Here is a 72,089-nt window from a genome sequence, read left to right as displayed (position 1 = left end):
TACTCCTGTTCCCGGCCTCCTACACCTGTTCCCAGCCTCCTACTCCTGTTCCCAGCCTCCTACTCCTGTGCCCGGCTTCCCATCTCCTACACCTGTCCCCAGCTCTGCCTCCCATACATCAAGACAAGGAGACAAAAGGACCTGCAGTATGAGCGCAGCCGCCCCCATCCAGCTCCCACAGAATAAAAAGAGAAGAGTGCATAGATAGAGGCAGAGAATTCCTGGAGCATTTTTGTTCAAAGGTAAGAGAACAAAATCTTTTTAGTACATTTTTAAAATGTATTTATTGGATAAAGGGTTTTTTATAAAATTATGCTGAAACTACAGTTTCTGCATCATTTTATGTAAGAACAGTCTAATGCAGAAGATTTCACAGAGATCTCCTGCAGAAGGCTAACTACCGCAGCAGACTGCAGTCCCCATTATTGTAAATAGGGACTGGTGTCTGACCTCTAGGTACAATTGGGGGTATCAGATGGGCATTCTAGGGGTATGTAGGCATGTATGGTGGCATGCGGGAAGGTCTGAGGGGCATATGGGGAGCACTAAAGCAAAAATTATGATGGGACCCAGAAATGGTCAGGTAGGACCCCATTTATTAAAAGTGGCGGGTCCCTGGGACCCACATATTTTGTCGCACAGTGCGATCACTACAAGAGTCTACGGATTCTGCAGTGGCCGGCCAGCCACTTCAGTTGGCTGCCAGCCACCAGGGTGGGAGGAGGGGGCCCGTGACAGGGGATGCACAAGGACGCCCTCCTCTCTAAACACGCCCCTACGTGCAGGACTAATATACAATATGCTGATTTTTCTTCTTACAAATCTTCTTACTGGCTCCCAAGCTGGAGCACAAAGCAGAATAGATAGAAACTTTCACCCTAACTAGCATTACATAGTAAAAGTGCCCTCTATGAGTACTTACCTCTTTTGGGCACATACAGGCTTTTGGGGAGAAGGCTCTTTTCCGTATTGCTAGACACAGGATCACAGGATCACTCCAGGTCAGACTTTTGTGGAGGGTAAAGCAACTCCATTACAATCGGTGCCCAAACCTGGGACAGACACATGTTCAGACCGTCCATGCACAGAACTCTGGGTTTAGCAGCGTCACAGGGATTTCCACCCAAAGCCAACCATTTCCCGCATAGCTGCCTGCCACAACCATCTCCAGTGCTTCCGCCCACCACATCCCACAGGGAAAGAGGACTGCTGGGACCGGGAGACACAGTTAGTAGCGCTAGCGGTACAATGAAATTGGATGCAACAAAGGGGCCCTTTATTCTGCAGCACACATTAGCCTCTCCCCTGGGTGCCGACCCCCTTCCAGATCACAGCTCCAAGAGGCGTATTTACTGGGTAGTCACTGAGGTAAGTCCCCTGAATTGATAAAATAACAATCTTCCCTACTGTCACGGCCAGGGTATTTCAGCATGGCGCTAGGCGAGTGTTACCTGTGAGGTCTTTGTGGCGCGGGCTGTCTGGTGGCGGAGCTGGTGTCTGGCGGGGGGCTTTGGCTGCGCGTGTTGTTGTGCGGGCCTGTTGTCACTCTGCGCTGATAAGGCCTGGCGGCGTCTCCATTCCGTTTGGCATGGGCGCCGCCATCTTGCCTTCTGGCCATGTGATGCGGCTGGCCAATCCTGTGAGTCACATGTTCCCTCCGGCCAGTAACAGCACGGCATGGGGTATTTAGGAAGGGTCAGTGCCTTCCTTCTTTGCCAGTGCAACGTGTATCTCAGCCTAGCTGAGAGGGAGTTCTCTGTGCTTACTTGTTCCTGTGAATTCTTTGTCTGCCAGTCTGCCCGTCAGCTCCTAGCTCCCACTGGACTACCCCGCTTCCTCCATCACCCTTGCCCATACCTGAGCCTGCTGACATCCTGCACTTCTGTTCACTACCTGCAAACCTGGCTTGATTATTTTTCAGTTCACTACCTGCAAACCTGGCTTGATTATTTTCAGTTTCACTACCTGCACACCTGGACAGCTCTAATTATTTCTACTTGGACAGTAACCCTTCTACTCCCACCACAGAACTCTTGTGCACATTTATATATTCCTGGACTTTTATTTACTGCCATTATATGTCTACTCAAGCACTTATTAAAAATCCTAGTTTTATTTTCAAATCTGCTTCTGTGTTCGCTCCTGCTACCACCCCGGGTCCACAAACAACCCAGAACATCACACCTACACTGTCTGTACTAATAAACAGGAAAAAAGACTAAGGAGGAAGGGGAGGAGCGAGCCTATATACCTTAAGTGGGCGGTCCCAAGGGGGAAAAAACTTCCTTTCTAACAATAGGAGGATGGGATGTAAACCCACAAGTAATGGCTGCCATGAAGTAGGAAATTTTATATATATGCACAAAAGTGAATGCACTCCTACTTATTTTTCACAACCTTCAAGGTGCTCACTCAAAAGGCTAACAAAGTCACAATGTTGCCATCACAATAAGTCAAGAACAAGAGGGTACTCTTTTCAAAAAATGTTTCAAAAGTATTTTCATAGAAAAAAACATATTCATCACCACCATGTTGGTATTCACTCCAAAAGACAGCACCAATGTAGAGGAGTATTTATTAAACTGTTAACATGCTATTTAAAACCATATAATAGCAGCAATAAGGCCAATGCATCTAAAAAAATTAAATATAATTATTCAGTATGTCGATCTCGGTACCCTTAATATTGGGCCGTTAGAGACAAGCAGCACATCATCTCTACATTCTGCATCTAACACAAACCAAGAGTCACTTACCCCAAAGGCGTCCTATATGTGATCCAAGAGGCAATCAGAACACACCTGTGTGTGATTACACCGGTGTGCGTTCCAAAGTCACCAGGCATGCGCACTCGTGCTTACGGTTACCTGGTGTGACGACATGCACTCCAACTGAGCGTTCCACCCCTCCACCTATGCTAGCTTCCGGGTATCCCTCTGCCTAACAAGCTAATCTACTGCACAGTCCGTGTAGGCGCACACATACCGGCACTTGGCCAGCCGTCTATGTACACTAACAAAACAATATGAGTGGTCCAAAGAGCGCGGTCCCTCATAGATCTATGAGGGACAGCGCTCTTTGGACCACTCATATTGTTTGTTTCTGCTATATTTGAAGGGGTGGTGTCCTGAGTGTGGACTGAGCTGCAGTCCCTGAGGGCGCAGGTTGTTTTTAGATTGTTTTGTAGTCTATGTGCACTAGAACGGCTGTCCAGGTTAACAGTTTACTCATATACAATGGTGCTGTCTTTTGGCGTGAATACCAACATGTGCCAGAAGTTAAAATTGTTTTACACTGGGTGGTGATGAAAATGTTTTTTCTATGAAATATTAAAAAAACTATTGAACATTTTTTTGAAAAGAGTGCCCTCTTGTTCTTGACTTATTTTGATGGCAACATTGTGACTTTGTTAGCTTTTTGAGTGAGCACCTTGAAGGTTGTGCTCATTTATGTTTTGGAGTTGGACCTGTTTCTTCTCCCATTGGATGCACCCCAATTGATTTTTTTATTGGATGTTTCTATTATACTTGCCAGTCGGTGTGAAGACACAAGGTGCTGTTGTCTTTTAATGTGTATTTTTGCCTTTTAGGTAGTTTTTGTATATATTAGCTAGTGTAGCTAATTTATGGGTACAAATGAAGGAATTTCTGTGTGCTATTTAAATGTCGGTGTGTTGGTGAGCAGTGGTGCCGTGCATTTATTGGTAGAGATGTCACAAAGTAATACTAGATTTTTTAATCTTTTGTTGGACAATGCTGAAAATGCCCAGGTCAGCCTCACGGATGAGGACGCTGAGAAAGTCCTGTTTGAGGTTGAGGAATTTGGAGTACTACCAGTGGAGACCTCGTTAGATTTATACCAGAAATTGCTGCGATTAAGCAAAAGGGAGGTTGTGCTCCACGGGCAGTTCTTGTCTGATTATTTCAGACAGAAAAAGATTCAGAGAGGATTTAGTATCCATAACATCCCCACCATTGGACGCACTAACCCATCATTTTGCAGCAGAATGTGTGGGGTGTTAAATAAGTGTTCCATGTACTTAATCCTCTTAGTAGTGAAAGAAGTGGGTGATGAGCTCAAGAAAACGAGGTCTGATTTGAGACTGATTGAGTCACAACCAAAATTAGTTGAAGACAAGTCGGAGGAGTGGTTAGAGAAACTGACTATGAGCATCGAAAGGTATAGAAAGGAGTTGGTTGCCTTCAAAAGGAATAAATTGGAGGTGGTCCAAAATGACTATGTGACCCATAAGGTTTATCCTTGGTTGACAGGAGATGGCCCAATATCATATAAACCTCAATTTATATCAAACAGACATAGGCTACCATTCTCCATAGACTCTTCTTATTCTTCCTCCAATACAGAGTGTAGTAATTAATTACCACCTAGAGACCCACACTCTTTTTTAGGGGTACCTGGAGACACCCCAAAGGATTTGGAGAACAGGGGAGAAAAAGGTCACACACAAGTAGGGGGAGGAAGAAGAGGAAGAAAGAGGCAGTGAGAGATGTCTTTAATTTGTCAAAATATTTCATTACACAGACTGAAGAGTCTCTTTTAGCTTTGGGACTCACGTTTGTCCCGACTTTATATAAGAAGGGTAGAAAATTAAGGTTGAGAGAACACTTTAAAGATAATGTACCCAGTGCTAATAAAGATCATATTAAGTTACCTAAACATCCTAGTAGCTTTGATCCACTTTCTTCAAACGCAAGTATAAAGACCTTTTTATGAATGGTGGAATATGATTATAAGACTGAGAGCTAAATACATCATGTGCATCATAATTTGACCAAACAACAGTGTGATGCAATTGTGTCATTACAGAAAAATTATAATATTGTTATTCGGACGGCAGATAAGGGCAGAGTGGTGTTGGACTGGGATTAGTATGATGCTGGTATCAGACAGCAATTGGAGGATACAGCCACCTATCAAATTGTTCCACATAAACCCATGTATGTTATACATACATGGGATTACACAGGTTGTTGACGGTCGATCACCCTGTGTGTCCAATATTTTACAGTATCCCTAAAATACACAAGTCTCTAACAGCACGGTTGGGCCGCCCTATAGTGTCAGCTCGCCAATTGGTCTTACAACCACTGGCACAATTTGTGGTTCTGGTATTACAACCAGTGGTTGTCAAGTGAAAACTACATAAAGGCTACACCAAATTTCCTGCACAAGTTAAGAGAAATTGGGGAGTTACCGGATGTTTTGGCAACCATGGATGTTATGTCGTTATACAGTGATTTCACACCTACAAGGTATCAAGGCTGTGAGGGATATCATATCCATGACAGTTTTTGTTGGTCCACCCGTTGAGTTTATTTGTGATGTAATAGGTTGTGTTTTGGAAAATAACCACTTCCAATATTATGTGCAGAATGCTGTGACCGCAATGGGTTAGAATTTGGAGCCGGTGTACGCCAATTTAATATGACATATTTATGAGCGGTCGTACATTTATCCCAAATGTGGTCCTAGCATTCTGCACTATTTTAGATTTATTGATGATGTCTTTAGCTTATGGCATGGCACCACTGACTCATTTAAAACAATGGTGGATGAGTTAAACTCTCCCCTGTAGGTTCACTAGCAGGGTTGAGACAAATAGTTAAGAGTTATTGGATGTGTCAATTTTTAAACATGATCATTCTCTTGGTACTACACTTTTCTGTAAGTTCACTGATCATAATACATTCTTATATGGAACAAGTCGCCCATCTCCCATTTTGTCCAAGGGATACGTAACAAAACGCTGGAAGAGAGAGCAGAGATTCAACTTAAAGAAATGGCAACATGGTTCATTGACAGAGGGTATTCAAAAAGAGTGGTCACTAGATACTTGAAAAAAGCAAGAAACCATCTGTAGAAAAGTCTTACCGGTGAATGGGGAGAAAATTGAAGATCATCTGATTGTCACCACCCGGTTGTCGAAACTGGATTATTGGCTGAGACAAGATCAGTTTAAAATTGAATCGCAGCGACGCCATTTTGCGAAATGGCCGCCTAAGCGCCATTTTAGATAAACTCACACTTTAGTACATGTGGCGATAATACTATTAGCATCATGCGAATGCATCTGTGACCATCGCCATAGGTTATGGCGATTCACCAAAAGCCTATTTCATTACTTTACGTATTATAAAGGATATATATTTCAGAAATGGCTTTACAGTATGCCAAAATTGCATTGCATTAGCTGAATAGAGCAAATGGCCAAGTGACAACTAGCTTGTGTAGATAAGCTTCCTGGATTAACATCTGCTCTCACTCCAGGTGGTCCGGCTAGAATACACACCTACATTAGCAAGCTTCCTGCAATGACATGACTTCAAAGACTAGAGTGTTATCTTAGGTTTGTGTCATGTAGTTGGGCTATTTGCATTTACACAAGAGACTGGGAGAATAAAGGGTTTTTCTTTTGAGCTTGGAAAGGTGGGGGGACTGCTGACAGAGTGGGCATGTGGAACTATCAGCATGTCACACTGCTAGATGTTCACTTAGCGAGATTTAAGTGCATCATTCCTCATACACACATTAATACACACAATTGCGCTGTTAGAGTCTTTACATCACACCCCGCATACTCACACATTACATATCCACAAAACAGGTTTAATGAGCTTTAAAGTATAAGATTTAAGTTGGTTCAGTTAGTTTAAAGGCTGTGAAATAAAGATATTTGATAACTAAGGTTTTATACATGCTAAGAGAGCCGTGTTTGGTTTCGTACTGATGCGTACTCTTTCAACAGAATTCCGGTACTATCAGTGTGGAGATCGCATCATGCATTCTCAACTTATGGACCGCAGAGACTACAAGCAACAAAATGTATATTTTATGAACAACTGTTAGGATGCAGCATTGGGGTGGGCAGAGACCACCAGCTGTTAGAGGCTGGGTGAGTCTGTTTGAACCAGCCTGTTAAACGCTCTGTAACAGATGCTTCTCCCCTGGGAACCAATGATATCAGCAACAAACATCTCTATTGCCCTGTCTATTCTGGGGGGGTATAAATATGTGTGCTCAAACACTGGGTCTTAGTCTTCTTGCTGAACGCTGAGGGACGAGGGGTTTCTTGCTGATACCTAACATCTGGACCAGAATGCGCTGTGTATGTATACTGTACTTGGGGTCTGTATAATCTCTTTGCGTCTAATTGAGTCTGGATCAATAGCGTGTAACTGACTGTACTTTTTACTTGAATAATACTTTGTGCTTCGGAACCACACGTTCCAAGTCTGGAGTCTTCTATTTACTGTATGACTGCGTACGCAAATTGGCGTCATCCTTAGAGGTTTATAGGTAGGATTTTAGAAGGTACAGGCAGGGGTATATAGAGGTTCATTTCAGTATCATCACGGTATAACACCAAAGCACCTATTTTTGCAAGGTCTATCAAAAAACATTGGCAGAAATAGAAAGTGATCCTAATCTGAAAAATTTAAGGAGACCCCCGCTGGTAGCCTTCAGAAGAGGGCCAAACTTGAAGCAGTTATTGAAACCAACTAAAAATTTCAAGGAGGATGGTTCATCCTGGTTGAAACACAAGAAGATGGGATGCTTCCACTGCCTTGGCTGCACCACCTGTGGGGGTATGAGAGCGCACAAGAAATTTGCTCACCCACACACAGGTGTGAAGATCGGCATAAAACACCTGCTAACATGCACGTCATTGTATGTTATTTATGTGCTGATGTGTCCTTGCGGACTCTATTATAATGGCAAGACATCAAGGAGTTTTCGTGAACGGATGGCTAATCTCATCCTATCTAATCATTCTTTCACTGTTCACTTTTCTGATTCTACCTCCACTTCGCTACCTCTATCAGTTGGAGTACCGCAAGGCTCAGTCTTGGGTCCTCTGCTTTTCTCAATCTATACCACCTCTCTTGGCAAACTAATCAGATCTTTTGGTTTTCAGTATCATCTATACGCGGATGATACTCAAATCTACCTATCCTCCCCAGATTTGTCACCATCTGTGCTGGTCCGTGTCACTGAATGTCTCTCTGCCATTTCATCTTGGATGGCATCTCGCCACCTCAAACTTAATATATCCAAAACAGAATTAATTATATTTCCACCGGCCAATAGTAGTTACCAACCTGATATCTCCATTGCTGTTGACAACTAAACAATCAACCCCACCCCACAAGCTTGCTGCCTAGATGTAATCTTTGACTCTGACCTGTCTTTTGTTCCCCATATTCAATCTGTCTCTAAATCCTGTTACATACATCTATAAAACATAGCCAAAATTCGACAATATTTTACACAAGACACTGCGAAAACTCTAATACATGCACTCATTATTTCACGCATTGACTATTGCAATAGTCTCCTAACTGGTCTTCCCAAAAACAGGCTCTCACCACTACAATCCATTATGAATGCAGCTGCAAGGTTGATCTGTCTCGCCAAACATTTAGTGTCTACTGAGTCCCTCCAGTAGCTGCCGGTCTTCTATCGTATTCAATATAAAATACTTACACTCACACATAAAGCTGTTAACCATACCGCACCAACATACATCTCTTCACTTATCTCAAAATATCTTCCAACCCGACATCTCCGCTCTGCACAAGATCTGCGTTTCTCCTCCTTATGCATTACTTGTTCCCATTCATGGTTACAGGGCTTTTTTCGGGCTGCGCCCACCCTGTGGAATGTCCTCCCACGCACAATAAGACTTTCCGCTATTCTCCAAACACTCAAGCATTCTCTGAAAACTCACCTCTTCAGACAAGCTTTTCAGATTCCAGAACCACCCCACATAACCTTTATAGCTTCCCTATCTAACGCCCTTCTTATAGTTTACACACCACATTTTCTCTCTCTTCAATTTCACATCCTCCTGACCCTTGGCCAACTTTCCAGTGTGACTGGATCATACAGCTCACCAAGAACCTCTGCATTCGAGGTGGACCAAATTGCAATATGTAGCCACTATCCTTGTGTATCAACACCTAATTCCCTATAGATTGTAAGCTTGCAAGAAGGGCCCTCTTACACTTATGTCTGTCTTTTACAACCCAGTCTTGTTCTATTAAAGTTGATTCAAATTGTAAAGTGCAACGGAATATGCTACGCTATATAAGAAACTGCTAATAAATAAAATAGGAGTTCAATTAGACAGGTCTTACAGGAAGGACAGAGTGATAAACCAATCTCACGCCACTTTTCACAGAAGGGACATCAGGTGGCTATGTTGAAGTCTATTCTATTTGACCATGTTCCTAAGCCAGATAGACACAAAATGTTGCTACAAATAGAAGCACAGTGGATCATTAAATTGGATCCGATTGCACTGAGACGTTCAAACGAGAATATTAATTTTAAATGTTTTCTATGACACATGGTAGCAGGGATAGCAGATTTTTCTTGATTAATAGTAATTTATCTGTAATTGCATAATTAGCTTTCCCGCTAGGCTGTTTCAGCGGGGCGCCGCATGCTGCCCTATTTCTGAAGGACAGAAAGCACCCTGCCCTCCACCGCGGTGCCCCGCTGAAACAGCCTGCGGGTTCTTTCCTCCATCCGCTGGCCGCAGTGTCCACGGGTGGGGAAAACAGCACAGCAGCTGTCACCGCCAGTGAATGGATGCCAGGCGCATGCACCTGGCATCCATTCACAGTGACCACGGCAATTGGGGACTGCCCGGCATGTCCATAAGTGTCGGGCACAGTGACGAAAAGGGGACACGTCATAAAGACATGCCCCCTTTTCAGGCACGTGCAGAAGTGCCCTAGCTCTAGCGTGAACACTACATAATCATTTTTTTGGGATCTTTTGTGTAGTATTATTTTTGTCTTTAGTTTTTGTCTTAGATAAATATTAGTGGGTATAGGAGAATATTAATAATGTGTGGTTTTCTATTTGCACATTGCACCTTGTTTAGTTGTTTATCTCCTAGGGCAGTACATATATGTGGTCTGGAATTCTGGTAATCTATAGAGCATGTATTGCTCTAGCGTGGGATGTCAGAAATATATTAAGCACGGCAGTGTGGTAATGCATATATCTTTCTAGTGCACATAGACGGCTGGCCAAGTGCCGGTATGTGTGTGTCTGCGTGGACTGTGCAGTAGATTATCTTGTTAGGCAGAGGGTGTTCTCGGTGGAACGAGAATACAATTTTTGGATACAAAGAGTTACTCAAGCCACACAAGCAAATATATGTTAAAAATACATTTATTACAAAGTAAAAGAAAGAATACTTAACTTGCTTTTCAGATCTACTTAAAACACAGATGGCTTCATTCCCAGGAGCCTCCTCCAACACCTTGAAGCTGGGATCTCGTACATCGAGCAATAGGCTAACTGTATACTGACAGGTTACATCTTTATATAGAAAGAAAACCCTATGCTTAAGCAGTTTAACAAGTTTAAAGGTCATTTGGAAATATTAAATAAAAGAGAGGAAAGAATAGACAGTAGGGGGCACTGTTGCCTCAATTATGAATGTTGGACATCTAACTATTTATGAGGAGTGTAGTGTATGTACTCAGGTAGACACTGTTGACCCAAAATTAGTAATGTCTGGCCACATATCTAACAATAAGACACTATTTGCTTAACTTAAACAGTGAACTTTGGGCATTGTTAACCTTTTCCTGACACAACAACTTATATATATATACACATGAATAAAACTGCTGACAAAGATGTATATAGCTAAAACACTACCTAATGTCTGACACAGATATCTATTGCCTTATAGATTTATAAAATCACACAATAATATGGCTTCCAGCAACCATTCTGTATTCCCAGGACAGAGGGATACCCGGAAGCTAGCATAGGTGGAGGTGTGGAACGCTCAGTTGGAGCGCATGACGGTACACCAGGTAACCGGAAGTGCGAGTCTGCACGCTTGGTGATTTTGGAACGCACACCGGGTGTAATCACACACTGATTCTCTCTTGGATCACATATAGGACGCCTTTGGGGTAAGTGACTTTTGGTTTGCTTCAGATGCAGAATATAGAGATGATGTGTTACTTGTCTCTAACGGCCCAATATTAAGGGGACCTCGGTCGACAGACTGAATAAGTATATTACATTTTTTTTAGATGCATTGGCCTGATTACTGCTATTATAAGGTTTAAATATCATGTTAATAGTTTAAGAAATACTCATCTACATTTATGTTGTCTTTTGGCGTGAATACCAACATATGCTAGATGTTAAACGTATTTTACACTGGGTGGTGATGAAGATGTTTTTTCTATGAAAGATTAAAAAAAAATTAGAAATTTTTTTTGAAAAGATTGCCCACTTGCTCTTGACATTATATATATATATATATATATATATATATATATATATATAGCGTTCCCGCTAGGCTGTTTTAGCGGGGCGCGGCGCCCTGCCCTCCTTCTGGAGGACAAAAAGCACCCTGCCCTCCCGCGGGTGGAGAAATGTGCGGTGACCCGGTCTCCCTTTCTGCAGCGCTTGGGGGCTGCCCGGTGTGTCTGTAAGTGCCGGGCACGCCCCCAAGTATGACGAAAAGGGGACGTTTTCATGACCACACCCCCTTTTCGGGCGCGCGCATATGATTGCCCTCTCTAGCTCCGGCGCCCTGCCTGCCGCCGGAGCTAGAGTGAACACTATATATATATATATATATATATATATATATATAATCACATCCACGTCCCAGAGGACACGGCCAACGCGTTTCGTCATCAGAGGACTTCGTCAGGGGATGTGTTGGAACCATAAACCAGCCCTTCGGGCTCATTAACATATCCTTCTATAATGAGATAGAATGAGCCTTTCTTCTCAATACCAGCATGGTAAACTATAACTCTATTGCTGTACACATAATAAAACATCTTACAATTCATAACAAAAATAGTGAATTAATAGCTATATACAAAAAATACATAATACAACATCATATAAAAATGATGATGTTGTATTATGTATTACTATAAGAAGGGTTGGTTTATGGTTACAACACACCCCGTGACGAAGTCCGCTGATGCCGAAACGCATTGGATGTAGCCTCTAGGACAGTGGTGGCTAACCTTGACACTCCAGATGTTGTGGAACTACATATCCCAGCATGCCTTGCCACAGTTTTAGCATGCCCTAATAGAAAATGGTAGCAGTGCATGCTGGGATATGTAGTTCCACAATATCTGGAGTGTCAAGGTTAGCCACCAAGGCTCTAGGACGTGAACGTGGTGACATCAGATGCTGCTTACCGGCACTCGAGACTTGATCCAGTGTGACTAATACAGTTGTTTGAACTATTACCATCTGGACCGGGAGACGGATTCTGGTATTGTCCGGAAGTATCGGAACGGACCCCAGGATTACAACCATATAAAGCAGATGCTGTTACTATCTATGATGTAAGTGAGCTGCACATTTTGTAGTAAATTTTTATGGATATATACTCACTGGTCCGCCCGCCTCTTCTTTTCATGCTAAATCGTACTGGCTATGGTGAGGTGGATTTTGGAGGATCTGCAGTCCATCATCATTTGCTGGAAAACAGACTGTCAGCATATGGACACTTAAGACTGTGGCGCATACTTATGTATGTGAAATATATATATATATATATATACACACGGACATCTGCTGCCTAATATTCAGTTTACAGTCCAATATGTTAAACTTAAAGGGGCAGATTTAATTAACAGGACTATAGAACGATTTCATTAAAATGGAAATTACACACGCCGTCTCTGATGCAGGCTGCTGAAGTCAGTGTCACTGCTGTGGTGGCTGCCTCATGGATGGGCAGGGTGTCTGCAAGAAGCAGACAGTGCTTGCAGCCTTTTGCTGCTTGAAGTTGTGCAGTGGCCACTGCTCTGCGGTTCTTCGCTCATCATCAGGCTGCTTGTCCCTGCTCCTCTTAGATGGACCGTGACTGTGACATTAGGGAGGCAGGCAGGGACAGAACAGAAGGGTGCAGTGCAGCTTCGCATATAATGACGTTGCAATGTCAAAAATAATACAGTATGCGCATGGACCTGACCAGAACAGATGAGCGAGTACTGCTCTCTTTCAGCAGCCACTCCCAGCATTGCACCGGGACCCCCAGCTGCCTTACTGACCTACATCCATTGGCCTAGTTACCGCCGCCAGCTACTTCAGAGCACCCGCTCATCCCACCGGAACCCTCCATCCTGCTCCAGGACCAGCTAACAGCTGTCTGCTGCCAGAGCCCCATGGCAGAGCTGAGATCTGTAGCTGCGGTTTCTGGTAAGGAGAGGGTTTAGTGGGGTAGAGTGAGAGTAAGTGGAAAAAAAATGCAGGTTTAAATTTAGGGGGGAAAAAATCACTTAGCTAACCTAGTGCTGACCTCTTCTTTCAGCACTTACTGCAAATTAAAACTAAAAAGGAAGGGGCTGTAAGTGAGGAGCTTATATACCTCAAGAAAAAACTTAACCTATTAAGTGATGGCTCCTCAACCTGCACTAAACCCATGGTCTAGAGATGGCCCACATATGGATAAAGGAGAAACTAGCATCTGTATATTATCGCCACCACTGTTCTGTAAAAAGACGTGTGACGTGTAATTTATTTGAATCTGTGGAAACTAACAGTTATCTTTTATGAATTATCAACTGCATTTGCCAACTGGACCGCCCACTTCTTCCAGTAAGTAGGTGGCTGGGTAGGGTACAAGTGGCAGCTGGCTCTGGGAGACTTGCCCACCCAATTTTCGGGAGCCTCCAAGCCATTAGCAGGTGAATAGGTAAGTATGGTAAACAGGTCCAAATGAAGGTGCATACACACGAGGCAATATCTTTGAACGATATCATTCAAAGATATATCGTTCCGTGTGTTTGCAATGAATGACCAACGATGCACGCTCCCGCTGGATTATAACTATATCGTCCATGCATACAGGCATATGGGAGAACGATCGTTGGTCGTTGATGATATCTTTGGTGTGTGGATGAACAGTATCGTTCATCCAGCACACCAGGAATTTCAAGGAAGATCGTTCAGCGATATCGTTCGCTGAACAGATCATTACATAATTTTAGCTGTATTTTAAACATTTCAAAGAAAACAAAAAACAGAAAAGAACCAAAACACTTGAGGGTGATTTTGCCAAAACCAAAACATGAAGGTCTCGGTACATCTCTAATAGGAGATCACTATAGCCAGGAGGTAATGTACGAGGATAGATCAGTAAACAAGCCGGGTAATACTCTAGATTAGAATGTATAATATACAGACACACACACACAGATATGTCAGAAACAGGCTTTGCTTCCCTGTATGCACGACTCGCACTGAGCTTTAGATCATACTTGCCGACAATTTGGCTGCCCCCTCCAGGAGGCAGCCAGGTCAGCACAACAGGGGCCGTAGCGAGGGGCGTGACACGTGATTGTGGGCATGACATCTCGGCCCCACCGTGCTACACAATGCAGAGTCATTGTGCAGCAGGGGGGCTGGGCCATGATGACGCGTTTCAACGCGAATGACGTCATCAGCTTCCCCTGGACCACCTACTTGTATCCTATAACTGGGTGGCTGCGGGGGGAAGTGGATGGCGGCAGGGTTGGTGCGGGCAGATGGAGGCCGGCCGGGAGACTTGCAGGTGCCACCCAACTTTCGGAAGACTCCCGGCTATTCCATGAGAGTAGGCAAGTATGCTTTAGTTACCTACCCTGAAAACACCTTTTTCAAGAAGACAGATACAGCCAAGTCCTACCTGACTTAGAAAAAGTTTGCAAAAACATCCATTCCACTCAGAATCAGTCCCTTTGAGTGGGATGCAGTCGAGATGCCGACTGTCTAATCCCGGCAAGTGTCTAATGACCGGTGTCGAAATCCCGACGCTTGTCATTAGACCTACACCTGGAGCCCGACACCTGGCTTACCGATCGGAGGTAAGGCGAGCACGGACAGCTCGTTAGGGGCTCCGGGGGGGGGTTAAGGATAGGCACCCCCCGGGAGACTTAGGGTTAGGCTGCGGGGAGGGAGGGTTAGGTCCAGGCACTTAGAGGGGGGTTAGGGTTAGGCACTTGGTGGGGGAGGTTAGGGTTGGGCACCCCTAAGGGACGGTTAGGGTTAAGGGGGGGAGGTTAGGTTAGCAAATAGAACATTTTGCAAACATTAAGGCAAAACATTGCATGGGCGAGTCCATGATGACACAATATGCCATGCCACACCTACCCCCCTTCCCCCCCACCGCCACCATCTGCTGACCTCTTGGACCTCTACTGGAAAGGGACATGCCAATGTAAGCAATAATTCTGGGTTTTGCACAATTTGCTCAACTCTACGTGTGACATCAGTATTCTATAGTTCCTATGCAATAATTTGTCACCATATTCATGCCTTACCACCCATATAATTATACCCACTTTTTTATGCAGGGAATACTAACTGCACAATTCCCATTAATTTATATAGACAAATCTTTATATTATATTTTTTAGATTGTTATATATATGGTACAGGGATAGCTGAAAGAATCTTTGTATAAATATGTTGGATGTAGTGGTAAAAGGAAGGATCACGTTCACAAAGGAACAAAGTATTATTATTCTGTAAAGCGTGACATACAGGAGTAAATCTTTAAGTACAAGGTCACATCAGCCCTACATTGCAATGTGGAAGGAAGTTAATTAGCTTACTGTGCAGCCACAGGGTTACTATTTCTGCGGCTTTGGAGAATTATTTGTTTGTTGGTTTTCCTTTCTCTTACTTATAGAAAATATTCCAAGAAGGGGGGATGAGATTATGTACAATATATATATAGCTATCTATCCAATATTTCATATAGTGTGTCATAAAATGAGTGTTTCTTTTTCTTCTATGCAAACCTGTATATTATAGAAAATATTACCTACTGCATATGTTTGCACATATAAATCAAGTGTGTTTGGGGAATATCTAGCAAATATTATTTGATACATAGGCCTCTTAGAGTTTGGTGTAAGTCATACAGCAGGCCACAAAAACCCACATTGTTTTACAACACAGAGATGTACACAAATGCCACCGTAGCTGCTGTGCGAAAAATAAACAAATGTCGCAGACACCAGGATTTGTATTGAGATGCTCACAGGCGGCAACGCAAACCCAAGTGGCAGCATACACAGACGCAGCATCGATCACAGATCCTTTGCAGATTGACCTCCTCAGTAACCCTATGGTCATGCAGAATGGCCACGTGTACTGAGACGCCGGAGACATTATTATTCCACACAGGATCACAAACACAGGCTGTGACATGTCTCAAAAATTGGTCGCGACACGTCTGCAGGGTTGCTATATTTAAAAATAAAAAAAAGAAAATACACTGGGGGTGTGGCCAAATCAGGGAGTCATGGCAAAATTAGGGAGGCGCAGCCATGTCCTCCCACAAATAGTTAAAAAAATACACTACGCACAGTAGTGGCTCCGGGGCCCCTATGCCATCCCTGAGAGCAACAGCACAGTAGTAGTGCCTTTATACACAGTATTCCACACAGTAGTAGTACTGTTTATACACAGTATTCCACACAATAGTACTACCCTTTATACACAGTATTCCACACAGTAGTAATGCCCTTTATACACAGTATGCCAGAGTAGTAGTGCCCTTTATACACAGTATGCCACACAGTAGTAGTGCCCTTTATACACAGTATGCCACACAGTAGTAGTCGCTTTATACGCAGTATGCCATAGTAGTGCCCTTTATACACAGTATGCCATACAGTAGTAGTGCCCTTTATACACAGTATGCCACACAGTAGTAGTGCCCAGCACCGTATCAGGACAACAGTGGACTCTGTGCTGCACTACCGCCCCTCTAGCTCCCCCCGCCTCCTCCTCCCTGTATGGACATATCTTTTCAGCCAGCGGAACGGTGGGGGGTGGGGGTTTCTTCGGCATTGCTCTGTGAGAGCCACGTAGCACTCCAGGAGGTCTCTTCCTGTAGACCTCGGAAGCCGGGCAGGTTGCAGCCGGTGACCTTGGAGGATTCCGCCCTATCCAGAGGCACCGGCCGCACCTCCCTACGGCCCTGGTAGTGCCCTTTAAACACAGTATGCCACACAGTAGTTGTACCCTTTATACACAGTATGCCACACAGTAGTAATGCCCTTTATACAGACTCATGTCTCCCATCACCTCCTGACACCCATCTCCTGCACCCAGACTCATGTCTCTCCTGTCACCTCCTGCATACAGACTCCTGTCTCTCCTGTCACCTCCTGATACCCACCTTGTGCACCCAGACTCATGTCTCTCCTGTCACCTCCTGCATACAGACTCCTGTCTCTCCTGTCACCTCCTGATACCCAGCTCGTGCACCCAGACTCATGTCTCTCCTGTCACCTCCTGCATACAGACTCCTGTCTCTCCCGTCACCTCCTGCATAGACTCCTGTCTCTCCTGTCACCTCCTGATACCCACCTCGTGCACCCAGACTCATGTCTCTCCTACATACAGACTCCTGTCACCTCCTGACACCCATCTCCTGCACCCAGACTCATGTCTCTCCTGTCACCTCCTGACACCCATCTCCTGCACCCAGACTCATGTCTCTCCTGTCACCTCCTGACACCCATCTCCTGCACCTAGACTCCTGTCACCTCCTGACACCCACCTCCTGCACCCAGACTCATGTCTCTCCTGTCACCTCCAAGCACCCATCTTCGGCACCCAGATTCATGTCTCTTCTGTCACCCATCTCCTGCACCCAGACTCATGTCTCTCCTGACACCCATAAATAATGGATGATTCCTCTCACACCCACCCGACCTCCTCTCCCACTGTCTCACGCTCTTATTACAGTGCCGCTGGTGTAACACACCACATGCTTCCTGGAAGCAGGAGCTATGTCAGACTGCACACCGTGTTCCAAACTGTAAAAAACTGCCAACTGCTGGTCCAAGCCTCTTATCCCCGACCAACACCCACTACCCCAGCATCTATTCACATCATCACCTTTATATGCCAACATCCCACCGCCCACTTGCCTACCACCACCCAATCGGCTCCTCGCAAAACCGGGATAATTGGGCGTCCCGAAGAATGTCCTCCTATTCCTCTGTCTAATTGATAGGCGGAGGCGTTTGTGGGGCGGGGCTGTGTGGGGGTGGCCAGCTTTCCCGGAAACGATGATTGCGATGGTGATCTCAGGCTGCGAAAATAGGTCGCAGTGCTGTGATTGCATATATTGACAGTAGGCATCTCTTCCCTTCAGATGCCTCCTGCAGCATTTGAATTTTAGCAGGATGGGATTGCAAAGCCGCTTGTGTGCTGCTTTGTAATTCCATCCACTGCTGAGTCAGCCCGTGTACAGGGAGTGGGTGCAAAGTTAGGGGTCGTGGAGTGCATGGTTAGGGATAGTGGGGTGCAGGGTTAGGGGTAGTTGGGTGCAGGGTTAGAGATAATGGGGTGCAGGTTTAGAGGTAGTACCTGTCCTGCACCCGGCTAGGCCATGGAAGTTTTCTGCGAAAATGGAGAAGAGATGGAGGAGGAGGAAAGTGATGCAGAAGGTAAGTAATTAAGGACTAATTAAGCTAATTGGAAACTTCCAATTACACTGTACAACAAATTAATACTTTTAATTTGTTTCCTTTCTAAAAATAGTCATACATTACTAATTTGAGGTCAAGAAAAACTAAAATGATTTCAGAATGTTTTTACTAGCTCTATTTTTTGAGCTACACTACTTGCACTATACTGTATGTACATTAGTAATATTGTCATAGTGAAAAGCTATTTTAAAATAATCTGATATCTTCTTGATAGAAAATAAATAACAGTTGTTTTAATTCAATCAATCACAAATAAGAACACAAAACGAAACAAACATACAGAATACAAAACAAACATACAGCATACGAAAGTACTATCTAATATAGTGGCCTATTCATGGTGGTGCTTTCTCTTTGCTTGTCGCTTGTACTACTCTTCTGGGGCATCTCTTGTCACTGTCCAACAGTAGTGATTCACCTACCCTGATATCTTTGTTCCATTGCTGAAATGTCTTGGTGGAATCGCTCACTATGCTTGTCACTCAGTGCACCACAGTTATCTTGTGTGGGTAATCCCGTGAATCGCATATATTTGAATAGGGGAGAGGACAAATAACTGATTCATTTAATTGGGTCATTAGGCCCCGTCCCCTCTGCGCGGATCACAGATTGCTGCTAAGATTCTCTCCATTCTGCCCACTTCACTAGGAATACCCCTACATCGTCATAAATGGGCTATATCTCGGAACTCAGAGCTAACTGAGAGTTTTAAATGTCATATTTATTCTTTGCATGCTGAAATCAATTAGAAGTAACTATTTTCACATCGAAAACATTTTCATTGTTGTGCAGTGTTACCTAAATAGTCATTATGGGGGTCCAAAGCAGGTGCAGACAAATTTTCCTTAAAATGAAATGGATTTTAGGAAAGATTGGACCTGCTCTGGAGGCACTCAATAAGAAACTTTAGAGCTCCAAAAAAAATCAAATCCCCACACCCAATTGGATTTAAAAAATCTCACACCTGCGGGAAAAAACCCAAAGGTGCAAGATGTTTGGTGAACTCGCACCTAATTTGATATGCCGCAAAGAGTCCTATTTAGAGTATGCCACAACGGTTAACAAAATAATAACTTCAAATATAAAAATAAATGCTTGTACCCTGTTTGGAAGAAATAACCAGTCTGGACTGGTTTCCACTGAAGCTGAGGGACAGTGAGCATCAATTATCACCAGACTATGCCTCTATCAAATTGTAAAATCAACCTCACTCTGATTTGTGCAAACTGCAATTCCCTTGGGGTACTGAGCCCATAAAAAATGTTTGGGCCCCTCACTCCTACAAAGCTTTGTGCAAAAATAACTTGGAATTGAACTTAACTGTTGGTGCTTTGTAAAGACTTGTTCTGTCTACCTGTTCATTAACTTCTGCTTTGTCCATCCTTATTTTAACTTTTCCAACCCATCCACTTCAGCTTTGTTACTCACAATTCTACCAGATGTGCTGTGTCTCTGACACCTAACGCAACCAAATGGTTCTCTTCTGGCAGTAACCAGCATCAGTTGCGTATTTACAGTGCATTTTGACCTGTACGTCTTAAAATACACTCATTAGGCAGGAAGAGTAAATTACATTTACCCTTGAATTTAGTACTCAAATTTGTGGTCTACTTCTGGGGGTAAATTTACTAAGAATCATGTCTGTCTGAGTTTTAAACACTTTGTGCATTGCTGGGACACGAGTGAGCTTTTCTCAGACTCACAAGTTTACAGAAAATCCTGTTTGACTGAATCGTGTTTACCGATGGTGTATGGAATCGTGTTTGTGTATTAGTTCAGTCATATTTGGACTAAAATTTATAAACCTGCCAGTGACCTGCATGTTGAGCAGAAGCACATTAGTGTGATCTGTGCAAGATTCTGTGTTATAGTTAATGAAAGAGATAAAAATAAAAAAACAGTGTTGGGCCCCGTCTCCCCCTCTCCCAAAAGCATAACCAGCCTGGACCTCTCAGCCCGTTCTGGTACAAGAAAATCGTGGGGAAAAACAACGTGGGGTTCCATCTATTTTTTATTAACCAGCCAGGGTGGTAATGGCACAGCAGAGAGATATGCAGCGAAGGGTCTCCCTGCCAAACCGTTCTCCAGGTCCAAACTGGTCAGCCCAGGGTTGGCAATCCTTGGAAAGTGGGGTGGGTGTAGGGGTAATGGGTTAATAATAGTAATAATATTGCTCTCCACAGTGGGACTACAGGTCCCAACCAGCCTGCCGCTGGCACCTGTACCCCCCACTGTGAAGAAAATATTTTCAAAAATGACATGACACGTCAAATGTTGTAGTCTTTTATTACACACTGACTCACCCACATGCACTCACACTACATACTTACCTACTCCCTGGCGCTGGTCGGTCCTCTTCTCCATGTAGGCATCCTGGGGCCTGTCAAAATAATAAAGCGCTTACCCGATCCCACGGACACAGAAGCAATGTACATACAACGCTTCTCTGGAATCTGAACCCACAAGGGTTCCTGCATTTTAGCTATGATTGGCTAAGAGTCAGGTCACTCCTAGCCAATCAGCTGCCCTGCTATGCCATTACCACCCCGTCCAATTCAGCACGTCCAATTCAGGGTTATAGAGAAATAGGGGGAATCCCACGTTGGTTTTTCTCCTGAATTTCCTGTACCAGAATGGGCTCAGTGGTCCAGGGCTGGTTATGCTTTTGGGGAGGACCCCATGCTGTTTTTTCATTTTGACACTTTCATTACTGTATAGAACACAGAAGTCTGCACAGAATCTATTTTAAACTTCTATTTAAACTATCATTTTAATCAGCAAAAGCTGCTTGTGCTATCTATTCGCATCACTGTGCGATTAAAGGGGCCTATCCATTAGGCAACCTGAAAAACTGAACGTCTAGCGTTCAGTCCTTCAGGTCGCCGGGTGCAGTGCCCGCACTGACTGGCGTTCACTGAACGTCTTTCAGTGCAGAAGCCCAACCTCCAATATCGGATCATAGGGAACCTAACGATCATCGTCGGGTTGACCAGCATGTTCTGTAGATAGTCGGGGTCGGCAAGGACCCAGCGTGCACGTGCATCGCTGGTCCTTGCCGGCTATCCATTACACGACTTTGTGAACAATCATTTCCCCATGCAGCGGGGATTTTTGACGGTAATTAAGTCACGGGGGACTCAACAGGGGGAGGGGGAGGACAGGGAGAGGGTGATGACAGTAGAGGGTCACGGAAAGGGTGATGACAGGGAGAGGGTGATAACACTGAGTGATAGGGTGAGGGTGACAGCAATGATTGACAACAGGTAGAGGGTGACAGGAAGAGGGTGATGACATGGAGAGAGTGACAGCAATTGGTGACAGGGAGAGGGAGACGACAGGTAGATGGTCACAGGCAAAGGGTGACGACAGTGAGCGGGTGATAGCACTGGGTGACAGGGAGAGAGTGACAACAATGGTTGACAACAGGTAGAGGGTGACAGGGAGAGGGTGATGACAGGGTGAGGGTGACAGCACTGGGTGACGACAGGCAGAGGGTGACAGAGAAAGGGTGATGACAGGGAGAGGGTGATAGCACTAAGCGACACGGATAGGGTGATAGCACTGGGTGACAGGGAGAGGGTGACAGCACTAAGCGACACGGATAGGGTGATAGCACTGGGTGACAGGGAGAGGGTGACAGAAGTGGATGAGGGTAACAGCACTGGGTGACGACAGGGAAAGGGTGACAGCACTGGGTGACGACAGGGAGAGGGTGACAGAGAAAGGGTGATGACAGGGAGAGGGTGATAGCACTAAGTGACACGGAGAAGGTGATAGCACTGGGTGACAGGGAAAGGGTGACAGCACTGGGTGACGACAGGGAGAGGGTCACAGGGAAAGGGTGATGACAGTCAGAGGGTGATAGCAATGAGTGACACAGAGAGGGTGATAGCACTGGGTGACAGGGAGAGGGTGACAGCACTAGGTGAGGGTGACAACAATGGTTGACAACAGGTAGAGGGTGACAGGGAGAGGGTGATGACAGGGAGAGGGTGACAGCAGTGAGTGACAGGGTGAGGGTGACAGCAATGATTGACAACAGGTAGAAGGTGACAGGAAGAGGGTGACGACATGGAGAGAGTGACAGCAATTGGTGACAGGGAAAGGGTGAGAGCGACAGCAGTTGGTAACAAGGAGAGGGTGACAGCAGTGGGTGACAGGGAGAGGGTGACGACAGGGAGAGGGTGATAGCACTGAGTGACACGGAGAGGGTGATAGCACTGGGTAACAGGGAGATTGTGACAACACTAGGTGAGGGTGACAACAATGGTTGACAACAGGTAGAGGGTGACAGGGAGAGGGTGATGACAGGGAGAGGGTGACAGCAGTGGGTGACGACAGGAAGAGGGTGACAGAGAAAGGGTGATGACAGGGAGAGGGTGATAGCACTAAGCGACACGGAGAGGGTGATAGCACTGGGTGACAGGGAGAGGGTGACAGAAGTGGGTGAGGGTAACAGCACTGGGTGACAACAGGGAAAGGGTGACAGCACTGGGTGACGACAGGGAGAGGGTCACAGGGGAAGGGTGATGACAGTCAGAGGGTGATAGCAATGAGTGACACAGAGAGGGTGATAGCACTGGGTGACAGGGAGAGGGTGACAACAATGGTTGACGGTTGACAACAGGTAGAGGGTGACAGGGAGAGGGTGATGACAGGGAGAGGGTGACAGCAATAGTGCATCGCTGTCACCCTCTCCCAATAGGTGACAGAGAGGTGACAGCAATAGGTGACAGAGAGAGGGTGACAGCAGTTGGTGACAGGGAGCTAGTGACAGCAGGGAGAGAGTGACAGCAGTTGGTAACAGGGAGGGGTGACAGCAGTGGGTGACGACAGGAAGAGGGTGACAGGGAAAGGGTGATGACAGGGAGAGGGTGATAGCACTAAGTGACACGGAGAGGGTGATAGCACTGGGTGACAGGGAGAGGGTGACAGCACTAGGTGATGGTGACAACAATGGTTGACGACAGGAAGAGGGTGATGACAGGGAGAGGGTGATGACACTAAGTGACACGGAGAGGGTGATAGCACTGGGTGACAGCAATGATTGACAACAGGGAGTGGGTGACGGCTGGGAAAGAATGACTGCAATGGGTGACAGGGAGAGGGTGACAGCAATGGGTGACAGGGAGAAGGTGACAGCAATGGGTGACAGGGAGAGAATGACGACAGGGAGAGGGTGACAGCAGTGGATTATAGGGAGAGGGTGACAGCAGTGGGCGACAGGGAGAGGGTGATAGCAGTGGGTAACAAGGAGAGGGTGACAGCAGCCGGTGTCAGGGAGAGGGTGACAGCAGTCGATGTCAGGGAGAGGGTGACAGCCAGTGAATGACTAATATACAAATCAGGCCACAGTATTTACATTTTCTTACTTGGGCCCAGAACTCCTCCTTGGACTTAACGCCGTCGCCGGTCAATAGATCTCCCGCTCACAAGCACAACCTTCAGAGAGAGGAGGCTGGGGGAACATAAAGTGGAAAGGGGAGGAGCTAACTGAGTAGAAGGGAGAGTGCTGCCCCTCCTCCTCCAGACTGGCACAGACAGACTCCAGTAAGCCAGGCTGTCACTCTGAAGGGAGGAGCTGAGAGGGGAGGAGAAGAGAGAGCGGTCCCTCCTCCCCCTCCAGCCGTGCCTCTCCTCAGGGCCGGTTCTAGACATTGTGGAGCTCAGGGTGGAAACTCCCAGTTGCTCCCCAACACCCCCCCCCCTCCCCCTCTAAAGAAAAGTCTTTACAGAAGGCGTTCCTCTGCGCAAGCCACTTTCAAAGAGGGGGCGTGGCCGATCGGGAAGGGGGCGTGTCCTTGCGGAACATCCCCGATTAGCCTTTCTAATACATTATGCAACACTGTAATTCAGTTTCTAATATATTATACCACATACCTGTAATGACCTTTATTATACATTATGCCACACACATGTAATGACCTTTATAATACATTATGCCACACACATGTAGTGCACTTTATAATATATTATGTCACACACATGTAATGCCCTTTATAATATATTATGCCACACACATGTAGTGTCCTTTATAATATATTATGCCACACACATGTAATGCCCTTTATAATATATTATGCCACACATGTAATGCCCTTTATAATGCATACCACACACATGTAATGTCCTAATATATTATGCCACACATGTAATGCCCTACATTATGCCACACATGTAATGCCCTTTATAATGCATTGTGCCACACACATGTAATGCCTCACCCCCTCTCCTCAGCATTTCACTGCCTACTAATCTTCCCGTTCCCCAAGTGACTCACCTGCTGTGTTTCCCTCCAGGCAAAGGCTGCTCCTCCGTGTCCCGGTCCTGCAGGCTGCTCCGTCTTTAGTTTTCTCCCCAGCTTCCCAAAATGCCAGGCACGGCCGCAATGACGTCACGCGGTGTGCCACACAGGCGTTCTGGGAGACAGTGGGATGTGGTCTTAGAGACAGTGGGAACTGGAAGGAGGGTAGAGCTTATTTCCCCTTCATGCTAGGGACCTGGAAGTGAAGTGAGGGCAGAAGTGCAGTTCCATGCCCATTCAGGCCACCTAAAGAAGAAAGTTGTCCACACCTAAAGAAGTTGTCCGCTCACCACGCTTCGGGCTCGGTGGCTCGCTACAAGGTTATATTCACCCTCTATGCCCACTTGGTTAGTAGGGAATGACGCTGGACACTGGCTGATGATGTCAGGGTCCTTTCCGTGAAGGGGATTTAGACATTACCCTGGAAGGAGGCGGTGGTCATCATAGCGCCGCTGGATTAGCTGCAGCCTGAACACTGTCGGTGATTGACAGTCCAGGCTGTACTGCCAATCGCCCACAGTGTTCAGGCCACGGTTGCAGTACTGGCGGCGCCGGCGGGCAGTGCAGCGGCATATAGTATAATAAGTCAGTGTGACTTATTGTGATGCCGGCTGCTGTGTTGGACAGCGGCGGGACTACAGACACGGTGCCCTTACAGCTTGTCGCTGTACGCGGCTGCGTAGCTGGCATAATGGGCCGGCCGGCCCTGAGAACACATCTGTATGTTGCGCAGGTTGGATGGGTCATTTCTCCAGACTCCAAGTGACAGTCCTCAAATAGAGACTGTCCCACTGAAATTGGGATGTTTGGGAGGTGAGAAACTATTTCTCTATCTACACATATACCTAATTGTATCATACCTGCCTACTTTTTAATTCTCCTCTCTGGGAGAAGCCCGGCGGGGAGATGCAAATGACCACTTTGGGTTGGGCACTTTACGTCATTAAGGGATTTGCTGCTCTGTGGGGGGGTTGCTAAAACGGTGCGATGTTTCCATTTCAGCCCCTCCCTACAGAGCAGTAATTCCTGGAATTATCTCGGTAGTATCTAAATGCCCTTCACAGAGCGGACCCTGACGTCATCAGTTACTGTCCAACGTCATTCCCTACTATCCACGTGGACACAGAGATGGGATATAAACCTGTGGCGAGCGAAGCGAGCCACCGTTGACAAAGCGTGACGAGCGAACAAATGTATTTGTTTGGTGGTTTTTATGGGCATGGAACCACACATCCGCCCTCACCTCACGTCACTTCCAGGTCCTTACAATGAAGGAGAAATAAGCTCAACCGTATTATCTCCCCATACTGCCCGCTTCACTAGGAAATGGGTGGGGTGCAGGGTATCCCGGTCACTCTTCAGGGGTGCAGGGGACCACTAAAAAAATTGTGAGAGAGAGAGTATATATATATATATATATATATATACACACATACTTTTTTTACCCCTGTGCCCGATAATAGCCCTGTGTGTGACTGATAACAAGTAGTAAGGTGATGAAGAGCAGTCACTGATACTTCCTGGAGAGGAGGCGGCATTAATATGAAGATATGATGGTGATGGTGAGTGCACCGAGTCACGTAACCCAGGGTGATCCCCGCCCCAGGCCTCTGTAATGTAACTGTTATGAAACTGGGCAGCGGCCGCATCGTGTTTTGTAACCTGCTCTGGCGCGGCAGCCAATGGGAAGTGTCCATAGCGGCCACATGATCAGTCTTTATGTAAGAGGAGGCGGAGAGCCGGCTCCGGGGAGACCCTGCCTGGCAGCTGCATGTTGCCGAGTTCCCGGTGACAACTCACTGACATGTCCAGACCCCGCTGCGGGATGACGGAGCTGAAGGAAGCCCTGGACTCCGCTCGGCCGCTGCAGCTGGAGGGGTTGGTGGAGTGCTTGCTGCGGCAGTACAGGGGCTCGGCCCGGGGGGGCGCTGCAGAGGGACTCACCACCTCGGGGAGACTGTTGTGCCCGGGCTGCGGTGGTTTCCTCCGTGACCCGGTGACAGCCCAGTGCGGGCACACGTACTGCTGGCCCTGCTTGCGGGGGGAGCCGAGGAGGCGCTGCCGGGTGTGCCAGGGGGACATGGGCTGTCCTCCCCGCCGGACCTGCGTGCTGCTCCGACAGCTGGCGGATCGGTGTGTGCCCAGGAGTCGGGGCTGGCAGCACCGGGACATCGCTGAGCTGCTGGGCGCAGGGCACCACCGGGAGGCCCTGCACACTATCCGCTTGGCTATGGACACAGGTAACCATATACCCTGCCTGTCACTGCCCGGGCCACCCGGGGGCATCACAGTGACATTCGTAGGACTGTGGGGAAGGATCTGCACTGGGGGTGGCAGTACTACCCGGAGCATCCCACAGAGAGTTGGTTGCTCTGTTTATAGCCCTCTCTTCACAAGTTTTGTTTTCCTATAGATCACTATTATAATATTATTATTCACTGTGTGCATTATGTTTTTGTTTAGGTAATTCCTTAGTGAAAGTATTACTGGCTGGTTGCTTAGAAATGCCAATCCATAACCTTCAGGGTCAGGTCATAGTGAACATAAGGGGGCAGTGAATGGTCCTCCAGCTGCAGAACATCTGTACTGAGGAGAAGCTGTCTGCTAGCTACACACTGGTTGGGTTTCTGTCACACACTAGCTTTCCATATTTTGACTGATCTATCTCGTCCGTATAATGACCGGCATGTTGTGGACTTTCTTTCAGTGCAAATTTGCAAACTCTTTACAGTACATTGCCTGGTCTATGGCATGACTTTATAGTGTAATGCAGGGATGGGGAACCTCAGGCCCAGGGGCATTATAAGGCCCCCGGAATTATTTGGTCTGGCCCTCTGAGCTTTTTTCTGCTAGCCTCATCTGGATAGCAGGGTTCCTACAATGGCACCCTGCAGCCAGAATCTGTGCAGCCTGGAGCGTCCTTAGGACACTTCCGACAGTCACAACGCTGCCCTTACAGCTCCCTGGAGCATCCTCAGGGAGCTGTACTCCAGGCATTGCTGTAATCACTGGCGATTGTGGCCCCGTCCCCGTGTGACGTCACATGGAGGGGGCGTGGCCTGCAGCGGGTCCGCGAATAATGTTATAATATATCGAAATGGCCCTCGGCAGAAAAAAGGTTCCTCACCCCTGGTGTAATGGGAAGGTGAAAGTCTCTGGTAGTTTCAAAGTGCATAAGTATAGTGTTTTGTATCAGTCCATGAGCAAAATAAGATCAGGTGACTAAACCACAATCAATGCCAAATGCACAGTAACTGGTACTTCCTCATCTTTGCAGCCCCCTGCTGGCGCTGGTTACGCTACTTGCGTATCTTCACTAGTCAGTGAAGATGCGTAAGTAGCGTAAACATGAGGAAATACCATTCGGCCCCTTGCTGGCTCGCTTAGCTCGCCACGCTGCGGGCACGGTGGCTCGCTTTGCACGCCACAAGGATATATTCTCCCTCCATGCCCACTTGGATGGTAGGGAATGACATTGGACACTGGCTGATCTTTACACTACTTACATATGTAGGTAGTATGTAGGTTTAGCACAGGGCTGCCATCAGAAATGGTGGGGCCCGGTACTGACAAAGTACACAGGGCCCCTCCCGAGGGGAGGAGATGGGGAGATATATATATATATATATAATATATATATATAAATATATAAATGAAATAAAATACATTGAAAAAATTAGACCCACATAAAAATTCAGAAAAAGCTGACTGGATTGGGGGGGGGAGGGGAGGAGGAGGAGGGCTGGCTGAACTGGGGGGGTAGGACAGGGCTGGCTGGACTAGGGTGGTGACGCACAGGGCAGGGGGGGCTGTCTGGACTGGGGGGTGGGGCAGGGCAGGGAAGGCTGTCTAGACTAGGAGAGGGACAGGGAAGGCTGACTGGACTAGCTGGGGAGGCTCAGGGGAGAGTGGGGGGACACGGTAGGGATGGCTGGCTGGAACAGGAGGGGGAGCACTATATCTGTACCTGGTTTGCGCTTCTTCAGTTGGCAGCCGGAAACAGTGGCGCGCTGCCGGCATATCAGAATCATATATGTAGAATAGCACCACTGTGACTGGAAGAACTGTCCACTGCTGCTGCACACATCGGCATTTCACATAGGCTGCCAGGCCCGAGCCATTCAAAGCTCGCGGACCAGCAGCCAATCAGGAGCGGACGCTCCTGATTGGCTGCCGGTCCGGGAGCTTTGATTGGATGGTGCCAGACGCCAGCCAATCAAAGCTCGCGGACGGCAGCCAATCAGGAACGGGCGCGGACGATACCATATTTGTAAATATAATGCAGGGACTGTCAGGCGTTATATATCTGTAGTCCATGGCTGCCGGTGCAGCACCGCAGCCTCCCGGGCCCCCCTCTGTCTATGCTCTCTCCGGGCCCGGGATTCGAGGCCCGGCATTCCCCCCCTGATGGCGGCCCTGATTTAGCATGCCCTAATACCAGAACTGTGGCAGAGCATGCTGGGATGTGTAGTTCAACAGCAGCTGGAGGGCTGCATGTTGAATGCCTGTGGTGTTGTCCGTGTTTTTAATACTAGTAGAGTTTACAAAAATGGGTCTGGAAATAGCAACCAGTTTATTACGCCCCCATCCTGACTCGCAGGACTGATTGTCCAAATGTTGCTTGCTCACTTCATTGTGTTAATACAATTAAATGTATTTAGGTCCAATGTCTGGCACATGTCTGTGTGATGTATTTGCACACAATGCTTATTAAATTGATGCTTTAGTATTAGCTAGATTGTGTGTTACAAACAGTAGAAATAAGGCAACATTGTTACTTGGTGTAAGCTTAGGCGATTGTTCACACTTAGCAGATGAAAAGTACAATAACAGAAGCAAACAAATGACTTAAATCAGTATTAAAATAAAGTGAATGGCTTTTAATGGGGGTTTTTTTTCTCCACCATTGGATTCTAAAATCTTAACGTTTGTATGTTTAGAACGCAGCACAACTGATTTCTGATGCATTAGTAAGCACCTAGTACAACATTCACCTGTTATTTTATTTGCCTGAACTCTATGTATTAAGTAACACTACATGTTCTCATACATAATACATGGCCTGTTAGGGGCACTTTAGGAGAGAATTCTGAAATATCACTGATCATGTTGTCTCCTGCTGCTCTAGTCCTCTTTATTGTACCACCACAGGGTAATCACTGTTGCTGCCCACATACCACACTCCTATACAGCACAGAATGGTTTTCTTTCCTCTGTTTTTTTTTTTTATTATTTTAACGTTAAGAGGTTTACAAAATATTTTCCTTTAGATAGTGGGCAGACTGCTGTCATATTGCCATGCAACATTTTCATGCACATAATTATTGGGTAAAGTTTTTATTAGTCACCAGGTCTCCACGGACCTGTAAAATCTAGCACATCAGTTCTGCACACGAGTGAAGTTAGAGCCGACACACTTCTTCTTGTGCAGCAGTATCTTTGTTATGCAGATCCTGTATATACAGGATTTTCCTAAATGGCAGTACAAAACAGAGATGACAATGGGTGGCAGTAAGTGTGAGCGTCCATATACAAGAGTGTTGGGGATCTGATAAGGGGTGTACTGTTAGGAAACATGGATTGGACTCTCCCCTAGGAAAGAAGCTCCACCTCCAAGTCACATGACTTCTGGTTATGAAACTTGTGATGTCATGTTTTACACAACTAGCATTGCATACATGGCATGTTGGGGGAGCTGGAATGGAGGGGGTTGGAGCATCGTGTATGTAAGGGGATCTCTAAAACGCTTCAATCTGCATTTTTTTTTTTCTAGCAGTCTACAATAATGCCTTTTGACCTAAGATTATCTGTTAAATGATAAGAGGATTGCTATGCCCTGATATGTTGCTTTTGAGAAGAAAATAGTTTGACATAGACTGAATGAAATGTCACTGCTGTTCTTTAGCACGATCTTCTGGTCTGCCAGGACTTGAGATATATCTAGCGTGGGCATTGCCTATTTACTTTCCAAATAATGCTCTTTTTAGCTGCAGTCCCTGATTTGTGTAAATGTGTTAGAACTTTGCTTTAGAGTAATACCTTGCTTGGCACTTGTAAATATTTATGTGTGCGTGTTTCACCCTTGCAGATCCTAATGATTTGATACTGCGTGTTTACAGAGCGGAGTCTTATGCTGCACTATTTGAATTTGGGAAAGCTCACAAGGAACTGGACTTTGTTCTCTCCAAACAACACAACTGGCCAGAGGTGATTATTCTAATGTAGCAATATTGTGCCATACTTATGTTATTCATTTTCTAGTGAGGTCATTGTTTATTAGTAACACTTATCAAATGTCACCTTCCATAATTGGTGCACGCACACAGTGGCCAACTTTATTAAGTACATTTACTGGTTCATGTAAAGTTCTAATCTGCAGTTGTGTTGTAGAAACTACATGGACTAAAGTTTGCAGACATGGTCAGGAGGTTCAGCTGTTCTTCAGACCATGCATGTGAATACTTCTGTATCTGAATAGATGTAAAGCAAACTATCAGCTGTCTCCATCACAAACTCCCCAATGCCGACTTGATGTCTAGAGATACTTAAGGTGCATACACACGTAAAGATTTTCTGTCCAACCATCCAACTAGTTGATTGGTTGGAATGAAAATCTGGTAAGGTATGAAAGCAAATGACAATCAGCAATTTGCTCCCAAACGCCGGAAAATGGACAAAAACTGTTGTTTGAACAAATTGTTTAGATCAAACATTTAACAAACTTGTCTGACGACCATTTTAATCTGTTTTCTGGCATTTAGGAGCAAATTGGTGATCATCATTTACTCCCATACTTTGCCAGATTTTCATTCCAACCAATCAACTAGTTGGATGGTTGGACAGAAAATCTTTACGTGTGTATGCAGCTTAAATTAAATAGTGTACTATATGGAGCTATTGCTAGACCCAGCCCTATAATCAGTCCATCTGCTTCTCTCCTTATGGTGTGTACACATGGTACAACTTTTATGAGCGATTTGGACGATATCGTTCATATCGTTATCGTTCATATCGTTCACTATTTTGCTGTCACCAACCTATCAACGATGCACGTTCCTGCATTGACGATATCTATGGTCTTTCATACATGCAGGCCTACTTGGACGATTTTGTAAAGATTTGCTGTAAAAAGATAGATTTCTTCTTCAGGGTCCATGGGGTCCACAGCCATTACGTTGGGGTATGAATCCCGGTCACCAAACGGTTAATACAAACAAGCTCTCTGCTCCCAGGATGCACCGGGTTTCCTCCTCATATACCCCACCTCCTGCCTCAGGTAGCCAGTTCTTCTTGTTTGGTGTGTTCACCACATAGACATTGGGACTGCTGGAGCAGTCCTGCAGACGAGTACCGCAACCGGATCAAGGGGATGGCAGGTAAACAGGTGGTCACGGTGGCGGCTGACGCGTGGCGGTTCGGCCTCCGGCGGTGAGACTGGCCGGAGGCGCGCTACAGTCAGGAGGCATACGGCTTGTTCTCCTAGCCTAGACCGCCGGGATTTGATGTTCCTGACCAGCCGGGGCTTGTGGCTGCGGCCAGGTCAGTTTACCGGGCAGGTCCAAGCAGCATAGGGGAGGTACGCTTCCCCAGCGGCCCCTCCCCCCAATCCACACGCTAGTTCAGTCCTCTGGCACAGTTGATTGTGGATTGCTCCTCCCAGCCTCCAAATAGGGCAGCCAGAGTGTATGTCAGTTGCGCTCTGAACGCTGCTCCTACAAGAGGGATGCTGAGCAGTCTCCCTGTATACCTTGTCTACTGCTGGTCTAGGTTTATACAGGGCTCTATCCTACCTAAGCTGAGGCTAATTATGGTAGTGAGAGCTTATATGCATATGGCTCGCAGAGTATTTATGCATGACATGTGATTGTTGTCTATGGATACTGTTTCTTCTGTAAAAGACCTGTAATTCCTGTATACTGTCACTGTCTCTCCCCTTCCCTTGCTACAGGTGTGTGGGTTGAGAGTAGAAAGCAGCACATATACACTCAGAACCAGTGGCATAGTGTTATGTCTAAGGAGTCTGAGGGTCAGGTGGCAGGAGCCCCGTTGCTGATATCCTGTGTAGCCTGCAAGGCAGGTTTGTCCCCACAGGACTTTCTACAAAATGGGCTTTGAGAGAACTGTTTCAGACAGCCACCACATCAATTAAGCTTTCCTGTTTCAGGCCCTGAGCCTCCTTGGGCATCATTTTCTCAGGTTATAGCTCAGGTGGCGGAACGGCTGGCTGCCCCATTACCACCGGTTTGGGGTTTGCCTCAGCAGATGCATCCTATGTCCATGATGTGGCCGCCTTGGATGGACCCTGGTGCTGGTAAGGTTATGGCATCATCCTCAGGGGTTTTTCAGCCTCAGGCTGTCAAGCCAAAGCAGCCTAAATCTAGGCGCCATGTACCGCCTTACATGGGTGAGTGCTCGAGTGCCTCCTCCTCCGAGGAGGAACAGGCACAGGACTTTTCGCAGGAGTCTAGCTGCGAGGAGGGTGATGATCATTTCCCAGTAGCCGATGTCCCTTTTCTGATAAGGGCTGTAAAATCGGTGTTAAATATCGAGGAAGGGGATCTTCCACTTAGGAAAGCCCCCCTGTTCAAGCGCCAAAAAGTGGTTAAGGCAGAATTCCCAAAGTCTGAACATTTATCAGAACTTATGGAGGAAGCCTGGGTCCGTCCGGATAAGATAAGCCATTCTTCTAAAAGAATGGCGCTTCTATTTCCTTTTCCAGCAGAGGACTGTGCCAAGTGGGAGAATCCACCATCAGTTGATGCGCATGTGGCACAGATGATTAAACGTACCACTTTGCTAATCCCAACAGTTTCGCTGAAGGAAACCACGGATAAGAGACTGGAGTCTTGTCTCAAATCAATTTTTTCGCTGGCAGGAACGGCCACCCGCCCAGCTATGGCCACTGCCTGGGTAGCAAGAGCTATTGAGGAGTGGGCCAAAACTCTAACGGAGTCTTTACCAGATGCCTCTAAGGAGCAACTGGATATGATCTCCTTTATTAGAGAAGGGGCCTCTAATTTGGGTGATGCCGCCTTGGATGCAGGGATCATTTCCTCTAAAGTTTCAGCTGAGTCCGTGGTGGCATGTAGGATCCTCTGGTTGAAAGATTGGAGGGCAGATGTCTGGTCCAAAAAGGCCCTAGAATTCCTTCCATTCACAGGAGGTGTGCTCTTTGGTCCAGAACTGGACAAAATTGTATCCTCCATGGCAGCCTCAAAGACGGCAGGTTTACCATCAGCAACCTCGTCTAAATTGAGGAGGGCGTCCTTTCGGGGGTTTCGGCCTCGGGGCAAGGCCAAAGGTCAGCCCTCAGCGAGATTTCCACCAAGAAAGGCAGGACCCAGGAAGCCCTCGCAGAACAAACGTCCAGGATCTAGGGTCCAGGATAAACCAGTGGCCTGATGGGACGGGCCTCCCCCTGGGGGATCCCAGGGTGGGGGGCCGACTACTTCGGTTCTCAGAGCCCTGGCACCTCATGACTGAGGATGCCTGGGTTCGGGAAGTTGTTTCCCAAGGGTACGCCCTGACGTTTTGGAGGACTCCTCCTCAAAGGTTCTTTTGTGTAAACCCGCAGGTGGGTTCAGAAAGAGCTTTGGCCCTTCAGAAGGCTATTCTTGCCTTACTAGCATCAGAAGTAGTGATTCCGGTGCCAGAGAACCAGTTCTGAGAGGGGTTTCACTCCAATCTGTTCTTGGTTCTGAAACCGAATGGGTCTTACCGGCCTATTCTAAATCTGAGAGAGCTCAACAAATTTGTTCGAGCCCCCGGGTTCAGGATGGAAACATTGCGATCGATTGTGTTGGCAATGGAACAGGGGGACTATATGGTGTCCCTAGACGTACAAGATGCCTACCTTCACATCACAATCACACAGGCTCATCAAAAATTTCTTCGTTTTGCAGTAGGGGAGGAACATTTTCAGTTCCAGGCCCTGCCGTTTGGCCTGTCCACAGCCCCTCGGGTATTCACCAAGGTGATGGCAGTGATGATGGCATGCCTCAGGCGCCAAGGCGTCAGGATTTTGCCTTACTTGGATGACCTCCTGTTGCTGGGGCAGTCCCCACAGCAGTTACAGGATCATTTGAGGCTGACAGTATCATGTCTGTACAGTTACGGCTGGATCATAAACTGGCAAAAGTCGTCACCCTGTCCGGTACAACAGATGTGTCATTTGGGAGCGAGATTGGACTCTGTGGTGCAGAGAATATATCTGCCGGAGGAGAAGATCCTTGCTCTACAATCACAAACACAGGTTGCTTCGCAACAGGCAAATATCCGTTCTAGTAGCCATGCAGGTCCTGGGGTCGATGGTGGCCACCTTCAGGATGGTGGAATACGCTCGATTCCACTCCAGACCACTGCAGCAATTCATTCTGTCTTGCTGGAACAAGGATCATCTCACGATCAGGTCCCAGCTGCTGCAGCTCTCTCCAGAGGTACGGTTGTCCCTGACCTGGTGGTTGCAGACAAAGCCTCTCAGGCAGGGTCGCCCCTTTTGGGTATCGGATTGGACATTAGTCAAAACCGATGCCAGTCTTCAAGGTTGGGGGGCGATGACGGGGTCACACACTTTCCAAGGAAAGTGGTCAGTGACGGAAAGCAGGCTACCGATAAATATCCTGGAACTAAGAGCTATATTCAAAGCTTTAGTGCAGGCTCAGGAATCTTAAAGGGCACGTCGGTGCAGATACAGTCGGACAATCGCACCGCGGTCGCCTACCTAAATCATCAAGGGGGCACGAGGAGTCGGGCCGCCTTGGCAGAGGTATCAAGAATCCTGGTATGGGCAGAAACTCATCTGCCCACGATATCTGCCGTGTTCATTCCAGGAATCCTGAATTGGGAGGCCGATTTTCTTAGTCGGCAAGAGATAAATGCAGGGGAATGGGCCCTACATCCACAGGTTTTTCGGAACCTTGTGGACAGGTGGGGTCTACCAGAAATAGATCTGATGGCATCAAGAAGGAACAACAAGGTTCCCAGGTACGGATCCTGGACAAGAGATCCGAGAGCCGAATTTGTAGACGCACTGACAGTAAAGTGGCGTTACAAGCTGGTATATCTGTTTCCCCCGTTTGCTCTTCTGCCCAGAGTGGTCAGAAAGATCAAACAAGAGGGCAGCACCGTCATATTAATAGCTCCGGCGTGGCCGAGACTGCACTGGTTCACAGATCTACGGTCTCTCTCCATAGACACTCCGTGGCCTCTGCCATTGAGACCGGATCTGTTGCTACAGGGTCCCTGCTGGTACCCGGATCTTCATCGGCTATCTTTGACGGCATGGCTCTTGAGGTCTCCGGCTTGAGGGAAAAGGGGTTTTCCAAGTCTGTTATACGGACGATGCTGAAGGCACGGAAACCATCCTCAGCCCGTATATATTATAGGGTTTGGCCTACTTTCTTTCAGTGGAGTGAACTGAAAGGGTATGATCCACATAAATTCCTGATATCCAGAGTGCTGGATTTTCTTCAAAGCGGTCTGGAAAAAGGGCTACGCCTGGCCTCTTTAAGGGTACAGGTGTCAGCTCTTTCAGTCTGGTTCCAACATAAAATTGCTCTGAGACCGGATATAAAGACCTTTTTTCAGGGGGTGTTGAGGATTCAGCCTCCCTTCGTTTCCCCGGTTGTTCCGTGGGACTTGACTCTAGTTCTGAAGGTTTTACAGGCTCCTCCCGTTCGAGCCTTTAAATTCAATAGACATCAAGTGGCTAACAGCAAAGACTGTATTTGTCCTTGCTATGGCATCTGCACGTACAGTGTCGGATTTAGCTGCGCTTTCCTTCCGGGAGCCGTTCTTGATATTTCATCAAGATAGAGCAGTACTACGTACTAGGGAGGGTTACCTTCCGAAAGTGGTGTCTAAATTTCATATTAGTGAAGAAATAGTAGTTCCAGCATTTCAGGGCACAAGTCTCTCACAAGGTGAGGCTTCCCTGGATGTGGTCCGAGCGTTGAGAATTTATGTGAAACGCACGAGCAAATGGAGGAAGTCTGATTCACTTTTTGTGCTTTATGGTTGTCATAAGCGTGGCTGGCCAGCCAATAAACAGACACTGGCCAGGTGGATTCGCATGGCAATTTCATTGGCTTATACACAGGCTGGTATGCGTGTGCCGGATTCAGTGACTGCACATTCTACTAGGGCGGTAGGTCCATCATGGGCGGCCCGCCGGGTTGCTTCTGCTGAGCAATTATGTAAAGCAGCCACATGGTCTTCCATCAATACCTTTGTCAAATTTTATGCCTTTGACACTTTTGCCTCTCAGGATGCCTCCTTCGGGCGTAGGATTCTCCTCTCTACCGAGAGTCAGGAGCGTCCCCGCCCGTAGGGTTAGTGCTTTGGGATATCCCCAACGTAATGGCTATGGACCCTGAAGAAGAAAATAAGAGTTATGGTATAACATACCTTTTGTTAACTCTTTTTCTTCGAGGTCCATGGGGTCCACAGGACACCCACCCAGACGCACCTGTAGTTCTGGGGGAGGTTTCCGTAGTTTCTCCTCTTGAGAGTCTGGACTCGTAAGTATGGGTCTTTTCTTTCTTACCCTTTGTTTGTCTCTGCCTGCTTGAGCTTTGTAACGAACTGGCTACCTGAGGCAAGAGGTGAGGTATATGAGGAGGAAACCCGGTGCATCCTGGGAGCAGAGAGCTCGTTTGTATTAACTGTTTGGTGACCAGGATTCATACCCCAACATAATGGCTGTGGACCCCATGGACCTTGAAGAAAAAGTTAACAAAGGTATGTTATACCATAACTCATATTATTTCAGTGAGGCTATCATAGATATCATATCAGCGTGTACAACCAAAATCGTTTGACCTGCACTACAGAAAGTTGGAGGGAATCTATCAACGATATCTTTGGTTACTCCATGTGTATGCAGCAATAGTCCTTTCTCTGGTTTGTCTAAAACAGTATTGTTGCTGTTATGAAATAACAGGACTATAGAAATAGGAACAGAACTAGAACAAATTGGTGCTACAAATTAGTTTCATACTGTGCTTACTCTTAATACATACTCTAAATTGTACTACATTATGAAACACATTTGCATTATGCAAAGCACAGTATAATAAGGAATAGTTACTAAGGGTACTGATTGTTCACTTAACAAAACAGTTTGTAGTAGAAATAGAGAAATCCTTAGTTTGTCAGGCAGCCCTTGGGGGACATTGGAGAGTAGATTGGGAGACTGGGTACTTTTAAATTCTTTTTTTCGCCCCACTATACCTTGGTGGCTGTCTGGAAGACTTTCATTTACATTAAGGAGGAATTCAATTAGTTGCGATCTCGCTCCCGCTAGTAAGTGCAGCTATATGCCGCATTTACGGTATCTCCGGACTTTGTTGGTTGCAAGGTAAACGCACTTAATTAAATTGTCCCCCTAAGTGCGCGTTTCTCTTTCCATATCTAGCCCACGCTGACAGGCTTTATTATTGTTAATTTGTAATCCTCCATGGAACTAATTTTCATACGTACACAAAATGGATGTTGGTTCACCAATACAATAGAAGTGCCAGGTTTGTGGATGTTTTTGCGGCAGCGCCTAGTAACTTCACTATCAATCTAAAAACGCAAATATATGAACCAATATGGGCGTTCTCGCTCGTCTGCTAATAGGTGGTCCTAATGCAGAAGAGTTGGGGGCGTATCTGTTTTGTTTACTGGTTAAGAGCATTGTGCTTTGTAATTTGATTATTTGTTTGGATGTCTCTGCAAACATATTGTTTACTTCATTTAAGGTCTACTTCAGAAAAGCCAAAATTCTTCAGGACACAGGAAATCTGTATGAATCACTGACGACTTACCTGCAATGCTTGGCTGTTGATGAAGAGTTTGCATCCGCCATTACAGAGATAGAAAAGGTAACGGACCATTCAATTCCATTTGTGTTCTAGATTCTGTAAATCTTTTTTCCACCATGAACCTCTAAGCCTTTGGGTTATCCAGACATTATTAATGGCACAATGTATTTATCCCGCTTTCTGTTGTACAGCTTGCTGCATGAATCGGGCATTGCACTTTGCACTTTTCTGACAGTATACGAGGAAGAGACGGAGAGACTCTGTCGGGGTAGCTTACATGGAATATTTATACAATTAAAAATTAACTTTTATCAAGTTGTTTAAAATAGTAGGTTACAAGCAAACATATAACCTTTTTATTATACCACCAAAAAAAAAAAAAGCTTTATTCCTGCATATATGGACTGCAGGCTATGTGGAATGAAAGAGAGAGATAATTTTTGTGATTCAATTATTAGTAAGTTTCACAGTGTGCCTATGTACAAGATTAACAATAACATCCAGATATTCAGGTGGTAATCTCATGGAATAAATATGATGTGTGTTAGAAGTAAACTCAATAATAGATATCATCAGGCATTTTTAGATAAAGCTTAAATGTATCTGTCCTAATATAGCTCCTCAGTTCTAATGTTCAAGTATAAACTGAAATGGAACTCTGGGTCTGTTTATTCCTTCAAGTCACAATGGGCTCGATTCAATTCAGCGCGTTGTTTGGTCCGACCATTGCCAGTTAAGTCTGAGAATGCTGGTTCTCGTGACTTAACCTGGGAGTTTAGTCGCGAGAACTGACATTCTCCAACAAATGTGTCGACCGCGAGGCTGTTAGCGAGGCGCTAAGCCGGAAAACAGCCTCGTGGCTGTCACTTTTGTTGGATTTCTCCTCGCACTCTCAGGAGGGTGCGATAAGAAATCCTTTAGTCAGATCAATCAGGGCGCTGAATAGAGAACTCCCTCCTGGGGCTTTTCAGCATCGTGCTTAATTGAATCGAGCCGATTGTATCCAGTTGTTGCCATATATAATTTATTTATCCAAAACAATTTACTCTTGGATACTTATATGACCTCAGGTTAGCCCTTTTACTTAAAATAATAATTTTAATTACCGTATATACTCGAGTATAAGTCGACCCGAATATAAGCCGAGGTACCTAATTTTACCACGAAAAACTGGGAAAACTTATTGACTCGAGTATAAGCCTAGGGTGGGAAATGCAGCAGCTACTGGTAGTAATCCCCCCCTGGTACTGTCCCCAGTAGTAATCCCCCCCTGGTAGTGCCCCCAGTAGTAATACCCCCCTGGTAGTGCCCCAGTAGCAATATCCCCCCCTGGTAGTGCCCCCAGTATTAATCCCCCCCTGGTAGTGCCCCCAGTAGCAATATCCCCCCCTGGTAGTGCCCCCAGTATTAACCCCCCCTGGTAGTGCCCCCAGTAGCAACATCCCCCCCTGGTAGTGCTCCCAGTATTAATCCCCCCCCCCGGTAGTGCCCCCAGTAGCAGTATCCCCCCCTGGTAGTGCCCCCAGTATTAACCCTCCCTGGTAGTGCCCCCAGTAGCAACATCCCCCCCCTGGTAGTTCCCCCATTATTAATCCCCCCCCTCTGGTAGTGCCCCCAGTAGCAACATCCCCCCCCCTGGTAGTACCCCCCGGTAGTAGCCCCCCCAGTAGAAAGAAATGTAAAAAAAAAACACACTTACCTGTAACCCCGCTCCTGGTCCCGACGCTGCTACAGGCTCCTCCGCCGCTTTGCATAATGGGAGAGACGTCGTCATGACGACATCTCTCCCATTACCCACTGCGGGAGCCGGAAGATGGCTCCCGCAGTGGGAGCAGCAGTAGCCGCTGAGAGTCTGACAGACTCTCAGCGGCTGCTGATTATACCAAACACATAGCTGCCGGCTCCGGCGGCTGTGTGTTTAGCAGTGTGTAGTGCTGACCGAACTCCGTCCGGTCAGCGCTACACACGCGGTGCAGGCTGTGTCACAGTGACACAGTCTGCACCGCGGCCCGCAAGTTACGCTACTCAGCAGCGTACCATGCGGGCATGACTCGAGTATAAGCCGAGGGGGTGCTTTTTCAGCACAAAAAATGTGCTGAAAAACTCGGCTTATACTCGAGTATATACGGTATATAGCACTCTTTCTCCAATAGGGCTTATGGCAATTAACAGATAAATGTGCATCCACACTGCATAGAAAATATCAATAATCACTTTAGAAAAATCACCGTATAATATTGCCAGCATGCAAGCAGGGCCGGATTATAGGTGGGGCGGAAGGGGCGGTCGCCCAGGCCCCCGACACTGCAGCAAATATTGCCCCTACCTACACTGCTCCCGGCAGTGTATTTCATCACATCTGCTGCCGGGAACCAGTTCCCGGCAGCGATGGAGACGTCCGAGACCCCTGATCAACAAGAATCTAGTATATCCGCCTCATTGGCAAGTGCTCTGTCAGCGGCACATGCAGACCAGCACACTGCACAAGTCACTGCTTCATTGTGCACCTGCTTTACCAAAGTTGTTCTTGTCCGAGTGCTTCACAGAAGGTCCCTTCCTGGATCTAGTTTCCATAACTATGTAGGCAGTCTCCTATTGGCAACTACTCATTTTATTGTTGGGAGGGGGGCAGAGTGGCCAGTTTTATTGATGGGGGGGCCCCCACAGGCCTTAATTGTTTATATTCCAGTAGCAGGTCTTAGTTAGCAGTGATAAAATTACCCATGTAGCACAGTATAAACCTTTCAAGAAGTCCTATTTGTTCATCCAATATTAAGCTGCCAGCATGCATACATAGTTATTAGTGTGCCAAGAACAGGTCCTAATCATTGGATACTATGACCTAAATAAATCGCTTAAAACGAGCCTTGGTAGTAGTATTACGACAGCGCCCCAATAAATATAGCAGAAGATACAGCACCTATCCATCGTCACTTCTGCTTTTCCTCTGTGTGCAGCTGCAGTGAACAGAGGAACAAGAGAGCGGGCAGCTGGAGGGGGAAGCTGTGGAGGTATAGAAAAGTAAGCGCTTCTGCTGCTGTTCTCACTCACCCTGTCTGCCCTGTTGTGTGAGTCTCTCCGTCTCTTCCTCTGTATACGATGTATAACATTAACGTAAAAATGTTAAAACTTTAGTCCAGTTCGGAAATCTGTAACCTGTGTATTTTTCTGACAGTGCACAGAAATTATACTGATAATCTGTGTGTTTTTTTTCTGCTCTGCAGATCCTACGTGACTTTCTCTCTCCTGTCCCAGAGACCGTAGATGGTATACTGAGGGCTCTTGAAATGACACCTTTGCCAAATTTGCCAATGAAACCTTTTGTGCTAGGATCCGATAATAAAGAAACTTCTTATCGTTTGCAAACCTATCTGGGGCAGGTAATTTTTCTTTGGGGGTCTTATGTTTATTGTTGCTTGACATGCACCACCTCTGTAGTTGACATTTTCTACTCTGTAAATGTTGCTCTGTTCTATTAATACTGTATGTATGTTAGAATCCACTATACCACAGTTTACTGTAGAAAAATGGATATAATATTGTTGGACTTGTCTCTAATTTACAGGATAAGGTCTTGCCCAAACCATTGAAGAGCCTGTCCGGCAGGGGCTTACAGCGGACACAGTCTGTGCATGCTCTGCACTGTAATGATGGAACGGAAAGGGGGGATGGTTTGAAAAGGGTATCTTCCGAGCCTCTCTTATCCAGCCAGGAGGCTGGTGTCCTACTCAAAAGAAAACTCTCTCTCTCTGAGCAAGATGCAAATATATGTGAGGATGGCAGAAAGAAGCATATAATGCAGGAAGGTAAGGCCTATACCTACTGTACAGCGCAATGCATTGCTTAAAATATTTTGTTGGTTGGGTAGACAGAATTAATGAGTAAATAAATTATGTTTACTAGCTGATGCAGAGTTGAATGCGAGTCAGCTGTAAGTGCTCCAGCATTATATGCACAGAACTAAATGTGTCTATTCACCCGTATGCATAGTTGAACACATCTCTATGACCTGATTGCCCTGCTGTGTACACTTGGTTTCGTTGCCGTCATCCTCATCTGGGCGCACTTGCACCAGCCCTATGCCTGGTGCAAATGATCGGTCTGAAAATAGGTGCAATTCCGCCAACATGACCCCCCTAAATTTACACTATACTCAGAGAAAATGTCCCAGTACAGCCCAGTAACACCTATTTATTGGAAATGGGATATCCACTTGAGATTCATACTACTTTGGATCACCCGTCGCACACTTGCTTCTGGAGCCAAGCGCAGTGTGAAAACCGGATTTGTATTAGCCCCATAATGCTTTAGAAAACATTTAAAAGATCAATTTTGTATTCAGAAACACTGTTGAATAATAGTTATGAATATGTTGTTCTAGGTCTAATTAACCACTTAAGTGATGATTAAAAAAAAAAAAATACTCAGGGTTTTTTTTTTTTTATTTAATAAAGCTTTAAAAGTGTTTTTTAAGAATATAGCAAAATATTTTATTTAAAAATATATATATATCTCGGAGATGTTTTGCACCCCCCATTCCCCCATGTTCATAGGCCCCCATTATAAAATAACTTCCCACCCCCCATTGTCACTTGACCCCTGTTGGTCATAAATTCAATTAATATAAACCCCTAAATGGTAAAAAAAAAAAAAAAAAAAAAAAACTGTTTTATAAAACAGCCACCCGCTGTGAAAACCCTGTTTTTTGCACACCCCTCCTGCCCTGACTAGTTTTTATATTTTATTATTCTTTTATCCCCTCCCCCCTCAGCATCATAAGCTTTTATTTTTATCCCTTCCCCACCCCCACTTATGCCAGATCCCTCCCACCCCCATGGGCAGCCCCCCACATGCAGGCGGCATGGTAGCCTTTAGATTAGTTCCCCCTGCTGCCGCTGATCTCTGCACACGCAGAGATCAGCCTAAAGTGCTTGGTGGGGAACTATGTTACACATACGACCATGCCGTGATCTCCTCTTCTACAGCCGGGGCAAGGAGAGGGGCGTATGCGTGACGACCAGGTCAGCTTCAGCACTACTGGCTGCCATCATCACACGACCGCTCCAGTCGGTCATGTGAAAACATATGGAAATGTCAAGCTTGGAAATTATGAAATAGATCGGTATTTAAGATCTACACTCCGTACCATGAAGTACTTTGTATGGCTAATAAGGAAAAGTGTGTAGAAAGCAACAAACAAATGTTTTATTTATGTTACGTTCTAAAAGGCTCTGATGAAGACCTGTCCATATTACTAGCTGACCCATCCGTCCTGCAGTCTCTGATTGATGGAAGCGACTTTGAGTGCTCTCTTTGTATGAGGTCAGTATCCGATCTGCACGCTCAAGAAAACACTTTCATAACACTAGAAGCTTTATGAATAGTGTGTTTTGATTTTTGATTTTTTTTTATAGTGATCTAAAAAATATTTTTCTGTTTTCATACAATTTGTGACCTTTTTCTAAATAGTACATTTATCTGCTTACAACCATCGAAGTCCATGTTTTTTACAGCTCTGTAAAGATTAACAGCAAGGCCTATTATTATTATTATTATTATTATTATGTGATAAAACATTCAGCTAATGTTCTAAAACGGATGATTTCAGGTTATTCTATGAGCCAGTTACCACGCCTTGTGGTCATACATTCTGCAAGAAGTGCTTGGAACGCTGCTTGGATCACACGCCTCAGTGTCCCTTATGTAAACAAAGTTTAACAGAGGTGAGTGATGAAATTGTGAAAATATTTTTTACTTGGAGTAATTTGAGTCTTGCATTTCATGTAACATTCCTGACTCATACAGTAGGACAATGCTGTGTTGGGAACAGTTATTATTTTCCTGTGGCTGTTCCTAAATCCCAGCAGGTTCCCTAGACCATTCATAACTGCAATGCCCCATCCTAGAATGCTGTTTTTGTTAATGTGTCATCTCTATATATTTTTGTTTTGTTTTAGTACCTAGCGCACAGAATCTACAATGTAACCTACTTGTTGGAAGAGTTAATTAACCAGTATCTCCCTGAAGAGCTCTCTGAGCGAAAAAGGCTTCATGCAGAGGAAACATTTGAGCTATCCAAGTAATTATCTTTTTATCTAAGCTAAGCATTGATGATTAGATGAAGTCTGTTTTTGTTAAGTTAATACTTTATAGCATAATTACTTTTTTTGTAGATTCACTTGTGGCTAAACTTAAAGAATGCAGATTTTGTTACCAAATCAAGCTACATCTCCTTATGACACCATTAGAGGGTAGATTTACTAAAGCCTCTAGAAGTGATGTTGCCTCTAGCAACCATTCAGATTAAAGCTATAATTTCCCTTTGCATCTTAGAAAATGAATCTGATTGGTTGTTATGGGTAACATCACCACTTTTAATTTTTAGAAGCTAGTAAATCTACCCCTGGATGTTTCTCTGCATAAATATGCATTATAACATACAAACGCCACACGGTTAGGGTCCTGGTGGAAATCAGCCACAAGACCTCAGTGCAGCGAGGCAGTAATGCTAACCATTACACCTTTTTTTTGAGTAATTTAGGCCACCAGTTTTGGGCATGAGTTTGAGCCATGTAAACTGTATTCCACTAAAATCTCATCTATCTTAATGATGCATTATTGATTTTTCCACAAAGTGTAGCAAGTGCCTACCTTGGCCATTGGAATGAGTCCATGGGTGGTTTTCCTAAATACTATATAAATGTTTCATTAATATTTTTGAGCTGTCTATAGATAGGCAATCAGAATGGTAACAGCAGGTGCTGAGGAGTGTGTGTGACAGTAATGTAGGAGGCTGTGACCTCCGTCTGTTGTGTGACTGTTAGGATGCAGCTGTATGTGATGGGGTAGTGTCAGGATGTGACTTATACTGGGAAGACACTTAACGATGTGTACCCAGCCGATGTGTCATGCGGTGGGTCCTGGCGGAGGCGCCGGCATCGGCAAGTGCGTACACAGGAGCAAGGGAGCTACAGCAGCGTCTCTCACGCTGACTATATCCCTGTCGGACCTGTATGCATAAAGATGCTCTGGAGCGCTTAGCAACATAGCGGGTACACATTGCCGGTGTGGACAATATGTTGGCCGGATCGGGCGACCTATATCGTCTAGTGTGTACCCGGCTTTAGAGATAGTGAAAGGAAAAGGTTCTTCTAGCAGTACAGAGTATTAATGTGATGTTCCGATCATACTATTGCAGAATTGTTATGGTGTTAAATGTTTTCTTGTTTGGCTGCAACTTAAACCAAGTGGCTTATGATGTAAAACTTCTTAATTTGTCTTTATTCTTTCTTTCACTAGTTTAACAAAAAATGTGCCTATATTTGTATGCACGATGGCATATCCGACTGTGCCTTGTCCTCTTCACGTCTTCGAGCCACGATATCGACTGATGATTAGAAGATGTATGGAAACTGGTACAAAGCAGTTTGGGATGTGTATCAGTGACCCAGAAAACAGGTCAGTTCTGGTATCTGTAATATAAATAACTGCTTTTCATGAAGACATTCTAAACTATGTAGTGTGAGAAGGCATAAGCAAACAATGACACATTTATCTTTTACTTACATTGTTATGCACGTCTCTGTAATAAATTTGTTCTTGTTGGATAATTTATCACTTTAGCATTGAAGCTTTCAAGCCACTAAATGATTTACTAGCTGTGAACAGTAAAACACATGAATGTTTCTGATATAATGGAAGTCCTCGGTGCAGTGTGTATAACGCTGTGTTTATCCCTCTTTAGCTTTGCAGATTATGGTTGCATGCTGGAAATCCGAAACGTTCACTTCCTGCCTGATGGGCGCTCTGTGGTTGATACAATTGGAGGGAAGAGGTTTTTAGTCTTAAAGCGTGGAATGCGAGATGGCTATTGCACTGCGGACATTGAGTACTTGACTGATACCCAGGTATGCAACGTTTTACTCTTACATCTGACTGTGTGACTGTAAAGGAAAATGATTAGGTCTTGTCAGTATACCGTACCATGCAGGCAACTGTTTTTCAAACAAAGCATTAGAGAAAAAAAAAAAAAAAGATGCTTGTTTAAAACATGTCCCTGTTCTTCACAAGGCATGGGGACTACATTTTTTAATAAATATCATGCCATTATTTCAATTGCGTATTTATTCTATAATGCTTATTCATAAAGAAAATATTTCAGTTGGTGGATGTGAAAATTCAGCATTAAAGAGTAAATGCCAGCTTGTAACTCCATGCACAGGTTGAGGAGGAAGAACTCCAGCAGCTCAGAGGACTCCACGACACGGTTTACGCCCAGGCCTGCCGCTGGTTCCAGAACCTGAGATACAAATTCCGCAGCCAAATTCTGTATCACTTTGGCTCCATGCCAGAGAGAGAGGACAACATACAGGTGTGTGTGTGTGACCAGTCTTGCCCTCCAGGGGGTGCTCTAATATCCAAATCCCCTCATTGTGACCATTCTCAGTGGAGTCTGGGCAAATAAGTCTTGATTCCAATTTTTTCGACGATAAATCCTAAACCACTTCAGTGTGGGTATAGACGCTAATGTAGCAGTCCTACGAAATCTTATGTTATGTGTTTTTCATTGTGTTCATAGCTTGTGGTGGGGGCTTGAGATATGCCGTGAATGACTAGTGTGCAATGCTGACACACCAAACTTACCTAATGGCATGTCTTGGTGTTACTACCAGTGCAAAACCCCCTGTCTATAGTTTGCAGTCCTGTGTCAGCACAATTTCATGTCCTTCTTTTAGAGGCCCAGTGAGTGTGCGGGTTATTATTGGGCTGCCGTGTAAATGGTGTTTAGAGTGGGTTGCAGGTTTAAATGGAAGTAGCTCTGAGGAGAGACCTCCTAGCGCATTTTGCTAAATGTAGTGTTGCTAAATGTAGTGTTGGAGCCTGTAGCTAAGCTTTGGAGGTGTTGAAAAGGGCTAGTACAGTTGTTTTGTACAGTATCTGTGAATGCTATACTAAACAGTAGCATGTTTTCTCTATCTGGGCTTTAGTACAAGGTAATGCAATTTGCTCAAGGCAGAAACACCTATTTGGTTTAAATGATTTTTTATGTGAAAGCAGACACACCAATCTCTTGCACTGTGCACACATGATGCTGAAGTACGTATAAAAATGACAGACATAGGATGGCACAAGATGTGAGGACTGCAGATGGGGAGTAGACTCAACAAATATGCAGAGTACACCACCAACATACCATGAATCTAATAAAGACTCTTACCTACAGCCATGGCCACAAGTATTGGTTTTCACAAAGTTTGCTGCTTCAGTGTGTTTAGACCTTTTTGTCAGATGTTACTATGGTATACTGAAGTAAAATTACAAGCATTTCATAAGTGTCAAAGGCTTTTATTGACAATTACATTAAGTTTATGCAAAGAGTCAATATTTGCACCGTTGACCCTTCGTTTTCAAGACCTCTGCAATTCGTCCTGGCATGCTGTCAAACAACTTCTGGGCCACATACTGACTGATTGCCGCCCATTCTTGCCTAATCAATGCTTGGAGTTTGTCAGAATTTGTGGGTTTTTGGTTGTCTACCCACCTCTTGAGGATTGACCACAAGTTCTCAATGGGATTAAGGTCTGGGGAGTTTCCTGGCCATGGACCGAAAATTTTGATGTTTTGTTCCCCGAGCCACTTAGTTATCACTTTTGCCGTATTGCAAGGTGCTCCAGCATGCTGGAAAAGGCATTGTTCATCACCAAACTGTTCTTGGATGGTTGGGAGAAGTTGACAAAAAGGTCTAAAAACACTGAAGCATCAAACTTTGAAAACCAATACTTGAGTCATTCTCAAAACTTTTGACCATGGCTGTATACATGTTTGAAGTAGATGATGCTTTCCCATGTTAGTCTTTTGCCTGGTTTAATACATCGGCCCATATTCAATTTGAGGCGAAAAGTCCCGATCTGCGATACTTTTTCACCGATGACGTCATTTTCACCTGTTTTGGTTTTACCTCGTATTCAATTTGAAAGACTTTCCGCCTAGGCAGAAAGTCAATGTAATGTAGTAGGCGAAAAAGTTTCGCCTATGAGTAGCAGGCGGAAAAAAGTGCAGAGTTGGGGTTTTGGGGTGCAACGTTGTGGGAACACCCGTGCAGCCTTCTGACAGTCCCCCAAAAGAAAACTGTGTCAAAAATTTTACAAAAACCACTTAAGGACACCTTAAAAAAAGTTGGGGTACAAAGTTAAACTAGCGAACTTTACTCTGGGGGGTCCCCAGGTATGCCCCAAGTGTTTTTTGATTGCAGGTGTTTGCGGCAGGTGGATTTTTCATGATTTTTTTCAACTTCACTTTAGCAAGTTTTAAATATGCTGACCCCTATTTTCAAGAACCCCAAATTTGCTGGGATAAGTTATTTTCTGCAAAAATTACTCCAGAATACTATTCTGCATCACGTATAGGAAACCGCTATTTAGCAGCTTTTGAGCCCATTTAAAAACACCAAATACCTTCAGCAAGCCAAATCGGGGGGTACAATAGGGAACCCCCATGTTAGACCATCACTTGGGGAGTGTCAGGCTGATTTTCCCAAATCTGACAGTACTTTCCACCTGTTCAAGTTTCGCCTAGTCCCGTTTTCGCATACTTTCAAATTGAATACGGGGTAAAGCGTGCACGCGCGCAATACTTTTCCGCCTACAAAACAGGCGAAGTAGGCGGAAAGTCCGGGCCGCGAAAAAGTATCGCAGCTCGGCTCAAATTGAATACGGCTCATAATGTTGGCAAGCAAGTGTATAAATGGTTATTTGTGAGGCTCCTCCACTAGATGGCACTGCATATCTGTGTGTTTGTACTCAACAAATATTGTGCATGGAGATGTGTGTTCCTGCAGCTGCCTAAAAAATCTTCCCACAAATATCTGCAATGGTGGAAACACTGTTGGTTTTATTGACAAGTTAGACATAACAGAGGGCCTGATTCAGACCTGCTCGCGAGCGCTGAACGCCCGCAAGCGGGTCGATGGTGCCCTAATGCGCATGCGCACGACGGAGGGAGCTCCGTCGTGCGTATGCGCGAGACCTGCATAGCGACAGCCAAGCTGTCGCTATGGGTCTCGCACCAAAGGGGGCGTGCTGTCGATGGTGAGTGACAGCACGCCCCCTTTGGTGGGCGTGCCGGGGGCGTTGCTGCCTAGACGGAGGCGTTCCCATGGGAACGCCTTCCGTCTGGAGCCGGCCCCACTGACATCACAAGTGGGCTTGCGGCAGCGAGACCCTACCGCAGGGTCTCGTCGCAAGCCCGATGGTCGCGATGGACTTGACCATCGCGACCATCTTTTTGGCCACTCGCATAAGCTGTGGGTGGTCACCCACAGCTATGCGAGCGGCCAGGAGGCCGCTCCATTTTTAGGTAAGAGGGCCCTGAGTCAGAGCGAGCGCTCTGGTCAGAGCGTCCGGCTCTGAATCAGGCCCAGCGTCCCTTTCAGAAGAGGTCCTTTTTTTTTTCATGAAACTCATAAGGTGAAACTACAGCCAGATACTTGGCCATGTGTCTAAGAAAAAATGTAAAGTGTGTAAATGTTTCTAAAATAAAACTAAACTTTTCTTAAAATTTCAGGTTGCCCCAAGTGGGCCGGCGTGGTGCTGGTGGCTCCTGGCTGTGTTACCTGTGGATCCCAGGTATCAGCTGTCTGTCCTTTCTATGAGGTCCCTAAAAGAACGTCTGCTGAAAATCCAGCATATACTGACCTGTTTTTCAAGAGACCAGTCCAAATGACTAACCGCCTGGAGCTTCCTTACCAGTCATCCACTGCTGACTCTGATCACCGCTGGAGTCTTTGCCGTCTTTGCACATATGACATTAGCTTGAAGACATTTTTGGGTTAATGTGTATTTCCACAAGGTGGAACTGCTTCCAATTGTATGAAAGAAGAGCGAAATAATAAATCTTTTTTTTTTTTTTTCTTTCTTTTTATATTCCAGAATATGTATTGCACTATGTATAAAGTTGTTTTTCTGTTTGTATTATAAATAATGTAAATTAATTTAGTTTATTTTGAATAAAAGACTTGAGCGTGGGTATTTTTTCTTCAGTGAACATAAGGGAGTAGGTCATGAGAACTTAATGCAGTAGGGATTCTCCTCAACCTGGCCCTGTTTGATTTGGCTATGAAGTATTTTGTGTTCTAATGTCCAGTACATTATAGAGGATATGATGTAACTTCTGTGACAGACCCTTTTTTGACATCCATTTTCCCTTTTTGTACATCTAAGAGAGGCTTAGTGGCTTCCATGATTTGCTGACCTCCTTCTATATTAGTGACAAGTGCTGGTGTAGGGAGATGTCAGAGCTATTGCTATGCTAGTTGTGTTTTTCAGTCTCTCAATTTTCTGGGCACAATTTTAATAAGCTAAATAAATTTCAAATGTATTTAGCTTATCTATCTCATACAGGCTTTTTATTAGTATTGCACATGTTTGTTTAGTTATATGTATGTCAAAGTTTTCCATAGTAAATTCTTTCTCAGTTTTGATGTCTGTGTCCTAGAGCCAAATTAAGCTGAAGATCCATTATTGCTTTGTCAGACATTTGTGTACAAATTCTTAAGTGTATCAATATCTTTTAAGTGTGTACCACAACCTGTACAATGTACATTAATCGTAATAGCAACTCTTCATTATTCCAGTTTGGACCAGCTACAGCCTGAACCAAATGTATTTAATAAAAGTACAATGGGGTGGTCATGTTGTAGTATATCTTCATTACATATAATTGATGGGTCAATTGCATGTGAACTATTTCAGCCATCCTATTTGCAAGTGTGGATCTGTAAGTGTGGACCACTTCTGATGTAATATGGTTTTACATTTATTAGCGATGGACACATTAAGCCTTGCTCAAAAGAAGTTAGAGCTCATGTGGAGTCTTCCACAGCCAGATGGACATAGGCAAGATTAGTGTTTACATCGGTTAAATGTTAGCTAAGGACTTCTTGTAGCAGTTCAGGTTTGAAGACCAAAGTCAGACAGCCGCCTTGGAAGATTCCACTGCATGGGAGGCCAACACTTACAAAGTTCCAAAATACCTATGGAAGCAATGTTGGAATGAGCTGTTCGAATGTAGCTTTATGGATTGGATTTCCATGGCAAAGCAGCCGCACCTAAGCGTCCGATCACCATGTGCAATGACAAATGTTGGCTGAAGTTATGGTGTAAAGCACGCCAACATTGGACGTATGGAGCTGTGGCACGCCAACATTACACTTGTGGAAATGTGTTCTTTGGAACGATGACTCTCCTACATAAATCTGCGTTTGCAGATGCCACGAAAATGCTCACTGCCTGAATGTGTACTGCCATCTGTGAAGTTTGGTGGAGGAGAAATAATGGTCTCTGGCTATTATTTATGGTCTTGCCCTTTGTTCCAAGGGCAAGGCCAAGGGAAATCTTAATGCTGCAGTTTACAATTACATTCTCGAGAATAGTGTGCTTCCAACTTTGGCCAACAGTTTTGGGAAGGCTCTTCCCTGTATCAGCATGACATACACAAAGCAAAGTCCATCAAAAATGGTTTTGTGTGGAAGTACATGACTGTGGCATTGAGGTCAGGGCTCTGTGTAGAACAAACACCTTTGGGATGAATTGAAATGTTGACTGCGAGCTAGGTGTTCTCTCCCAACATCAGTGGTAAACCTCACTAATGTTCTTTTGGCTTATTGGATGTAACTTCCTGCTACCGTCTTTCAAAATCCGCTGGAAAGCCTTCACAGAAGAATGTCTGCATTTTATTTTGCCAGCAAAGGGATGGGGGGAGGAATCTGCTCCATATTAATGCCCATCGTGTGGGAATGATGTTCAAAAACAGAAATTGGTGTGATGTTCAGGTGTCCACACCCACTTTTGTCCATCTAGCACATCTTGCTACATAGCCAATGACTATTTTGTGCAATATGGGTCCCTTGGAGTTATTTACAGCCCTACAAACAATAACTGCTCTACTTAATGTGTTTCAACAAACCCGATTTAATGATTGTGTCTCCTTAAAACGATGTCCGTTGTGCATTTTGGCATCTAAATGTTTTTTTTTTTTTTTTTAATTTCACAAAATTAGAGGTTCAGAGCCCTACTTCTACCACTAAATATGAATAATTTAATAAGCCATAGGATGCTTTTAATCAATTATTTTTCAAGCATGTCTTTGCCAATTTTATTCTGGTTACCATTGCGCTGTGACACGTAGAAAGGAATTCTATTTTGTGACCGCACTGGCCACTTTTGCAAAGACTTTTTTTTTTTTTTTTTCATCCTGCAAATATATCCTGAGGTGATGACTATAGAAAAAAAAAAAGTTACATTCCTGTTCATGCTGCCGAGTTTTATTTTTTTTTTCATTGAATTAAGCTCTGGGGTTCAGTTGGACAGCATTATCTATATATTGTCTGTTATTTTATTATTAATTTATTATTACATCTTTTAGATGCATTTAATTTTGTATTTTTTGGGGGGGGGGTTTAGTTAGTCAAATAGGCTTAATGAAAAGTCTAATTTCTAACTGTTAGGGACACTAATGGACATATTTATCATGAAATATTTGTGGGATATTACCTGAAAACAGCAGGTTTTGGGGGGTACCTGCAAATATTCGGAATCCCTCCGATGTTCTAAGGAGGGATCGCAGCAGATATCTGCCACGGTCATTCTGTTTCATCCACAAATGCAGCCCATAGGTTTCTATGGGGGCTGCTGTGCTGCCAGATTTACTAAGCTTCAGAATGTGAAGCATTCCAAAGCTTAGCCCTGATAGGTAACTCCGTCTCCAGATCCTCCGGATCCCTCTACATCAGCCCCAAGTGATGCATGAGCCGGCCAATATTCACGCATATGCAGTGTGATAGCTTTACGCTATCGCACTGCTTCCAGCTCTTCGCCAGGACAGGCTCTTATCAGAGCCAGTCTAGCAAAAGCAGCATAGTAAATTTGCTTGAAAATATTTATTTTCACATTGCGAATTTATGCAAAAAATATTTATTCCTTCCGCATTAAAAATGCTGATTGTGATAAATATGCCCCTAAATGACAGTGGACCCAACCTATATGTGGGCTAATCATATGATGCTAGAAGTCTTTACATTTTGAAAACTATGCTTTTCGTTACATGAAATTAGACTGTTTAGCACTGTCATGTTGAAGGTTTAATGGCACACCATAATGAAGTAAGTTTGTTTTGTTTATTTTTTGGTAGTTTCTGTGCTGTTATAAACATAACGTGAAGTTTCGGGGAGAAGCCGGTTTTTCTTAAGTTGGAAAATCGTTGTAAATTCCTCTCCCACCATCATACCCTGTTTGGTGATTGTTATTTTCTTCCTTATATTTGGCTCCACCCAGTATAAATGTGTAAAATCGCATATATTCTTCCTAAATGCTATGGGATAATGTCACAGTCTGTCCCGAGCTTCCAATAGCAGAGTATCATCAACAAATGGAGTGCCAAATATTGTTAGTCTCTCTAATATAGAAGCGTGATCAGCTTGTTTTGTTTTGTATATTGTATGTATATTTTACTGTTTTGTTTTGTTTTTGTTTTTTTTATGCCTTTCATGGGATGATTTATTGTGACTATGGTGAGAAAACATGTTTTTATGCTGCCGATTTTATTTGTTTTATGATCTAAAACCTACTTGAATGTAATCAAATTCAGTGTTCTTTTTGTTACATGCTGTTGTTTTAGATATTCAATTCATTTTTATCAACCGATGTTTTGAAGGTTTTTTTTGTGTGTAAGTAATGCTGTTTCATTAATAGAAAATACAATCCAAAAATAAATATAAGGTTATTTTAAGAGAAATCAATCAACTGCGAATTATGTAAGTGTGTGAGTGTTCTTCCTGCATATATATCCTGAGCACAGAAAGTACCAGTGCTCCATTTCTGCATGGCAGACAACAGGTTCCTCTCGTTGTCCCTGGTTGGCATCACTGGTTTCAATCCCCCTTTTTATGGGATCAGATGTCAGTATAACATTGTTCTGGGTCCCAAAATAATGAGGTGTATTTGAAATCTTACAATCATGAGAACATAATAGTTTCTCTAACAATTGTGCCTAGCAGTACATGGTTAGAAGCCATATCATACATATACTGAGTGTATAAGTTATTAAGTAGACCTACCGAGTAACAAGTTGCTCCACCATTTACCCCCCCCCCCCCCCCCCTCCCCCAGACTAACCTTGGGACATGGGTCCATGTTCCACCAAATTTAGTTTGGAGGGGAAAATAGGGGAGCAACTTGTAACTACTTAATTAGTTGTCCACTTAATGTATGTATGATATAGCTTCTAACCATGTAGTGCTGGGTAGACCTACTTCCCAATGTTGATTCAATAAGAGCAATCTAAAAAAGGAGCACAACATCACTAATAATAATATTCATAAAGCAGTTCTATCACAATATGACTGAAAGGGCCTGATTCTGATGTTGGGAGTAAAGCAAAAACAACCTTGGTAAAGCCATGTTGCACTGCGTGTGAGGCAGACATAAAATTTGCAGAAAGAGTTAAGGTGCATACACACGTAACGATTTTGATACCAACGATTTTCTGTCAGAATTTTTAAAGTGTAATGAACGATTTTTTGAACTACAAACGATTTTTGTAACTTCCCTTATTGAAAATCGTTCAGTTGGTCAGGAACACGCATGAACGATAATCGTTCATCATTATAACTCAGAAACTGAACGATTTTTTGAACGATAATGACCTTGTTACAGTTAAATCGTTAAAAAATCGTTGTGTGTATGCACCTACAGATTTGGGAAGGGTCTGTCCAAACACAAATCTAAATTGCTGTGCAAAAATAAAATACATGTATTTGCACCCCTGGCATTGTAACATGTGCTTTACTCCCACCTCAGAATCAGGCCCAAAGTGCTATTTGCACATTAAATAACACAGGACAGAAAATAAACCAAATTATTAACAAACTACATGTTTCTAGAGTAGAGGCCTCTTGATCTGTGTGAGACAGTGAGTTCCAGATAGTCAAGGCCACAAACCCCTTTCTCCACATTACCTCGCTTCAGAGCTGACTGGGAGAGAGATCTTGGTATTCAACTACACCTGAAAGAATGGCACAAGATCTTACAGACCACTTTGTCATCTTTGGATAGCTATTCGGTTGTGGAGACTCAGTTTAGGATCCTTGCCTGTTGGTACAGATGCCCTTCTGTGCTTGCCAATATGTTTCATGGGGTCCCTCCCACTTGTTGGAGATGTACCTCAGCTGTTGGCTTCGCAACGTGTGGGACTGTGTTTAGATCTACGCCCCCTTTGAAACTGTGATTTCTCTATCTAAAGAGATTATGGGTCAGTAGGTTCACTCGGACCCTGCATTCTGGCTCCTGAAAAAGATTACTGATTCTGTGCCATCCTACAAGATGTCACTTTTGAAACACCTAAATAGTGTAGCCAAAGCTGTTATACCAGTGCACTGGAGATCTACGGCTCCTCCCACCATAGCAGAATGGTTCTCTAGATTGGAAATTTATATGACCATCGACGACCTCATGTTGTCCGGAGCTATTCAATTTAGAGAGTTCAGCGCTATTTGGGGACCTTGGCTCCAGCTTAAAGAGTCTCACCTCGACATACTCCACAGTGGTCGATAATCCGCCTACCAGTCTCAATACTTACCCTAACTCCTTCTCGGTTGGTTCACCTATTTACCTTCACCCTGCTCTGTTTCTTTATTAATCTTTCTCTCTTCTTATTTACTACAATAATTACTGTTTGCCCTGAGATTTGGTACCTCTATTTTATTCTGTATTGTTTCAGCACTTATGTAATATTTCTCTTTGTATATAATGTTATAGACAGTACTTAGTTTTTGTGGATGTTATGCCCCCTATGTTTATGTTTTTGGTGACATTAATAAAAACTTTTATTGCAAACAAAAGAAAAGTCAAAAACCAATAGTTTGTCCACCTATTGACGTATTAGAGATTCTAGGTAATATTAATAGTCTTGCATGTGCAGACTAAAGTAAACAAGAGCAGAAGGAATTAGTAGCTGCTTCAGGTACTTTGGACCCTGCTTGTGTAGGGCTTGGAAAGTCAGTAAGACAGTCTTGTAATAGAGACAGCCATACATTGGAGGTAGTAGTGCAGTGGTTCTCAAACTCTGTCCTCAGGATCTCACGCGGTTCACGTTTCCAGGTCACCTAACAGGTGACATTTTAAAAGATCCACAAATGGAATTATTTATTTTACTTGTGATTCTGTGAGAAAACCTGAAAAACATGCACTGGTTGGTGTCCTGAGGAGAGTGGTGTATCTAAGGGGGTCATGCAGGGCAACAACGGTCAGCGGTCCAGGACACTGGTTTCAAGTCAGTTACACTGTAACAAACACTGCCGCTGGGTAGTACACTCGTACTACTGACGTCTCTCCCATACTGCAGAGCAGGCCGGGAGGACGGAGGAGTGGACAACTGCGGGCGCAAGAGCGGGGATTCAGGTAAGGGTTTTTTTTGTGTGTGTGTCTTTGTCCTATATATGTAAGGGGCACTGGCACTACATAGGGGGGACCACTACTGGGGGCACTGCATAGTGGGGAACCACTACTGGAGGCACTATATAAGGGGGACTACTACTGGGGGCATTATATAAGGGGCACTACTGAGATAGTGCAAGAGAAGAGTGGGGACAGAGGCGGTTGCGTCAGGAGCGGGAATTGAGGTAAGTTGTATTTTTTGGGGGGGGGTTTGTGTGTGTGTAAGGGGCACAATACGGGGGCCGCTTCATGGGGGCAATGCATAGGGGGGACAACTACTGGAGGCACTATATAATTGGCACTGCAAAGGGGACAACTACTGAAGGCACTATATAAGGGGCACTGCATAGGGGGGAGCACTACTGGGGGCACTATATAGGGGGGACCATTACTGGGGGTACTGCATAAGGGGCACTACTACAGTGGGCATTGCAAGAGGGGCATTACTATTGGGTGTATTCAAAAAAATGGTTTTAGGGGCCCCCACAGACCTCAATACGGTCCTGGGCACAGCACTGCAAAGGGTAATGCCGCGTCTGAGCCATTCATTTGTAAGGTCCGCAGCCTGGACAGACTAGCGGTCAGGATTGATGCTTCGGCTTGGGGACACGGTGAAAGAATACAGGGGGACCCTACACATTTTTCCCCCTGTATTTCCAGAACCAGGACTGGAACAGAGCCCAGTGCTGGTTGCGCAGAATACGGGGGACCCCTACGTTGTTTGTTCCCAGTATGTTGCACAACCAGCACTGAGTTACTTAAAGCCTGGGACTGGAAGCTCTTTGGGGGGGGCTTTACTAAAAGCAAACATATACATATATTTCTTCTACCAAAAGTGACAGAAAACACATGTGTTCCTGTACTTCTATGGCTGTGAGCCAATCAGCGGCCGCTGCCATGGGAACAGGCCGCTGATTGGCTGTGAGTGGTCTGCGCATGCACAGATCGATTAACATCAGTAATGTAGGTAAACTATCGGGTTTGCGTACTTCTCTGAATTAGACCCAATATTGCATAGCTTTTTCATTTTATTCCAGTTATTCCAAAGGTTCAGGAAAAGTAGCACACAGTTGCTCTCAAGGAAAAATAATAAACACATATAGGGGTAAATTTACTAAAGGTCGATTTGCAGGTCGATTTGAGGAGTGATTTAGCTCTTCTCAAATCGACTCAAATCCGTTTTTTCACTGCATTTACTATTATTCGATTTGTTTTGTGATTTGTAAAACAAATTCGATTTGAGTCGGTTTTGAACAGTGATTTGCTGTTCGATTTGGCATGTTCATGTCCAAATCGAACGGCAAATCACACTTTAAAATGAACTGCAAATCCCCGACACATTAGAACTGCTTCATGCTTTCACTTTCAACATGAGCATTTCGTTCTCACACAGATACATGCAGACACCAGTGAGATGCCTGCATGTATCTGCCTGGAAAATGTGACTAAAGAGTTAAAATTTTAAAAAAAATGTGAGGTCCCCCCCTGCCCCAAATCAGAACCAGCCCTGGACTGTTGAAACCCAGGTCTGGTTGATTAAGTACAGGGAAAAAATTACATAGGGTATCCCTGTACTCAGTACAACCAGCACTGGGCTATGGGAAGCAGGGCTGGTTCTGGATTTACAGGGAAAAATTTGCGCAGGGTCTCCCTGTAAATCACAGAACCAGCCCTGGACCCTTTCTAACGGAGGACTGATGCCACAGCCAGGGGAGCCCTATCACTGGGCCAGGGATACCTGGGGAGTTTGAGACCCCTTCAAAAAAAGGGGTCTCCCTCTCCAGGGCACCCCTAGCCTAGGCTGATAGCCCAGGGCTATCCCCGCCACCCCTGGGTGGTGGGTGGCAGGTTGATTGTGTGAGTGATGTGTAAAAATAGAAGTAATAAAACAGTAGAACTGCAGGTCCCAGCAAGCCTCACCCGCATGCTGGTACTTGGAGAATCACAAGTACCAGCATGCGGGGCATTAAGGGCCCACTGGGACCTGTAGTTCACCTGTAAAGAAATGTTGAAAGAAACACACACACACCTTACACAGTATAAGTTTAATACATACATACACACTCACCTATATTACCTCCCCTTGTCCAGGAGGCATCCATGGGGATGGTTCTGATTTGGGGGGGGGACCTCACATCAATTTTTTTTTAACTTTTAATTTTTGTATTATTTATTCCAGTCAGATACATGCAGGCATCTCACTGATGTCTGCATGTATCTGTGTCAATCCAACCTGCTCATGCTCAAATCGAAAGCATGAAGCAGATCTATTCTATTGAGGATTTGAAGTTCGATTTGAAGTCCGATTTTGAGGTCGATTTCAAATCGAATGATAGTAAATAAGGGTTTAGTGTGTTGGGCTATGTAAAAGTACCAATGTTTTTCCGATGGTCGATTTGAGGGCGATTTGACTCAAAATTCAATTTGAAGTCCGATTTTACATTTGATTTGGCCTTTAGTAAATACCCAAAAGCAAAATCGAATACAAATCGAATGAAAATCGCACCTCAAATCACTCAAAATGCCAAATCGACCTTTAGTAAATTTACCCCATAATCTCATATTTGTTCTGATTCAACCATCATTACATCATTGTGACGTTAGTGGTTGGCATTTGTGTTTCATGTTTTCACATTTTCAGGCTTTTCATATCATTCTCAAGAAAATTAAAAAGGTAAAAAACATATTGTCTCTCAGTAAACAGTTCAGTTCGTTGAACTTTTGTTATTACTGCACATAAACCATTTTTTTAAACCTTCCTCACATTTTTGTTAATAATGGGACTGCCAGCAGTATGCTTCTGTAAGTCTGCCTAGGAGAAGTAGGCAAGCACATTACTCACTCGTGTAGGAAACCTGCAGGTGAGTGCAGACCGGGGCGTAGTATTGGTAGAGCCGGGTGTTAGGGACTGGTGGGGGCACTGTCGAGGGCCAAATTAAGGAGGGGTGCGCAGGGGCTGAGTAAGGGGACCCCCTGGCTGGAGCTGTGGTCTGGGAACGATTTTGCTCATCTCCAGGCTCCCCTGCGCTGCTGCCGGCGGTGGAGGCTGGTGACTATCAGAATCAGCCCCTTCTCCGGCCAGTGCAGTAGCTGGCACCTGTGACCCGACCTGTCACTCTTCCCTTGCTTCCTCCTTCGGCGGCCAGGGATTAAACTAATCGCCGCTGCATCTGCACTACTGACACTTGGGGATAAGACATAGGGACATCTCATGCCCCGAGAAGACAGCGAGGAGCGAGACACTGGTGCTGGTGGACAGCTAGGGGCCTGGGACTCTGGGAGGACAGAGCTGAACGCAGCCCATCCCAGTCACCAAACGTAAGTGAGAAAAACTAAAAGGATATGGGAGGGAAGAATCATTAAATATATTTTATAATGGTTGGGGCTGGGGTTTATTAGAAATGGCTGTGGGTGAGGGGGTTCATTAATTATATAATGGCTGGGGCCAGGGGGGATCATTAAATATGTAAGGGCTGGGGGGAATGGGATCATTTAATATAAGGGATTGGAGTGAGAAGATCATTAAATATATAAGGGGTGATGGGAAGTGGAAAGAGACAAAATCATACAATATAAATAAGGGGAAGAAGTGGGGGGGACGACACTTAATACACAATAGAATGGTTTATGTGTGTGAGTGTGCATATATATATAAAACTAATTAGTTAACAGCCTAATCGAGTTGTTGGGGGAGGGGGCATACACACGGTGGGCACAGACAGGGGAGGTGGTGCTGACAAGAGGGAAAAGCCCCCCCTGACTTAAGTGCCCCGGGACCCCCGAAGGCTTAATCGGGCCCTGGGCACTGGATGCAATTCTGCTCCTCCCCCTGCTGTCTCATACTAGAGGAGCACTAGGCACACGGGCCCTCATTCAGACCCGCCCGCAAGCGGGTCGATGGTGGGGCACTGCGCATGTGCCGCGCGCGTGTGCAAGCCCCGGAGCGAGTGAGAAATTCACTTGCTCCTGGGCTCGCTACAAATGGGGCGGCTGCCGATGTTGATCGACAGCTCGCCCCGTTTTGTAGGCGAGAAGGGGGGGTGGCTGGAGAAACAGTGGCGTTCCTGAAGGAACGCCTGACGTTTGTGGGCGGCCCTACTGACAACACTCGTGATGTCAGTAATGAGCTTCCTGCTCTATTAGAGCAGGAAGCTCACTGGGGCTTGCGGCAGACGAGCCCTACCACAAGGGTCTTGTCGCAAGCCCGATCATCGCGACCATCACCTGGCCGCTCGCAGGAGGCCGTCTAAAAAAAAAAAAAGCAGCCGCCCTCATTCAGAGCGTGTGCTCGCTTTTTGCGAGCGGCTCTGAATGAGGTCCACTGCGCACAGCAGGCTGACTGTTGCTCCTTACATTAGTAAGTTGATTGTGCAGAACTTTTTTAGAACTTATTGTAAGTGGCCCCTATGTTATTTTTATAATTAAAGAATGTACTGTATTTCTTTTTTTATGTTCTCTCAGGATAATCCCTTTGCACAGTAGCCTGCAGCAAGTGTATCTTTTCTAGCATTACGCCTGCCCCCCACAGTGTACATCTCTAGGACCCCTGTGTCTGCTCGGGTTCAGTATATAAGGTCAACAGTGTCCACCATGCCTTTATTTACCAGGTCAACATTCAGCATGTCGACACTGATGTTGATATGGTCACAATGTTGATAACTATTTCTGCAATATCCCTAAACCCTAACACAAACTCTAAAAGTCGACATTTATGTCAAAATTTGGGCCATGTCGACATTTTCCCAGGTGTCAACATGTATGATGTCGACATCATAACTGTTGACAGTCTGAATGTCAACATAGTGACTGTCGACTTTATGACTACATACCGCCTGCTCCCCATATGTGTCTGTCTTTGTCTTTCTTTCTCCATTTTCATATGTACCCATCTGTACTCCCCCTGCCTCTGCACTGCAGGTGTCCTTTCTTTCTCCTTCTTTTATCTTGCCACCTTTTACCTGGTCCTTCTCACACCACCTCCATCTTCTTCCACTTCTACCCTCACCTTCCTCCTCCTTCTGAGATCGATATAGTGCCACAGACTACAGATCAGTGGTGACTAGAGGTTGTTTATGTACTAAGCTTTGGAGAGAGATAAAGTGGATGAAGATTAAGGGGGAGATTTAATAAATCTTGGAGAGAGATAAAGTGGACAGAGATAAAATACCAACCAATCAGCCCCTAACTGTCACTTTACAGGCTAGTGTTTGAAAAAAGTTAGGAGCTGATAAGTTGGTACTTTATCTCCATCAACTTTGTCTCTGTCTAAGACTTAGTACACCCCTAAGGGCCTGAATTATAGTTGTACTCTATTAGCACAGCAGCTGCGTCTTTGGATGCAGCTGCCATGCTAAAATACGTATGATAATACCGCAGGAGGCATCTTGTGTAAATAGACACCTCCTGCCAGCTTCTATGGTCTGCTGCTGTGTCCGCGGACACAGCAATGGATCACTCTGCGTGACCATTGGTCATCTGAGTATCCAGGTTACTCAGGATAGCCAGTGTTTTCATGCAGCTGAAGCCATTGAAGCTGCATAGAAGGATACAGCCACTGGCTGCAGCACGCACAGGATGCTGCCTAATGTCAATCAGGCAGTGGCAATAGGGGCACTGCGAGCAAGCTTGCAGAAGGAGATCTGTACATGTGTAGTACAGGTGCTGCGTCATATTCCCCAACTCTCCCTCAATGTCAGGGAGACTCGCTGAAATAGTAGAAATCTCCCTGTCTTCCTGAAAAGTCCAGCAATCTCATACATGCCTACCATCCCGGAATTCGCGGGAGGCTCACGATTTTTCGGGTAACCCCCCGCACCCCAGGAAGGGTAGGCATTTCTTCCGCATTTCTGCCCACTTCCTAGTGAAGTGGGCAGAATGGGGAGCATTTCCGTGGTGATCGCGGGTCTCCATGTGGGGGGCGGGGCTAAATTATGCAATAATCGCGTCATTTGGCCCCACCTCCTATTTAAATTAGAGCCAATCATGGCAATTTACCACGAGGGAGCGGGGCTTAATGTCGCGAAGGGGAAAGGTGATTTCTTTCTTTCATTCATATTACTAGGGAGAATTTAAAACCAGTGGATAAATGAAAGTGAATGAGAACCCAGAAATAATTATTTAACTTACGGTGGCCAAGCTCTATGTAACAGATAGAAATTGTCAGAATCAACTACTAACGTAAAAATTCTTTATACAAAATGAACTTTCAAAAAACAATATTGTAAAGTGGCAATTTTCTATATGTAGTTTCACATTTTCTCTTGCCATAGTTATACTTTGTCAAATAGAGTATTAAGAAACATAAGTTCATATATATTTTTCATTTTATGTATTACTATATTTTACATGCTATAATAATTATTAAATGTTCCATTTGTAGTATTTGTAATAATTTGGATTATAGAGATGTGTAGAAATTAGTCGAGCCCTGTAGCAATGTTATCTTGTCATGCTCATTTGGATGTGTGCCTTGCTGGAGAATTAAGACTGCATCTGGCGCATACTGGTGAAAATCAGGGCAGAAGAGATGTCATCACTGGAGGAGGCATGGAAAAGAAGAGGAAACCAGCCAGGGAGTAACCACACATAGGAAGAAGAAACACTTACCTGGACGCCATGGTATCTTGCTGCAAGAAAGCCGTCATCACTGGAGCCTGGTCAGGTTGGCTATGAGGATCTTCTACTTTAACTTGTTTGAATCGGCAAAGATTCAAAATTAGCCAATGTTGGGCTGCAACAGGGAGCTAATCAGGATTCTCTGCGATTTGGTCAATAATAGATTGATGCAGTGAGCCGATCATTGCATGCCCTGTCCCCTCACCCTGCCCCTTACACTGGATAATATTAGCTAACATCAGCAGCACAAAAAAGGCGCAACTGGAGTGTGCACAGTACATTGATGGAAAGGGAATGGAGAAGGGTTCCCGAAGAAAGTTTACAGGGCTAAATCAGAGAGTAGGCACTGCTGGCAAGAAGAAGAAAGAAGACGCTGGAGAGAAGACAGAAATTGATGGATCAAGAAGTAAGACAATGTCAAAGTCCTGTCAGCAAGGGAGCTCTTTGGTAATAGAACGTATACTTGCCTTACTGCTGCCCAGGTGAACATGCTGTGAGTCAAGGAGACAAGGGCCCAGACATTGGGGAGGCAATCTGGCATCGGGAATAGGTAAGGTCCCTATGGATAAGCTCCTGTGCTTTCTCCTAGTTTATTATCACAAACTATCACTTAATGTGTGTGTGTGTCACCCTAACACCTCTACTTTCTCTTGCAGATGTGTGTGCCATTCACAATTCAGGTGTGCAGGTGTGTGTGCCATTCACAATGGGCGGAGTATCCAGGACTTGGGTCCTTCACAGGTCGGTCGTCCGGAACAGGTAAGGTAGCACCTGCTACTCTTCCATGGTATAGAAGTTTTCAATATAGTGTAATCCATACTTTGACATTCTTGCTATACAATTTGCATAGTAAATTAATTCAAATAAATACCTCTTCTTCTGGGCAGGGCATTCCCACCACTATGGCTTGGATACCCTAGTACCTTGGATGTGGTAATTAGGGGAGAGGTAATTTCTTTCTTTCATTCATATTGCTAGGGAGAATTTAAAACCAGTGGAAAAAATTAAAGTGATTGAGAACCCAGAAATAATTATTTAACTTACGGTGGCCAAGCTTTATGTAACAGATAGAAATTGTCAGAATCATCTACTAAGGTAAAAAATCTTTATACAAAATTAACTTTCAAAAAACATAATTATACTTTGCCAAATAGAATATTAAGAAACAATTTCATATATATATTTCATATTATATATGAATCTTACTAATTTTTACATGCTATTTTCATTATTAAATATTCCATTTGTAGAATTTGTAATAATTTGGATTATAGAGATGTGTAGATAGTAGTCGAGACCTGTAGCAATGTTATCTTGTGTCGAAGCCAGATGATTGGCTGAGACCAGATCTTAAGCTAATATCGGGTGACGCCATCTTGTGTTGCCCCTGCCGACACCATCTTGCGTCGTCAGCACGAAACCATTGAGTACGATGCTTTATTAGATTATTAGCATTGTGCGTCTGCATTGCTACCGCATATTGTTGAAAGTCCTACCATACCCCATACGCACATTAAATAAAACATAAAATATATAAGACGCACAGCGCACAGTTGCGCTGTTTATCGCATCATGCATTCGCAAGATATGAACTATATGAAATTAGTGGTTAGAATGTAAAGCTGTATGAAGTGTTTTTTACTAGTTTAAACCAGTTCTTCAGCGGGAAAACCACACAAAGCAACATCTGAGGAACTGGGACATACCCCTAGTGACAACATATGAACTGTCCTATGAACTACAGCGTACTACAAAGACCAAGAGCAAGAACCAATGGAATGATGTTTGTCTGTCTACATAGTTGTTATCTGTGATCTGTAAAGTATATAGCCTGCTTGCTGATCCCAACATACAGCCATTCTTCTTGGATGACCACAGGCTTCTGGATTGATGACTGTATGCTGGGACCAGTGCGCACGCGTATGTATTGGGCTGTATCTTATTTTCTGTATTTAATTGCCTTTGCGCTAATTGTGCTAGATCAAAGCGTGTACCTTTCTTTTTTAATGCAATACGAATTTTTGTGCTTTGGAACCACAATTACTGTCTGGACAGCGATTATTTCTCTCTAGCAATTTAAGGGTATTCATAGTTGGGTGCTCACAGTTGATATCACACCACCGTGATTCGCACGATAGCGAACGGACCTCGATTCCGCACCAAAGGGTGGAAGGCGCCATAAGCAGGCAAGAATGAACTGTTTTCGAAACCATGCTACCATTCAGTGTTGTGGAATCGATGTCCTTTATTGTGTGATCTTAAGGGGCAGTGATTAGGAACCTAGGGACAGGAGAGAAAGGTTTGTTTCTTTTATTGTCTGTCCACGCTTTGTGTATCAGTCACATTATTGTGTATGCGACTAGGCGCACAATACCGTATACGTGTTTCCGGTATTGCTGCCACGTGTTCAAACAAATTGTTTAAGATTGCATTGTTGTATTGATAGCGTGATTACATTGTTTTGAGTCTCTTAATCATACTGCCATATCTGAGAAAAAGTTTCATTTCTTTTCTGCGCTGAAAAGGTGCATGATAGACATATATTTGTGATGAGAATAGGGGTACTGTGTGTTCCATAGAGCTAGGTTACTGTGTGATTCCTAGGGTACACATAGCAGATGTATTGCAGAATAGGGGTACTGTGTGTTCCCTATTACTAGGGGTACTGTGTGTTCCCTAGAGTTAAAATCGGCCATACAGTGTGATCGCAAAATCCATTGATCAGTTAAGTTCTTTGGGCATTGCGATTGAACCGCACGGTTGGGGAAGACCGTGATTGTGAACTGAGTTGTGGTTGAGGAAATCACTGAAAAGGGTAAGGGTTATTGGAACTCTAAAATTCTAGCAGTTGAAAGTACTTGAAAAGGGATTTGGTTAGGGGTACTGTGTGTTCCCATTAGTTAGGGGTAATGTGTGTTCCCTATCCGGAAGGCAGGATATTGTATAGGCGGCATTCTGCTGCTTGTTGTGTAGGTTGACTGTAACGATTAGCGAGTTGGTTGTACACAGCGGGTGAAGGTGAGTGGACGCAGCCTGTGAATTCGTCCACCGGTCTAAGGGGGTCATTCAGACCCACTCGCGAGCGGCAGTACGCTCACAAGTGGGTCGATGTTCCCCACTGCGCATGCGCACGACAGAGGGAGCTCCGTCGTGCGCATGCGCGAGACCCGTATGAGAAATGGTGAAAGCTGCAGTCGCATGATGCTAATAGTAATATCGCCACATGTACTTAAGTGTGTTTATCTAAAATGGCGCTTGGACGGCCATTCGCAAAATGGCGTCTTGCGATTTAATTTCCAAGATGGCGTCTTGCGGCCAGTCGCAAGATGGCGTCGCTGCGATTCAATTTTAAACTGATCTTGTCTCAGCCAATTATCCAGCTTCGACACTTGGTATTCATAAAAACACACCATCACCATATCTTCACACACAGTATAAACACAGAGACAAAAGAAATATGATACCTGGTGATGTACATACAGCCACACAGTTGATTAGCGAAACAACTGGCTTCCAAATTTGGTAGCATTAGATCCCACCAGGATCGCTTGGGGTACTTTAAATTTTAGATACATCCAAGACCTTGCTAAATTAATACATAATATCACCGAGATGTATGATGACACGTTCAGGTACACTGGTAAGGAGCTACAGGCCTATAAGAAAGAACTTGTGCAACATAGACTAGTGTTAAACTATTTAACAGCTGTTACTGGTGGATACTGTGTGACTCTGGCCACCCAAATTGGTGTCAAGTGTTGCACTTATATCAAATAATACTGGCGATCACAAGGAGGTGATAGACTGGAAGATGGATGAGATTCTGCAGCTGAAATGGGAATTTCGAAAGAACAATAATGCCTCATTGACTGAGGTAGAGAAAAAGGTAGAAGAGTGGTTCTCATGGTTGAACCTTGTAAAATGGTTCTCCGGTCTAGGAGAGTGGGTCCAGGAAATGGTTGACAGTGTAGGTAAACTCCTGATCCTCATATTGGTTGTCATCTTAGTAATTGGCTTATAAGTCAGATGTGTTCCTGCTGTGTTGAAGTGTGGAAAATGTAAACCGGGAAAATGAAATTCTGATGGCGGTTAGTAGTAATAGTATGCATACTAAGTTAAATGAAGAACTGCATTACAATCCTGAACTAGAATGTACCATCAGATGATGTATAGATTTAGCCATGCATGAAATGTATTATTAAATGTTATTTTAAAACATCCTAAATAATGTAAGTCCCTATCCCCTTCAAGACTTCCTTTATAGGTTAGGTGCATCCCCACATCTTTCCCATGCTCTTCTGAGATCTGCGGTGAACGTAAAAGGGTAGTTTTATGTCCCTCCCAGGGACACATTATTGATGGTTTAATGACCACATTGCGCCATCCCATAACATAACTTTAAATAATATTTCATAGTGTATGACTGAATAAATTTAAGACCAGAGGGCCTGATTCAGACCCGCTCGCAAGCGGGTCGATGTTGCCCAAGTGCGCATGCGCACAACGGAGGTGGCTCCGTCGTGCGCATGCGCGAGACCCGAATAATGATGGCCAAGCCCCTTTGGTGGGCGTGGCTGCCCAGACGGAGACATTCCTATGGGAACGCCTACCGTCTGGGGCCGGCCCCACTGACATCACTAGTGGTGTCAGTGGGAGTGCTTTTGGCTCTGACAGAGCCAAAAGCACTCCAGGGCTTGCGGCAGCGAGACCCTACTGCAAGGGTCGCGTCGCAAGCCCGATGGTCACGACCATCATTTTGGCCGCTCGCTATAGCTGTGGGTGGTCACCAACAGCTATGCGAGTGGCCAGGAGGCCACTCCAAACAGCAAGAGGGACGGCCCTGATTCAGAGCGAGCGCTCTGTCAGAGCGTCCGGCTCTGAATCAGGGCCAGAGTGTGATAGCTTATTGTTTGCTATCAAAGGGTGGACTGTCGAAGCCGGATGATGGGCTGAGACCAGATCTTAAGTTAATATCGGGCGACGCCATCTTGTGTTGCCCCTGACGACGCCATCTTGCGTCGTCAGCACGAAACCATTGAGTATGATGCTTTATTAGATTATTAGCGTCGTCGTCTGCATTGCTACCGCATATTGTTGAAAGTCCTACCATACCCCATACACACATTAAATAAAACATAAAATATATAAGACGCACAGCACACAGTTGCGCTGTTTATCAAAGCACTCTACACATAAACACACCACGCATATTAGTGACTTTACGCAATATTCTCACACTTACACATACCAAAATTTATAAAAAGGTTCCTCCACATTAAAAGCTTAATATTAGAGGTTTTATTAGCGAACACTTATGTTGTGAAGGGTCATGTATACGATATTTAAGGTACATAAGCTAGTAGACATATCATGTTTGGTACCATTCTAAATCACTGTTTATTTGCAGATTTCCGGTTCGACCCGCAAGGAAATCGCATCATGCATTCACAAGATATGAACTATATGAAATTAGTGGTCAGAATGTAAAGCTGTATGATGAAGTGTTTTTTACTAGTTTAAACCAGTTCTTCAGCAGGAAAACCACACAAAGCAACATCTGAGGACCTGGGACATACCCCTAGTGACAACATATGAACTGTCCTATGAACTACAGCGTACTACAAAGACCAAGAGCAAGAAGCAATGGAATGATGTTTGTCTGTCTACATAGTTGTTATCTGTGATCTGTAAAGTATATAGCCTACTTGCTGATCCCAACATACAGCCATTCTTCTTGGATGACCACAGGCTTCTGGACTGATGACTGTATGCTGGGACCAGTGCACACGTGTATGTATTGGGCTGTATCTTTTAATTGCCTTTGCGCTAATTGTGCTAGATCAAAGCGTGTACCTTTCTTTTTTAATGCAATACGAATTTTTGTACTTTGGAACCACAATTATTGTCTGGACAGCTATTATTTCTCTCTAGCAATTTATTTATCTAATGCTCATTTGGATGTATACCTTGCTGGAGGATTAAGACTGCACCTGGTGCAGACTGGTAAAAATCAGGGCAGAATAGATTCAGCGCTGGAGGAGGCCTGGAATAGAGGAGGAAACCAGCCAGGGAGTAAACGCCCAAAGGAAGAAGAAACACTTACTCAGACGCCAAGGCATCTTGCTGCGAGAAAGCCGTCGTCGATGGAGCCTGGTCAGGTAAGGCCATGAGTATCTTCTACATTAACTTGTTTGAATCTTCAAAGATTTAAACTGATCCAATGATGGGCCATGATAGGGAGCTAATGAGGGGTCTCTGTGAATTGGGCAATAATAGATTGATGCAGTGAGACAATCATGGCATGCCCTATCATCTTGCCACACCCCTTTCACTGGCTAATATTAGCTAACATCAGCGGCACAAAATGCTCGACTGGAGTGTGCACAGTTTTTTGGTGAAGAAAGAATGGAGAAGGTTTCCTGAAGAAAGTTTACAGTGCCAAAGCAGTGTGTAGGCACTGCCGGCAAGAAGAGGAAAGAAGACGCTGGAGAGAAGACAGAAATTGATGCATCAAGAAGACAATGCCAAAGTCCTGTCAGCAAGGGACCAGGTTCCTGAAAAAAGTTTACAGTGCCAGAGCTTAGAGGAGGCGCTGCCAGCAAGATGAAAAAAGATGCTGGAGAGAAGACAGAAATCGATGCATCATAAATTAATATTATGCCAAATTCCTGTCAGCAAGGGAGCTCTTTGGTAAAAGATCGTAAACTTGCCTTACTGCTGCCCAGGTGAACATGCTGTGAGTCAAGGAGACAAGGGCCCAGACATTGATGAGGCAATCCAGCATCGGGAATAGGTAAGGTCCCTATGGATAATCTCCTGTGCTTTCTCCTAGTTTCTTTCCCCAAACTCTCACTTAATGTGTGTGTGTGTCACCCTAACACTTCTACTTTCTCTTGCAGGTGTGCGTGCAGTTCCCTATGAGCAGAGTGTCCAGGGCTTGGCTTCACAGTTCGGTCTTGTGGAACAGGTAAGGTAGCACCTGCTACCCTTCCATGGTATAGAAGTTTTTACTATAGTGTAGTCAGGGGCAGACTGGGCCGGGGGGCAGAGTGCCACCTGCCCCCCGTGCCGGTACAATCCAGTGTTCTAGGGCCGCCAGGCTGCGACAGGCAGAGGATGCTTCTTCTGCTCTCCAGCCGCTGCCCAGCTAGAGAGAGATCCGACTGAAGTGCAGGGACTAAAAGAAAATGGCTGCCCCCATAAGAGACTACAAAAAGATGGCCGCCTTCGACCAATGGGGAGCCAGGTTTCTCTACCCAGAAACCCAAGAGGCTGGGAAATGGGAAAAGGGGGCGTGGCTTATCGAGTGGGAAGAGGAGCTGAAAAACTAAATTTTATGACACCCATGGAAGTGAGAGTCAGAGGGTCTGAGGGCAGAGATGAGTTTCACAGAGTGGAGAGCCTGCTTCCTGTCTTCTCCACTCATACCAGGTAAGTGGAAGGTGGGGTATATATATATATATATATATATATATATAATTTTTTTTATATATATATATATATATATATATATACAAACACACACACATATATATATACACACACACACACACACATATATATATACACACACACATATACATATATATGTATACACATAGAGAGAGAGAGAGAGAGAGAGAGAGAGAGAACTGTTACCACACAACTGTTTCATTTTTTTCTGTTTAGTATTTGTGACCAAAAATTTGTTATAAAGTTGTAACGGTACTTCCGTAACTTTGCGGCCCCTGGTTACGCTACTTGCGTATCTTCACTATTCAGTGAAGATACGTAAGTAGCATAAACTTCAGGAAATACTATTCGGACCCTTACAAGCTCGCTTCGCTCGCCACATGGATTTATTCCCCCTCCATGCCACTTGGATGGTAGGTAATGACGTTGGATGGTAGGGAATCACGTTGGACACTGGCTTATAAGCTTCTGTCAAACGTCATTCCCTACCATCCAACGTCATTCCCTACTATACAAGTGTGCATGGAGGGGGAATAAATCCATGTGGTGAGCGAAGCGAAACACTGTGCCCGCAGCGTGCCGAGCGCAGCGAGCCCGCAGGGTCCGAATAGTATTTCCTGAAGTTTAAGCTACTTCCGTATCTTCAACACACATCCAGCAGGGGGCCGTAAAGATACGGAAGTACCGTTGTAACTTGCATTAGTTCCACGGTATCACTATTTTTTAACTGGTAACTGCTGTGCATACAGCATAATAATAAGAGATAAAAAAACTTTAGAGGTCTATGTACTAAGACTTGGAGAGAGATAAAGTGGATGGAGAAAACATACCAACCAATCAGCTCCTAACTGTCACTTTACAGGCTGTGTTGAAAAATGACAGTTAGGAGCTGATT

At 44.8% G+C, this 72,089-nt stretch overlaps 1 protein-coding gene across 1 annotated transcript; it reads left to right on the top strand.

Moving 5' to 3' along the window:
* Positions 1-26,552: 26,552 nt before the first annotated feature.
* Positions 26,553-54,567, top strand: LONRF1 (LON peptidase N-terminal domain and ring finger 1). Its single transcript, XM_088478739.1, has 12 exons — positions 26,553-27,074; positions 30,923-31,041; positions 38,577-38,699; positions 41,864-42,019; positions 42,205-42,445; positions 43,868-43,961; positions 44,248-44,362; positions 44,597-44,718; positions 45,939-46,097; positions 46,384-46,546; positions 46,861-47,010; positions 50,202-54,567. The coding sequence occupies exons 1-12, from the start codon at positions 26,639-26,641 to the stop codon at positions 50,358-50,360; spliced, it is 2,037 nt and encodes a 678-aa protein (XP_088334865.1). The 5' UTR covers positions 26,553-26,638; the 3' UTR covers positions 50,361-54,567.
* The last annotated feature ends 17,522 nt before the right edge of the window (positions 54,568-72,089 follow it).

Source organism: Taudactylus pleione, unplaced genomic scaffold, assembly GCF_031769625.1.
Source record: "Taudactylus pleione unplaced genomic scaffold, aTauple2 ptg000218l, whole genome shotgun sequence".
Taxonomy (NCBI): domain Eukaryota; kingdom Metazoa; phylum Chordata; class Amphibia; order Anura; family Myobatrachidae; genus Taudactylus; species Taudactylus pleione.
The sequence above is the reverse complement of the archived record's forward strand: the minus strand, read 5'-3'. Positions and strand labels throughout refer to the sequence as shown.

Excerpts from the sequence above, each read along its gene's own strand:
- LONRF1 (XM_088478739.1), top strand. The coding sequence starts at position 26,639 with ATGTCCAGACCCCGCTGCGGGATGACGGAGCTGAAGGAAGCCCTGGAC. Across the intron at positions 46,547-46,860 it reads AGTACTTGACTGATACCCAG|GTTGAGGAGGAAGAACTCCA; the intron begins GTATGCAACGTT and ends CTCCATGCACAG. Across the intron at positions 47,011-50,201 it reads AGAGAGAGGACAACATACAG|GTTGCCCCAAGTGGGCCGGC; the intron begins GTGTGTGTGTGT and ends TTAAAATTTCAG.